The sequence below is a fragment of the Papio anubis genome, chromosome X, assembly GCF_008728515.1.
Source record: "Papio anubis isolate 15944 chromosome X, Panubis1.0, whole genome shotgun sequence".
Taxonomy (NCBI): Eukaryota; Metazoa; Chordata; class Mammalia; order Primates; family Cercopithecidae; genus Papio; species Papio anubis.
The window spans coordinates 34281032-34352253 of NC_044996.1; the positions used below are offsets into that span (position 1 = coordinate 34281032).

The following is a 71222-nucleotide window of genomic DNA, read 5'->3' on the forward strand; positions in this document are numbered from 1 at the left end:
AAGGCTCATAAGAATGGCCAGGTACTGAAAGAAAGAGTAACAGATCCCAAATACAGGGAAACAGTTTTGGCCACAGGAATAGGAATCCAAAAATAGGCTGGACAATTAGAGTGAAAAAATTTAAGTGCAGAGTCAGGGGAATATATTCTAGAGGTCAGCAAAAATGGGAGTTGGCCCTGAGGCAGCTTTCTGCCTTGGGCTCCTATTGCATCTTTACTTTGGTTTTTGTCCTCTATGGGTGTCTGTCTGTCTCTCTCTCTCTCTCTCTTGCCACCACGCCCAGCTAATTTTTTGTGTTTTTAGTAGAGACGGGGTTTCGCCAAGTTAGCCAGGCTGGTCTCGAACTCCTGACTTCAGGTGATCCATCCGCCTTGGCCTCCTAAATTGCTGGGATTATAGGCGTGAGCCACCACGTCCGGCCGACTGAAGTGCTTTCTATCATTGTGGTTTTACCTTTTCTAAAATTTCATATAAATGGAATTGTACAACATGTACTCTCTTTGTGTCTGGATTCTGTTACTCAACATAATCACTGTGAGATTCACTTATGTTGATGCGTATATCAATAGTTAATTTTTATTGCTGAGTGGCATTTCATTCTATGGCTGTACCATATTTTGTTTTATCCCTTTGCCTGTTGAGAACATTTGGATTGTTTCCAGTTTGGAGTTATTATAAATAATGTAAAATTGGCCCTTTTTAAGTGAAGAGGGTGATCACAACTAAATCAAATTGGGTTTTATTTTTATTCCCTTCCCTGTGGGACATCAGTACCTGGGGAGAATGATCCTTTTGTAAAATAAGGTGATGAAAACAAATCTCGTATATTTTGGTCATATTACTCCTTTAAATATCAGTATCTTGTGTTTATTTATTATTATCCTTCTTTTTTAGATACAGGGTCTCGCTCTGTCGCCCAAGCTGGAGTGCAGTGGCGCGATCATGGCTCACTGCAGCCTCGAATTCCTGGGCTCAAGATCCTCCCTTCTCAGCCTTCCCTAGCAGCTGGGAATACAGGCGCGCGCCACTGAACTCGGCTAATATTGTAATGTTTACTAAGTATCTGTAAATCCTAATCAATATAAGGAAAATAAATTTTTTTTAATGTTATGCTCTCTCTTTGAGTTGTAGGAAAATAAATTCTAAAGCCTCTGAATTCAAAGACAAAATATACAAGTCGCTCCCCTAGTGAGGCAAAATTTGGACGGCATTGAGTTTATCCGATGGAAACTAAGCGTGCAGAACGTATCTTTCGATCTGAAAAACTCTGAAGATGAAAGGATTCGATTTACTTACAAACAGGGACCCTGAGATACCTCTGGCTCCTGAACGCCCAACAAATGCGGGCAGCTGCTTTGCATGCCGGGACTTGTAGTCCCCGACAGAGTCACTTCAAGATGGCGGAGTTGCTAATGACGCGCGAAGGGGCGGGCCCAGAGGGAGTCTGCGCCGCGAGGGGATTGGGTGGCACAGGAACTTGGCGGGCGGGAAGTAAAAACCAGGTGTTAAAACCTTTGCACTGGGAAAGGCCCAAGTCTCGCGAGAGCTTGGCAGGCCCCAGTGGAACGTGGGGCCTGACTTATCATAAGGGGCATTTGTTGGGGGCGGAGCTTTGACGGGCGCTTCCCTGGAGCCGTTGGTGCCCGGGGTAACCCCGTTCCGGCCGAGCCGCTTCAGCGGGGGACGTAGCCATGAAGGAAGAGAAGGAGCATAGGCCTAAGGAGAAGCGAGTAACCTTGTTAACCCCCGCCGGGGCCACAGGCAGCGGTGGTGGGACCTCGGGGGACAGCTCCAAGGGGGAAGATAAGCAGGATCGCAACAAGGAGAAGAAAGAAGCGCTGAGCAAGGTGCCCGGTCGGCCGCTGGCCCGGGAGAGGGCGGGACGGGTCCGCAGCGCGGGGAGGATGGCTGGGAATGGGGCCGGCCCCTTTCTCTCTCACGTTCCCGTTCTTCTCTTCGCCTGAATGGAAGTCGCACCATCCTGGTTTATCCTTTCTCCCGAAATGGGGAGAGCCCCTCCCGGCCAAATCCTGGGTAGGGGTGAGGAAAAGGGGGGACTCCCCAAACGGGAAGGGTTTAGGTCAGAGCTGTGAGGTGATAATGGGAGGAGAGAGCGACGGTATAAAGAATGAGGAACTAAAGGTGTAATTGGGGAGAAATATTAAATACTGAAGGAGACATGAGGGATGGGAATATTATTCATGGAGGCGAGTTGGGGGAGAGTTCAGGGTGATTAATGGTACGGGAGGGTAGATCGAGAGCATCCTATTTTGAGAGCAATGGGTGGATTTTTTGTATTCGTTAGAGTTTTGAATTCTTAAGTTCAATGGGCAAGGATTTTGTTTTAAGATGTGTTGGACGTGGGAGAAACTTGTTACTAAATCAAGATTTCGTGGCACCCACAAAGACCAGGGTTGGCTTACTAATTTCTTGCCACTAGATCTGTTAAAAAATGGGTGATCGAAAATGATGCACAAACCTGGTAAACTGCAGGGCTGCTGTAAAGAGCAAAACCTGAGATTTTTCCCTGCTCCAGGTGGTTCTCATTTCCAAGCGCTTTTTTTAAAACCGCGTTACTATTATCTTTGACTAATTCTGAGCATTGGGCTGCAGAATATTTTCTCCTGGGTTTTTACAAGTGATCTCATATTTTAAAAAGCCCAGTCTTCTTCAGGAACTGTGATTCTTTCAGGTATGAGAGAAAATTGATTTTTACTAATTTTATTTTCCTTATGCATTTCTTAAGGTGGTAATTCGAAGATTACCTCCCACTTTGACCAAGGAGCAGCTTCAGGAACATCTTCAACCTATGCCTGAGCATGATTATTTTGAGTTTTTTTCTAATGATACGAGGTAAAAAAAAAAAAAAAAAGGAAAGGGGTAAATGAAAAAGGTTTCTTTCACTCTTTTTATCCTACTGTTTTCCATTTAATTTTTGAGCTTGTCTTTAATATATGCATACTTGTAATTGGGCCAGACACCTGCAAGTACATTTACATAATTGCTTTCCTCTCTGCAGTTTGTATCCTCATATGTATGCCAGAGCATACATCAACTTTAAAAACCAAGAGGACATTATTTTGTTCAGGGATCGCTTTGATGGTTATGTATTCCTTGACAATAAAGGTGAGTTCTGGTAACTGAAATAAAAAGGGAATTTTTTTGTCATTCTTTGTCATTTGTATGTTTAAGACAGCGTGTGCATTGCGTTGCTTCCTGGGTGATAAAATGTGCAACATTTAAGTAAAGAGTTTTACACATTTGATAAGCTTGTTGCAGTCTTATAAATAGACATGTGACTTTTCACAGTCCTTGGTTACTTTTATTAACTTACTATTTTTTTAATTTGATCAACTGAATGAAATTGCAACTGTTTTCCCCTCGTGTGACAAATTTTTTGCCCTGGCTTAAACCTGCTGTTTTGACTATAGAGTTTCAGCTGCAGTACTGATAAGTGACTCTTAAACTTGTTTGATAAGTTTTAAATATTTACTTCTTATTTTGCTTCAAAGACAAACATTTATTTAATTCAAATCCATTAAGCCAACAGTTCCCAGTTGGGATACTGTTGAACATTCTCACAAAGTTGTATATAATTAAAACATGAAACTTGATACATTGGCCGGGCACAGTGGCTCACGCCTGTAATCCCAGCACTTTGGGAGGCCGAGGCAAGCGGATCACGAGGTCAGGAAATCGAGACCATCCTGGCTAACACAGTGAAACCCCGTCTCTACTAAAAATACAAGAAATTAGCCGGGCGTGGTGGCGGGTGCCTGTAGTCCCAGCTACTCGGGAGGCTGAGGCAGGAGAATGGCGTGAACCCAGGAGGCGGAGCTTGCAGTGAGCGGAGATCGCGCCACTGCACTCCAGCCTGGGCGACAGAGCAAGACTCCGTTCCAAAAGCTTGAGCCACATCTAGGCCTGGTGCGTGGCTCTCGCCTGTAATCCATAATCCCAGCACTTTGGGATGCGAGGCAAGAGTGATCCGCGAGGTCAGGAGATCCCGAGACCAGCCTGGCCAACATGGGTGAAACCCAGTCTCTACTAAAATACTAAAAAATTAGCAGGCAGCCTGTAATCCAGCTACTCAGGAGGCCTCAGAGGCAGAAGAATAAACGAACCGGAGACAGAGGTTGCAGTGAGCGAGATCACGCCACTGCACTCCAGCCTTACCTGGCGACAGAGCCAGACTCTGTCTCAAAAAAAAAAAAAAAAAAAAAACTTGATACTTCTCTTACTTTATATCTAGAAAGGTCCAGTCTATAGGCAAGACACATTTCTGCTTTAACACTCTATTATATGCTACCTACAACATTTAGCCAGAGAATGTCTAAGCTGCCATTTGCCACTTTTCTTTTTGGTTTGCAATTATAGGTAAATAGTGTGTCTTCTTGTTTAGTTTTGTTTTTTTCAATATTCCTTCAAAGTTGGTAAAAATTAAATTTTTGTCAGGGACTATGCCAGTAAAAATTGAAGGATTGCCAGTGTTTGTCCAACTTTTATTAATCTCCCCAAGCCAGCTATTTTTCCACTCCAACTATTTTATTCCAGTAGATATTTAACTAGATTCTAGTTACTTAGCCTGGAAATCTGAGTTGTGTTTAATTTTTTCCTTTTTTAAAATCTCTTACATGTAAGTTATGAATCTTGTCAATTTATTGTTTATCTTTTGAGACAGGGTCTCCACCCAGGTTGGAGTGCTGTGCCGCAATCATAGCCCACTGCAGCCTGGAATTCCTGGACTCAAGCAACCCTCCCACCTCAGCCTCCTGAGTAGCTGGGACTACAGACGCGTGTCACCATGCCTGGCTAATTTTCTTTAAATTTTTTTATAGAGCTGGGGTCTTGCTATGTTACCCAGGCTGGTCTTGAACTCCTGGGTTCAAGTGATCCCCCCACCTCAGCCTCCCAAAGTGCTGGGATTACAGGTGCAGGCCACCGTACCCAGCCCAACACCACTTATTAAAGAGACTATCCTTTCCCCATTGTGGTTTTTGTTTGTTCGTTTGTTTTGTTTTGTTTTTAAATCTTAAAGACAAGGTCTACTTATATTGCCCAGGCTGGATTTTATTGTTTTTTTAATATCTTGTTCACCTAGACTTTCAGTCACACTTTATGTTCTCATCACTTAATGTCTAGACAACCACTGTCTCTAAACTTACAGGATTTTCCATTTTTTCCATTCTTGTATAATTCAGTCTATTATATTGCCATGAAATTAATCTTTTTGAAAATAATGATTTAATTGGCCGGGCGCGGTGGCTCAAGCCTGTAATCCCAGCACTTTGGGAGGCCGAGATGGGCGGATCACGAGGTCAGGAGATCGAGACCATCCTGGCTAACACGGTGAAACCCCGTCTCTACTAAGAAATACAAAAAATAGCCGGGCGAGGTGGCAGCGCCTGTAGTCCCAGCTACTCGGGAGGCTGAGGCCGGAGAATGGCGTGAACCCGGGAGGCGGAGCTTGCAGTGAGCTGAGATCCGGCCACTGCACTCCAGCCTGGGCGACAGCGCGAGACTCCGTCTCAAAAAAAAAAAAAAAAAAAGAAAAAAGAAAATAATGATTTAAATTAACTGTTGGGGGAAAGAAGTCCAAACTCCTTAGCCTGGTAGTCAGGGTCCTCCATATTCTGGCCTCACTTCTGTTTCTTCAGCCTGTCTTCCACAATTTCCCTCTGTTTCAGTCTGGTTTATTTATTCCTTCTCAAATATATTTTGGTTTTTGGTTTGTATTTTTGTTTTTTTCATTTTCTTTCCTTTTTTCTTTTCTTTTTTTCTCTTTTTTCTTTTTTTTTTTTTTTTGAGACAGAGCCTTACTCTGTCACCCAGGCTAGAGTACAGTGGCACAATCTTGGCTCATTACAACCTCCACCTCCTGGGTTCAAGCAATTCTCATTCCTCAACCTGTCGACTTAGCTGGGATTACAGGTACGTGCCACCACGCCCAGCTAATTTTTGTAATTTTAGTAGGGATGGGGTTTTACCATGTTGACCAGGCTGGTCTCGAACTCCTGGCCTCAAGCAATCCACTCGCCTCAGCCTCCCAAAGTGCTGGAATTACAGGCATGAACCACCATGCCTGGCCTAATATATCACAGTTTTGAAGCTAATCTGATTCTGTACTCACTGGGATTCCCAACATAATTTTTCCTCTATGACTGCTTTGCAGTACCTTCTGGTCAATTCTATTTATTTTTATTTTTTTTCTTATGTCTATATGCCAGTGATTTAAGGATAGGATACCTTGTTTTTGACATTCTGTGACAGGGTGCTTGTGAATTTTTTTCCCATTAGTCACTTGAGGGTTTTGTATTGAAATATAACTCACCTATAGAAAATTTATCCTCTTAAAGCGTACAATTCAGTGGTTTCTGGTATATTCACAAAGTAGTACAACCATCAGTACTAATTCCAGAATGTTTTCATCCCTCCAAAAAGAAACCCATATCTATTAGTAGTTACCTCCCATTCTCTCCCTCCAGCCCCTGGCAACCACTAATCTACTTTATGTATCTATGATTTCCCTCCATTTCATATAAATGTAATCATACAATATGTGGTCTTTTCTGACTGGCTTTTTTTACCTAGCACGATGTTTTCAAGGTCCATCCATGTTGTAACATATAACATGTCATTACCTCATTCCTTCTGCTTTTTTTTTTTTTTAACGGAGTCTCGCTCTGTGGCAGGCTGGAGTGCAGTGGCGCGATCTCGGCTCACTGCAAGCTCTGCCCCCGGGTTCACGCCATTCTCCTGCCTCCAGCCTCCCGAGTGGCCTGGGACTACAGGCACCGCACCACGCCCGGCTAATTTTTTTTTTTAGTAGAGACAGGGGTTTGCCGTGTTAGCCAGGATGGTCTCAGATCTCCTGACCTTGTGATCCAGCCGCCTCGGCCTCCCAAAGTGCTGGATTACAGGCGGCCAGGCCACCGCGCCAGCCTTCCCTTACCATTTTTAAAAATTGTAAAATACACATAACATAAAATTTACCATCTTAACCATTTTAAGTGTACAGTTCAGTAGCATTAAGGTATATTCACACTGTTGTGCAACAATCTTGGGAACTTTTTCATCTTGCAAAACTGAAACTCTTTACCCATTAAACAACTTATTTCCTTTCCTGCAGCCCCTGGCAACCACCATTATACTTTGTGTCTCTATGAGTTTGACTACTCTAGGTACCACATATAGGTGGAAACATACAGTGTCTGCCTGGCTTATTTCATTTAGCATAATATTCTCAAGGTGTATCCATGTTGTAGCATGTGTCAGAATTTTCTTTCTTTCTTTTTTTTTTTTTTTGAAATGGAGTCTTGCTCTGTTGCCCAGGCTGAAGTGCAGTGGCGTGATCTCAGCTCACTGCAACCTCCGCCTCCTGGGTTCAAGCAATTCTCTAGCCTCAGCCTCCCAAGTAGCTGGGATTACTGGTGCCCACCACCATGCCTGGCTAATTTTTTTTGTATTTTTGGTAAAGACGGGGTTTCACTGTGTTGGGCAGGCTTGTTTCGAACTCCTGACCTCAAGTGATCTACCTGCCTCAGCCTCCCAAAATGCTAGGAATTACAGGCATGAGCCACTGCCCCCAGCCTCATTTTTAAGACTAATATTCCATTATATGTATATACCACATTTTGTGTGTCCATTCGTCTGTCAAGGGGTATTCGAGTTGCTTCCACTCTTGGCTATTGTGAACAATATTGTTATGAACACAGATGTGCAAATATTCAAGTCCCTGCTCTCACTTCTTTTGGATATATACCGAGAAGTGGAATTTCTGGGGTCATTTGATAATTCTATTTTTATTTTATTATTTATTTACTTGTTTATTTTGAGACGGAGTCTATCTGTGTCACACAAGCTGGAATACAGTGGCACGATCTCGGCTCACTGCAACCTCCGCCTCCCAGGTTCAAGCAATTCTCCTGCCTCAGCCTTCTGAGTATCTGGGATTACAGGCACGGGCCACCACACCCTGCTAATTTTTTATATTTGTGGTAGAAATGGAGTTTCACCATGTTGGCCAGGCTGGTCTCAAACTCCTGACCTCAGGTGATCCGCCCACCTCGGCCTCCCAAAGTGCTGAGATTACAGGTGTGAGCCTCTGCGCCCCGCCGGTAATTCTTTTTTGTTTTTTGTTTTGTTTTTTGTTTTTTTGAGATGGAGTTTCACCCTTGTTGCCCAGGCTGGAGTAAGTACAATGGTGCGATCTTCCCTCATTGCAACCTCCACCTCCTGGGTTCAAGCGATTGTCCTGCCTCAGCCTCCTGAGTAGCTGGAATTACAGGTGCCCACCACCACACCCAAATCATTTTTGTACTTTTAGTAGAGATGGGGTTTTACCATGTTGGTCAGGCTGGCCCGGTAATTCTATTTTTAATGTTTTATGGAACTGCCATACTGTTTTCCATGGCAGCTGCATCATTATACATTCCCACCAGTACATGAGTGTTCCAGTTTCTGCACATCTTTGCCAACACTTGTTATTTCGTGCTTTTTTGATAGTAGTCCTCCTAATAGGCGTGAGATGATACCTCATTGTGGTTTTGATTTGCATTTCCCTAATGACTAGTAATGTTGAACGTATTTCCATATGCTTGTTAGCCATCTGTATACTGTCTTTGAAGAAATGTCATTCAAGTGTCTTGACCATTTTTTAAATTGGGTTATTTGGTTTTTTGTTGTTGAGTTATAGGAGTTCTTTATATATTCTAGATATTACCCCTTATCAGATAATATGGTTTACAAATATTTCTCCCATTCCATGAGTAGTGAAAAGGCAACCCATGGAAGACATGGAAACAATCTGTTGATTGTGTCTTTTGATGCACAGAAGTTTCTAATTTTGACATAGTCCAATTTATCTATTTTTTACTTTTTTTAAATAAGAGATATACTTTATCTTTTTGTTTTATTGTGGTAAGAACACTTAATATGAGATTTGCCCTCTGGATTTTTACTTTTGTTGCCTGTGCTTTTGGTGACCTGGTGTATTTTTTTTAAGTGTTAATAGATTTTTTTCCCCAGCTTTATTGAGCTATAATTGACAAATAATATATATTTAAATTTTACTGTGTGATAATTTTTTTTTGGGGGGGGGGGTTTGTTTTTTTTTCTACCAGGCTGGAGTACAGTGGCACAATCTCAGCTTACTGCAACCTCCGCCTCCCAGGTTCAAACGATTATCCTGCTTTGGCCTCCCAAGTAGCTGGGATTACAGGCATGCACTACCACGCCTGGCTAATTTTTGTATTTTTATTTACTTATTTTTTTGAGACGGAATCTCACTCTGTCGCCCAGGCTGGAGTGCAGTGGCGTGATCTTGGCTCACTGCAATCTTTGCGTCCCGAGTTCAAGCAGTTGTCATGCCTCAGCCTCCGGAGTAGCTGGGATTACAGATGCATGCCACCACGCCCAGCTAAATTTTGTGTTTTTAGTAGAGACAGTGTTTCACCATGTTGGCCAGGCTGGTCTCAAACTCCTGACCTCAAGTAATCATCCTGTCACCTCGGCCTCCCAAAATGCTGGGATTATAGGCGTGAGCCACCGTGCCTGGCCCAACGTGATTATTTTATATATGTATACATTGTGAAATGATTACCACAATCAAGTTAACACATTCATCACCTCACATAACACATCACCTCACATAGTTACACTTTTTTAAAATAACAGCTTTATTGAGATATAATTCACATGCCTGAAATATTCACCCTTTAAAGTATACAGTTCAGTGAATTTTAATATATCCATAGACTTGTGAGCCTATTACCACAATCTAAATTTAGAACATGTTCATCACCCCTCAGAGAAACCCTACCCATTAGTTGTCACTCCTCATTCTTCTCACCACTTCTACCCCAAACTCCAGGCAGCTACTAATCTACGTTCCATCTCTATAGATTTGCCTATTTTGGAGATTTCTAACATTTTTAAATGAAAATTAGTTTGTAGGGTCTTTTTCACATTAAAATATCACATTTTATAAGTTGAATTTAAATGAATATTTTACTTCCATGCCGTATTGTTTCATTATGTTATCAGTGTGAATTTGTGGCTCCTTTTTTACTGTGTTGATTATGGTTGTGCCAGTGTGCTTTATGCCTTTGGGAGACCCTCTTCAGAAGACTGCCATCAAAAAAGTCCTAGAAAGCAATGGATTGATTCCATTATATCCACTTTTGACATTTTCTTTGTTATAGCAAGTGTGGTATTTTTTTCCTAAACAGGTCAGGAATATCCCGCTATAGTAGAATTTGCACCTTTTCAAAAAGCTGCAAAAAAGAAGACTAAGAAAAGAGATACCAAAGTTGGGACTATCGATGATGGTATAGTATAGCTCTAATTATATAATGCTATTGCTGTGGGGTTTTTAAAAATAATATCTTTGCAAGAGTTAATTCGACCCCAAAATTTTAAATTAGAAAATATACAAAATAAAGTAAGTGAGAAATGTTATTTGCCAATGGAAGCTTTGCTTAATTGTTAGAATAGAGAGGGTTTCTTGCACAGAATTTCTGCTCTCTTTGGCTAGGGCATTTCATTCTTCAACCATTGAACAATATAATGTTGACTATTGAGTAACAAATCACCATAGGTTTATTGATTAGAAAATAGTGGAAAGGCCGGACGTGGTGGCTCACGCCTGTAATCCCAGTACTTTGGGAGGCCAAGGCAGATGGATCACCTGAGGTCAGGAGTTCAAGATCAGCCTGACCAACATGGAGAAACCCTGTCTCTACTAAAAATATAAAATTAGCCGGGTATGGTGGCACATGCCTGTAATCCCAGCTATTCAGGAGGCTGAGGCAGGAAAATTGCTTGAACCCGGGAGGCAGAGGTTGCAGTGAGCCGAGATCGTGCCCTTGCACTCCAGCCCGGGCAACAAGAGCGAAACTCCATCTCAAAAAAAAAAAAAAAGAAAAAGAATATAGTGGACAAAAAATCAGGTTTCAAAGTTTAACAGGTGCTTCTTGAGGCCTCACCATTTTTATGATTATTTATTTGACTTTTGGTTTCCATTTATAAAGAAGAAGGTTTGAAGTGTCGTAGGAAAATTTCCATACCCAGGTAACTTTATATAAAGTAGCTGAAGTTGTCCCTCCTATTTTCTGGTCTTTGAATATACAGTTAGCTACACACATAGGTTGAACAGGAATAGAAGAACTGAGACCAGGTGCGGTTGCTCACACCTGTAATCCCAGCACTTTGGGAGGCCAAAGCGGGCAGATTAGCTGAGGTCAGGAGTTTGAGACCAGCCTGGCCAACATGGTGACACACCCCATCTCTACTAAAAACACAAAAATTATCTAGGCATGGTGGCAGGCACCTGTAATCCCAGCAACTTGGGAGGCTGCTGAGGAAGAAGAATTGCTTGAACCCAGGAGGCGGAGGTTGCAGTGAGCTGAGACCACGCCATTGCACTCCAATCTGGGCAACAAGAGCAAAATAATTGCCATTTAAGGTATACTGGCTCCAGGTTTTGAGACCTTTGTAATGTTATGTTAGATAGCTGTTACACAACTCTTTATGTTGGATAAGGACTTAGGCCCATATTTTATATCAGATTGATGTTTTAGAATCATCTAGTTTAATTTCCATCATTTGTTACTATTACAGGTATTTTATAAAAAAAAAAAACACAGTAAAGACTCAATAACACATAGCTGTGATATTGGTTTTATTACAGATTTAGATCTGGAAGACTTGATCAAGTGACATATAGAAACAAGCAATATAGTGCCTTAGATGTGTCACCCTTTCTGATGTCAGAGGTCAGAGGTCTAGGAGAGAACTCCAGGAATTACAGTCACCTCAAGTGCCACACCTAGGACTTCTCTCTAATTTATCTTTTTGGAACACCTAACTTAGTTTAGTAGGACAGCTCACTGCAAGCTCCGCCTCCCGGGTTCACACCATTCTCCGGCCTCAGCCTCCCGAGTAGCTGGGACTACAGGCGCCCGCCACCTCGCCCGGCTAGTTTTTTGTATTTCTTAATAGAGACGGGGTTTCACCGTGTTAGCCAGGATGGTCTCAATCTCCTGACCTCGTGATCCGCCCGTCTCGGCCTCCCAAAGTGCTGGGATTACAGGCTTGAGCCACCGCGCCCGGCCGACAGTGACTTTTAAAAGCAAACTATGTAATACCCCTAGTGGTTCTGTTATAATGCATGGTGTCTCATTTTTCCTGACCTCCGTGTTATACCAGATTCCTATAGTGAGTATCAGTTATAGGAGTTCTGAGAGCAAATGACCAATTAAGCTCTAAATAGTCTACCTTGTGGGTATGGTTTGGTTTTTTTTTAATCTTCCATGAAGTAAAAAATTATTTGATAAATCAGTATCCTAGATAATGTCTTCTTTTTTGCTTAAAGTCTATTATGTTTTCTGTTTCCTTAAATGATTATTTAGATCCAGAATATAGAAAGTTTTTGGAAAGTTATGCCACAGATAACGAGAAAATGACATCTACTCCGGAGACACTGCTAGAGGAAATAGAAGCAAAAAATAGAGAATTAATAGGTAAGTGGGCAAAAGGAATTAGGGCAACAGCCTTTTCATCACAGTACCTAAGTCTGTCTCCTACCTCCCTCAGTTGCTAGCTGTGTGACTTCGGGGAAGTTACTAGCTTCTCTGAGACTGTTACTGTAAAATGCAGATGGTAATACCTGCCTCACAGCATTATGAGAATCCATTAATAAGGTGGGAAAAATTCTTCGACCTATTTAGTGTCACACAAATGTAATATCAATACAAAAAGTTTGATGGCTGATAAGGAACGTTTAGACAGTGGTAAGCCTTTGAAGGTCAATTGGTATTTCCTAGGAATAAGTTCATATTCCTGAAAAAATTTTGACTTGAAAATACCAAAAAATGAAATTAGTTACTGCAAAATTGAAAACTACTTGAGGAATTCTAGCTTGGATGTTGGTTCTCAGTAATAGGCTGTCACTACTGTATCAGTAGCTGTAAACATGAGCATAATCTTTGACCCAGGATTTCCACTCAGGAATTTATCCTAAGGAATATGTGGGGTTTTTTTGTGTTTTGTTGTTGTTGTTGTTGTTGTTTGCTTTCTCTCTCTTTTTCTCTTTCCCTCTCTCTCTCTCTCTGTCTCTCTGTGTGTGTGTGTGTGTGTGTGTGCTGTGTCGCCCTGTGCTGTGTGTGCTGTGGCGCAATCTCGGCTCACTGCAACTTCCGCCTCCCGGGTTCAGGCGATTCTGCTGCAGTATCTGGATTCTCCCAAGTAGCTGGAAGTACAGGCACCCGCCACTACGCCCGGCCAATTTTGTGTTTTTAGTGGAGCCGGGGTTTTCACCATGTTGGCCAGGCTGATCTCGAACTCCTGACCTCAAGTGATCTGCCTACCTTGGCCTCCAAAAGTGCTGGGATTACAGGCATGAGCCACTGTGCCCGGCCAGGAATACGTGTTTTAAAAAATGGCTGTAAGGCTAATAGCTTATTCAGAATGTTGAAAATGAAAAATATTCTTCCAAAACTTGACTTTTATTAATAGGTGCATAGTATAAGCACATTTCCGGTAACTTTCTTAGAATAAATTCCCAGAAGTGAAATTATGGGGTCAAAAGGATTAGATATTTTTAGCCCCTTCCCCCCAACTTCTTCCAGTTGAACAAGTTTACACTCAGTAAAACAAGAGAATGTCCTAAGTACTTAATTCTCATCAATTGGGAATAACTCTTTCAAGAAATTATTTTGTTGTTTTAATTTGAATTTCTTCACTTTTTAAAAGGTATTTTAATCCCATATTGTTGAAATCGAATGCTGTAAAACTTCTTTCTGATATTACAATTGTGATCTTTCCACATAAGGGGTGTACACATTTTCCCACCTTGGGTGGTTGGCAGGGAATGTCAGAAATGGAATCCTTTCTAGGGATTGATAAGTATTATTAATAATCTGTTTACATTTATGTAGCTAAAAAGACAACCCCACTTTTGAGCTTCCTGAAAAACAAGCAGGTAAATCTTTTGTCTTTATAGTTCTCTCAATACTTTAATTTCATTGCTTTGCATTCTATAGACATTTTAAGAGCATTGGGTTTCTAGAGGATAAATAGATTCTTTTTCCACCATTACTCTTTAAGGATTTGTCTTGTTGGTCTCACTTTCTGGCCCTCTCTTTCACTCTGGTTGTTGGACCAGGAGTTCACTCTACAAACCTGGAATGTTCTTAGGTTGTCCCAGAGACACTCTTTTGATATTCTGAAAGCCTCTGGAGAGATAGTAAGGCAGCAGTGGAAGACTAATATTAGCAGGTCCTGGTCTTCATTGCCTTTCGTTTTCTGGGTGGAGTGGGGGTAACAGTGGTAGAATGCCACTTTGTAGAAAGTAGGAAGGAAAGATTATTTAGTCGGGGTCTACCATGCCTTCGGGATTGATTAGGGTTTTGGTGATGATTATTTTATTTGAAGACTTGTGTTGATGTTTCTTTCTAGAGAATGAGAGAAGAAAAGAGAGAAGAAAGAAGGAGGAGAGAAATAGAAAGAAAAAGACAAAGAGAAGAAGAGAGGAGGAAATGGAAAGAAGAAGAGAAACGAAAGAGGAAAGATATAGAAAAGTTAAAGAAGATAGACAGAATTCCAGAAAGGGACAAATTAAAGGATGAACCAAAGATTAAGGTATGAGAGTACTGAAGCTGACTGCATGTTGCTAAAAATTGCATGTATCTACTTCTTTAAATATGCATGTGTCTTGTGTTGGTGTAAATGAATTTTTTGTTTTGTTTTTGCTCTTTTGGGGGGAAGTGATCCAATAAAAATCTTTCCTGTAATGCTAATAGTATTAGTTTTTAAATTTAAGATCATTTAAAAGGATTTAGTAGTATGTTATTTCTTTGGTGCAGATCTGTGCCATTTTTGTCATTGAAAATGTTTGATTTGTAGACTACTGTCCTCTAAATTCATAGTAAATGAGGGCTTAGGGCTGGCTGGCATGATTTATGGGTTTTATTCAGCTTTTCCTTCATAATTGATACATGAAGTTACCTCATTTGTTTGTTTTCCACTGTCTTCAGGTACACAGGTTTCTGTTACAAGCTGTGAATCAGAAAAATGTAAGGACCAAGTACATGATACAGAGCATCTAGTATCATGTCACACACACAGGTCTTAGCTAATAAGTCCTTTTGGTGGTGGTGGTGGTAGTGTTACTTGTTGAAAACCCCTTCAGATTGACTTAAGTCTTCTTAAAAGCTGAACTATTTTATTGTAAATTTCTACTTTAAAAGGAAGCCCAGGTGACTTCCTGATGCTCTGCTGTGTTCCCAGAAGCTTCATTGACATACAGCCGGAGGACAACCATGCCTCATCTTCTTATACGCTTCTCATAACTGGCTGCCTTGTGGGAGGACTAGGGATAAATACCCTGCATTATGTGCCTTTCCCTCTCACATGACTCCCATAGTATCTTCCTGCATATAGCTGGGAATCTGTGAGCAGCAGATTCGGATTCATGCATTGCATTTGGGAAGAAGAAAATCTGCAGAAAGATCCCAACCTTGCCACTTCCCTTCTGAGGGCGTGGCTTGGGTAGCCCTTGTTTCAACATATTTCCTGGGGAAGTACTAGTACCTAGTACTTCAGATAAAGTCAAAGAAAATCTCACAGAGAGGGTGACAGGGTCTCCTTATTTTACTTCCTGAAAACTCAGCAGTTTATGTAGTAAGGGTTCCCTAAGTCTCTACGGGGCTCATTATTGGTGATGAGGGGCTTGGGGGAGGATGGAGTTTCTCATCTTAATTCTTTCCAGCAATCTCTCTGTCTGCTATGCCACAAGTGACTTGACTTGCTATTCCTAACAATCAGCAAGGCAGAAGGTAGAGCCAGCCATGCTAGAGACATTCATTAATGTTCTTATTAGAGTAATGAACACCTTGGTTTCTAATAAGGATGTTCATTGGAGAAATAAGAGCACTTCCAATGAAACCTGTACGTGGTATCCTCACTTCACACTGGTGCTTCTCAGTGTGCATTTTGGACTCACCATTTGCAGTGGCTGTCTGCGTGCCAAAGTGCTTCGTGCTTATGTCTTGTGGTGCTTTGCCTTTTGCTTAGTAATTTACATGATGCCTTCACCCTGAGATGAACCTTGTATGATGCCTTTACTCTGAGACTTGAAATTCTTCTATTTTGCCTAAGAATCTCTCTGATTATCCAACACTTGGAGGTATTCTCGAGAGATTTATAGCAGGGATGTGAGAAACAATGGCATTTTTGAACATGTGTCAGTATCTATGGCATTGAATACAGAGTTCCTACTCAGTAGAGATGGAACTCCACTATTTGGTTGTATAAGGCATTTAGATTTTTAAATCAAATGCAAAATAATTATTGTTATTCATCTCTAATGGCAAGATAATTGTACCATCATAAGTATGTTATTCTCAGGCTCAAGGCAAAATTATTCCTGCAATGGATCTCTCCTTTGGTGACCAAGATATTTGTCATTCCAAGCACTACATAAAAACAGTCCCAACAGAAATGATCTGCCTAGCACTTAAAATTTGTGGGCTGTTTCCCATCAAGTTATATCAAAATGCTGGTTTGCTACAGAAGCATACTTCAAAGTATGCATTGGTTCACTTAAAGGTTGACCCACTTAAAGCCAAAGGAGGCCGGGCACAGTGGCTCACACCTGTAATCCCAGCACTGTGGGAGGCGGAGACAGAAGGATGGTGTGAGCCCAGGAGTTTGAGACCAACCCGGGCAACATGGTGAGACCCTGTCTCTACAAAAAAATTTAAAAATTAGCCAGATGTAGTGGCGTGCACCTGTTGTCCCAGCTACTCAAGAGGCTGAGGCAGGAGGATCACTTGAGCCCAGGAGGTCAAGGTTGCGGTGAGCCATGTTCACGCCACTGCACTCCAGCATGGGCAACAGAGCGAGACCCTGCCTCACAATAAAAGCCAAAGGAGTCTTGATCCTATTGCCACAAAGTGATTAAACCACTTCGTTCAAGTGGATAACACTTTAATAGCATCCTTTTAGTAAATTACTGCTCTCGTGCACTAGTTGTTCACCTGAAAGGTTAAGCGCACCTGCAGAGATAGGGGGCCTTGTCTAGTCTAAATTTTAAATATTTGGTATACTGGGTTTTTAATAGAATCAGAAGATAGTGTCCCAGCCTTCAAAATAAAAATAAACATTTTCTTTTTAAAGCTGCTCAAGAAGCCAGAAAAAGGAGATGAAAAAGAATTGGACAAAAGAGAAAAAGCCAAGAAATTGGACAAAGAGAATCTCAGTGATGAAAGAGCCAGTGGGCAAAGTTGTACATTGCCCAAGCGTTCTGATAGTGAACCTAAAGATGAAAAACCAAAGAGGTCAGTAGTCAAGGACTCTTTGTTATGTTTGATTTATACATGCTAGTTTTGCTGCTATGTCCTAGACATATACCTGAATTAAGATAAGCTGTTTTATGCAGGGCAGGGGGATGAGGAGGAACGGTTTCAGATATATCCTTGTATCTTAATCTGGGTGAATGGTTTTGGGGTTTTGTTCCTTTTTAAAACGCTAGTATTTTTCACTCTGCTCTGAAAGTGCAACCTCATTGCAGGGGCCAAATCAGAATCACAGTGTTCTGCATTTGTGATTACAAGATCTTTCAGGGTTCTGTCTCAGAGTTGTTTTTCATGCAGACCTGAAGATGAGAGTGGCAGAGACTACAGGGAGAGAGAACGGGAATATGAACGAGATCAGGAGCGCATTCTTCGAGAAAGAGAGAGGCTGAAGCGGCAAGAAGAAGAGCGCCGTAGGCAGAAGGAGCGCTATGAGAAAGAGAAGACTTTTAAGAGAAAAGAAGAAGAAATGAAAAAAGAGAAAGACACACTTCGGGATAAAGGAAAGAAGGCTGAAAGTACAGAATCAATAGGCAGCTCAGAAAAAACTGAAAAGAAAGAAGAAGTGGTCAAGAGAGATCGAATAAGAAACAAGGTACTGATTGTCATTAAACTTGTTTATGAGGAAGTTTTTTTTTCTCCCCTTCCTGCAAGTAAAGAAAGGGCTAGTTCACTGTTATTATAGAATTTTTTTTTTTTTTTTTTTTGAGACGGAGTCTCGCTATTGTGTCACTCAGGTTGAGTGGCCGACCTCTCGGCTCACTGCAAGCTCCGCCTCCCAGGTTCACTTCTATTCTCCTGCCTCAGCCTGAGTAGCTGGGACTACAGGCGCTCACCACCACGCCTGGCTAGTTTTTGTATTTTTAGTAGAGACGCAGCCACCTTATGTTAGCCAGGATGGTCTCGACCTCCTGACTCGTGATCCACCCGCCTCGCCTCCCAAAGTGCTGGGATTACAGGCTTGAGCCACCGCCAAGCCTGCCTTATAGAATTTTAGTTGGGAACTTTAATAATCTGTGAAAGCGGAGTTTTTTTTTTTTGAGGATTGAGTCTTGGTTGTGTCAGCCTAAGGTGGACTGCAGTGCATGCCATCTCTCGGCCACTGCAAGCTCCGCCTCCTGGGTTCAATAACTATCTCTGTTTAGCCTCTGGGTGAAGCTGGGACTTAGGCACCTACCTACTATGCTCTGGCTACTTGTGTTTAGAGGCTGGGTTTCAACTGGCATTAGCCAGGATGGTCTTGATCTCCTGACCTCGTGATCTGCCTGCCTCGGCCTCCCAAAGTGCTGGAATTACAGCATGAGCCACCATGCCCGGCCAACTTTTTTTCAGTCTTGGCTGGGCTTTTATTAACTTACTATAGAAATTGTAAACATACACAAAAGTAGAAAAGAGAATAGTATGATGGGCCAGGCGCAGTGGCTTACACTTATAATCCCAGCACTTTGGGAGGCTGAGGTGGGTGGATTGCTAGAGCCTAGGAGTTCTAGACCAGACTGGCCAACATGGTGAAACCCCGTCTCTACTAAAAATACAAACATCAGCTGGTTGTGGTGGTGCACACCTGTAATCTCAGCTCATCCAGGCTGGAGTACAGTGGCATGATCTTGGCTCACCACAACCTCCACCTCCCGGGTTCAGGTGATTCTCCTGCCTCAGCCTGCCGAATAGCTGGGACTACAGGTGCGAGCCACCATGCCTGGCTAATTTTTGTATTTTTAGTAGAGACCGGGTTTCACCATGTTGGCCAGGCTGGTCTTGAACTCCTGACCTCAGGTGATCCTCCTGTCTTAGCCTCCCAAAGTGCTGGGATTATAGGCGTGAGCCACCGTGCCCAGCCTAATGTCTTTTTTTAATAGGACCTAAACAAATTCCACAAATTATACTTGCTTGAAATGTCTCCTTCAGTTCTTTTTTGTTTTTAATGTATTTTTTGAGACAGTCTTGCTGTGTCACCCAGGCTGGAGTGCAGTGGCATAATCTCAGCTCGCTGTAGCCTCAACCTCCTGGGCTTAAGCGATCCCCCCGACCTCAGCTTCCAGAGTACCTGGGACTACAGGCATGCATCACCACGCCCAGCTAATTTTTAATTTTTTTTGTAGAGATGAAGTCTCCCTATGTTGCTCAGGCTGGTGTTAAACTTTTGAGCTCGACCGATCCTCCCAAAGTATTGGGAATACAGGTGTGAGCCCTGCACCCAGTCAAGTTTTCTTTTAATTTAAACAATTTCCCCTTCTCTTGTTTTCCTACCATTTGTTGCAGAAACCAATTTGTCTTGTAGGGCTTTTCCTGTTCTGAATTGGCAGATTACATCCCCGTGGTGTTAACATGTTCCTCTATCTTCTGTGCTTCCTTTAAAACTGGCACTTAGGGCCGGGCATGATGGCTTATGCCTATAATCCCAACAGTTTGGGAGGCCAAGTCAGGAGGATCACTTGAGCCCAAGAGTTGGAAACCAGCCAGGGCAACATAGGGAGAACCCGTTTGTACTAACAATGTAAGAACAGCCCAGCATGGTAGCACGTGCCTATAATCCCAACTACTAGGGACCTGAGGTGGGAGGATCATTTGAGTGTGGAATATCGAGGCTGCAATAAGCCATGATCGTCCCACTTGCTCTTCAGCCCAGGTGACAGGGTAAGGCCCTATCTCCAAAAAATAATTTATTTACCCAAGCATATAAAATAGTAGTTACAAAATGGTTGCTTTTCTTTGGAGATGGAGAGAGGAAGTAGGCAAGTTGTCATTTACCATGCCCTCACATTTTTGGTCTTAAATGACTTCACTTGAGTATTACATAACTATGACTCTTAAAAATCCCATATAAAAGCTTAATAGCATTGTTGTAACAGTAACATATTTTATTGTACTTCAGGATCGTCCAGCGATGCAGCTTTATCAACCAGGAGCTCGAAGCCGAAATCGACTCTGTCCCCCTGATGACAGCACCAAGTCTGGAGATTCAGCAGCAGAAAGGAAGCAGGAAAGTGGTATTAGCCATAGAAAAGAAGGAGGAGAGGAGTGATAAGTCCAGATGGCCTTAGGTGTCCTGACTGTCTAGGCAGCCAAAGAGCACACGTTAAGCAATCCAGAAGTGCCTTCAGGGCAAAGGAATAGAGAGAAAGGGAGTCGCTGTGCTGGTGAGGTACACTGCAGAGGAGTAAGTCTTGTGTCAAAGCAGGAATCTGATCTGAGGTTCAGAATTGGAAGTACAATTTCATTGCTTTTGCAATTTCTACAATTAATTTTAAAGTGTCAGAAAAAGGTGACGGCGAGGACATGCATTGCAATTTGCAGGGGGAATTGTCAAGGAAGACTTCATCACATATGACACGAGAGAAAAGTAAGAGCTGGTTCTAAAATCAAAAGCTGTTGTTCATCCTGAATTGAATTTTCTGAGTTTGGGTAGAGCAGAGTCGCTTTGAAGCCTTGTTCCGATCTAGTTCTATTGCATTGTTGATGATAAGTGTTGACTTTGGGTAGTGTAGAAGCAACAAGCATGTCCTTGTAGTACAAGTACAGTGAAGGATAGATCACACTTTCATTGATGCAAAAATTTAAATAGTTATGTTACTTCTGTATCCAGTGTCCTAAAGTTTTAGGATTAGTTTTAGTTTTTTGTTTGCTTATATGAGCTTAGCATAAAGAATATTTTTAAACATCATGTTTTGTCTTCAGCATTTTTTCTATTAAGAGGTGAAATGTAGTCCTTGTTTGATTCTTGACAATCCAGTGTGTGTTTGATCTTAGGTCTCATGATCTGAGTGCATACCTCTCCAGGAAGGAAACTGCACCAATGTCTATTCCTGTTAAATAGCAACTTTTAGTCTCAGCTTGTTTTGTTTTGATGTCAATAAATAGTAACAGCATTCAAGTGTGAAGCTAAGTGTGTTTATTAACTTTACTAAATAGCTATGAGTTTTGAGAAATTAAATTTTTGACATCTGACATCACTCACCTTCTGGCGAGGCCGAAGGGAGCTTTAACTCATGGCAGAAGGTGAAGCAGGAGCAGTCATCTCACCCAAAACTTCTCTACAAATAAAAGTCTATTAATTTAAACAAAATAGGCTGGACGCAGTGGCTCACGCCTATAATCACAGCATTTTGGGAGGCCTAGGTGGGCGGATCACTTGAGGTCAGGAGTTCGAGACTACCCTGGCCAACATGGTGAAACCCCATCTCTACTAAAAGTATAAAATTATCTGGGCATGGTGGCGGGCACCTGTAATCCCAGCTACTCGGGAGGCTGAGGCACGAGAATTGCTTGAGCCTGGGAGGTGGAGGTTGCAGTGAGTCAAGATCGTGCCTCTGCACTCCAGCCAGGGCAACAGAGCAAGACCCCATCTCTAAAATAATTTTTAAAAATTAACTGGGCATGGTGGTGTGCACCTGTAGCCCCAGCTACTCAGGAGGCTGAAACTGGAGGATCACTTCAGTCTGGGAAGTCAAGGCTGCAGTGAGCCATGATCATACCAGTGCACTCCAGCCTTGGTTACAGAGTGAGACCCTGCCTCAAAAAATTTTTAAAAATAATAATTTAAAAATAAATATAAACTGTTAGAAACAATAGGAAAGCAAGTGTTTGTTCATTTTCTGCCTCCTTTTCTTCAGATACATGTTTGATTTCTTTGGAAATAAAGGTAGGATGGAGACAACTCAAACCCTGGCTATCTAAACAATAATTGAGCACCTCAGTATGTGTTGGCATTGACACTATGGTAGTGAACACAACGTGGTTGCTTTCTCACAATGCTTATAGCCATGGGGAGTTAGCTGCTCTGGTGGAGAGAAGTGATGCTAAGGGAAGGAGGCAGGAAAAATTGAAAGAGTGAGGGCAGTGGGGGTAACTAGTTCCAGGGCAGTGAAAAAGGATGACTTGGGCATTCATGAAGCTTTAATGCCTTCAAAATCTGGAGGAACTGGAACTGGACCACCCTCCACAGCATGCATGCATAAGGTAGTCCGGAGATAGTAATTAAGCTTTGATTATAAAATTAAGATGTAACTTTCTATGGTATTCACAGATGTTATCTTTAATTCCATAGAGGAAAGGTTAATTAAGGAGGTTTTGTAACTTTTTGTTGGTATAAAGAGTCCTGTATGTTACATGTTTTTGATGGCAGGGTAGGGGCAGGCTGCCTAGATTTTTCTTTACTGCCTCTGGGCTGTCCTTTATACAACAAAAATTTATTATACCAATTGTATCATTATTCAAGGTAGCCAAGATTACACTTGGTGAATTCTTGGAAAGTATATGCTGACAGCTATATACATAGGATTAGTCGTCCTTAGAAATCTCACAAAAGGCCAGGCATGGTGGCTCACGCATGTAATCCCAGCACTTAGGAAAGCCATGGTGGGTGGATCACATGGGGTCAGGAGTTTGAGGCCAGTCTGGCCAACATGGCAAAACCCCATCTCTACTAAAAATACAAAAATCCAAGTGTGCTGGTGGGCACCTGTTATCCCAGCTACTCGGGAGGCTGAGGCATGAGAATCGCTTGAACCTGGGAGGCAGAGATTGCAGTGAGCCAAGATCGTGCCACTGCAATCCAGCCTGGGCAGCAGAGCGAGACTCCCTCTCAAAAATGGAATGAAATGGGCCAGGTGTGATGGCTCATACAGGTAATCCTAGCATTTAGGAGGCCAAGGCAAGAGGATCACTTAACTTCAGGAATTTGAGACCAGGCTGGGCAACATAGGGAGACCCCATCTCTACTAAAAAATTTTAAAACTTAGCCCAGTGTGGGAGAGTGTGCCTGCAATCCCAGCTATTAGGGAGCTGAGGTGGGAGGATCACCAGTATCTGGAATGTCGAGGCTGCAGTGAGCCGCAATTGTGCTACTTGCACTTCAACCTGGGTGACACAGTGAGACCCTGTAAAAGAAATCTACCTAGGCTTATAAAATAGTAATTACAAAATGGTTGCTTTTCGTTGGAGATGGAAAGAGGAAGTAGAGAAGTTGTCATTTACCATGCCCTCATATTTATGGTCTTAAATAACTGGGCTTTAGGATATATTAATATATAACTTATGATTCAGAAAATCCCATGTAAAAGCTTAGTAGCATTGTTGTAACAGTAACATATTTCATTGTACTTCAGGATCATCCAGGGATGCAGTCTTACCATCCAGGAGCTCAAAGCCACTATCAACACTACTTTCCTGATGACAGCACCAACTATAGATACTCACCAGTAGAAGAAAAGCAGGAAAGTAGTATTAGCCATAGAAAAGAAGGAGGAGGCCAGGTGCGATGGCTCACACCTGTAATCCCAGCACTTTGGGAGGCGGAGGCGGGCAGATCGCTTGAGGTCAGGACTTCGAGACCAGCCTGGCCAACATGGTGAAACCCAGTCTCTACTAAAAATACAAAAATCTGTCAGGTGTTGGGGCAGGTGCCTGTAGTCCCAGCTACTGGGGAGGCTGCGGCAGAATTGCTTGAACCCAGGAGGTGGAGGTTGCAGTGAGCCAAGATTGCGCCATTGCACTCCAGCCTGAGCAACAAAGTAAGACTCCATCTCAAACAAACAAAAAAAAAAAAAAGGAGGAGGAGAGGTGTGTGATAAGTCCTGATGACATAGGTGTCCTGATTGTCTAGGCAGCCAAAGGACACATGGTAAGCCATCCAAAAGTGCCTTCAGGGCAAAAGAATAGAGAGAAAAGGGGTCACTGTGCTGGTGGGGTACACTTCAGAGGAGTAAATTTTATGTCAAAGCAGGAATCTGGTCAGAGGTTCCGAATTGGGAGTACAATTTCATTGTTTTTGCAATTTCTACAAATTAACTTTATTGTCAGAAAAAGCTGATGGTGAGGACATGCATTGCAGTTTGCAGGAGGGAAATGTCAAATGAGGACTTTATCACATATGACATGAGAGAAAAGTAAAAGCTATTTCTAAAATCAAAAGCTGTTGTTCATCCTGAATTGAATTTTCTTAATTTGGGTGGTATAGAGTCTCTTTGAAGTCTTGTTCCAATCTCCTTCTGTTGCATTGTTGATGGTAACTGTTGACTTTGTGTAGTGTAGAAGCAAGAAGCATGTCCTCATAGTACAAGTGCAGGGAAGGATAGAACAAACTTTCGTTGATGCAAACATTTATTATTTATTTATTTATTTATTTTTGAGACAGAGTACTGAATTCACCTCTTGGAAGTATTGAAAGGAGATGAACAAGATTAGTTTCTGCCTTCACTAGCTTACCTTGGTTTTTTTCCACCAGGGAAAAATCAATTCGTGGTTCACTACTGTATTAGGCAATTCTTGCATTGCTATAAAGAAATGTCTAAGACTTGTTAGTTTATAAGAAAAGAGATTTAATTGGTTCACAGTTCTGCAGGCTGTACAAGCATGGCATCTGACATCTCTCAGCTTCTAGGAGGCCTCAGGGAGCTTTTACTCATGGCGGAAGGTGAAGCAGGAGCAGGCATCTCATGTCACAGAGTGAGCAAGAGAGTGAGTGCAGGAGGAGATGCCACACTTTACAACAACCAGCTCTGTAAGAACTCACTATGGAGAGGACAGCGCCAAGCCATGAGGGATCTGCCCCATAACCCAAACACCCCACCAGGCCCCACCTCCAACACTGGGGATTATATTTCCATGAGATTTAGGTGGGGACAAATATTCAAACCACATCCACTATTCTGGTCCCATAAGAACAAAATGTTTAGACAACATCCTTGAGCTTTTGCCTGATTTTCATTCATTCTGCCAGCCCTTCCTAACATGGCATCAGTTTGCCTTTACTTTCTAAATCACGACTTTATGTTTCCTCAGCTTTTAGAAACAAGTAGCCCAAGAGGCATGTAGAAGAGCCCCCAATAATGATTGAAAGTGAATGACTCAACTGGGAGAGAGGATTAAGGGAAGGGAAAATTTCAAGGAGATTGGCCGACAGTGTCCCATGCCACAGAGGAGGTTAAGGAAGACAAGAAATGGAAGTGTTCATTGGATTTGGCAGTCGTGATTTCATTAGTGAACTAATGAAACTGATGACCTAAAAGAGACAGAAACCATGTTTACAGTGAGGGGTGAATGGCAGGTGGGAAATGGATGTATAGATTTGAAATTCATCCATTTTTATTTAGGTGGTCATTGAAGTCTTGGCTATGGATTCTGTCACTTTAGGGGGAGAGAGAAAAGAACAGAAGCAGACCTAGGCCCCAGTCTTGAATAATGCTAACGTTACATAGAGGTAAGAGAACATATCTACAAAGACAGAAGGACTAGCCAGAGAATAGGAAAAAAAACCAGAAGACTCTGGGTTACTTAATCCAAAGTAACCCAGAGAAAAGTTTCAAGGAAGAGGAGTGGCCAGCAGGGTTGGATGCCGCTGAATGGTCAAATACGATGCCTGACAAAGGCCATGGCATTCAGTGACTTGCAAATCATTGATGACCTACAATTATGGAACAGGGAAGCCAGACTGGGTTGAGAAAGGAAACAATATATACAACTTTTTAGAGAAGTACAAGGGAACTTCAAAAGTCTGTGGACCCTTAGTTCTACTCTGAGGCCTCCTTCACATTCTTCTGAACATATCAAAGTATAATTATAAGAAAGAATTGCCAGGCAGGGCGGCTGACGCCTGTAATCCCAGCACTTTGGGAGGCCAAGGCGGGCAGATCACAAGGTCAGGAGTTCAAGATCAGCCTGGCCAATATGGTGAAACCCTGTCTCTACTAAAAATACAAAAATTAGCCAAGCGTGGTGGTGCACGCCTGTAGTCCCAGCTACTTGGGAGCTGAGGCAGAAGAATCACTTGAACCGGGGAGGCGGATGTTGCAGTAAACTGAGATTACGCCACTGCACTCCAGCCTGGGAGACAGACCGAGACTCCATCTCAGAAAAAAAAGAATTGGCTAGGCATGGTGGCTCACGCCTGTAATACCAGCACTTTGGGAGGCAGAGGCAGATGTATCACCTGAAGTCAGGAGTTCAAGACCAGAATGGCCAACATGGTGAAACCCTGTCTCTACTAAAAATACAAAAATTAGCTAGGTGTGGTGGTGGGCACCTGTAATTCCAGCTACTCGGGAGGCTGAGGCAGGAAAATTGCTTAAACCCAGGAGGCAGAGGTTGCAGTGAGCCGAGATTGTACCACTGAACTCCAGCCCAGGTGACAAGAGCAAAACTCCGTCTCAAAAAAAGGAGGAAAGAATCATGATATGCAGTAAGTTCCTATGAGGATTTTTTTTTTTTTTTTTTAAAGTAAGGACTCCCTCTGTTACCCAAGCTGGAGTGCAATGGCACAATCGCGGCTCACTGCAGCCTTGACATTCAGGGCTCAGATGATTCTCCCACCTCAGCCTCTTGAGTAGCTGAGATTACAGGCATGTGACACCACACTCAGCTACTTTTTGTATTTTTTGTAGAGAGAGGGTTTTCCCATGTTGTCCAGGCTGGTCTGAAACTCCTGGGATCAAGCAATCTGCCCACCTTAGCCTCCCAAAGTGCTGGGATTACAGGCATGAGCCACTGTGCCTGGCTTCATATGGATTTTCAAAAGAACAGAAGCCAGGCGCGATGGCTCATGCCTGTAATCACAGTCCTTTGGGAGGCCAAGGCAGGTGGATCACCTGAGGTCAGGAGTTCGAGACCAGCCTGGCCAACATGGTGAAACTTGGTCTCTACTAAAAACTACAAAAAAAAATTTAGTGAGGCATGGTGGCGTGTGCCTTTCCTTCCAACTCCAACTATTTGGAAGGCTGAATCAGGAGAACGCTGAACCCGGGGAGCAGTAGTTGTGGTGAGCCAACATTGACACCGCACTCTGTGCTAAGCAACAGAGCAAGACTCTGTCTCAAAAAAAGAAGAAGACAAAATGTGAAAAAAAGAAAGAGGCAAGACGTAACACAGCTTGTAATCCCAGAACTTTGGGAGGCTGAGGTGGCGATCATCTGAGGCTGAGTTCCAGACCAATGGGCAATATGGTGGAATCCCTGCCCTCTACTGGAAAATACACAGCAGCCTAGCATGATGCAGTGGTGCCTGTAATCCCAGCTACTTGGGAGGCTGAGATGGGGAGAACGCTGAACACCGGGAGGTGAAGGCTGCAGTGAACTGAGATCAGCACTGCTGCACTCCAGCCTGGTGATGCCTCGTGAGACCCGCCTCAAAAAAAAAAAAGAAAAAAACCCAAGAGTGTGTGGAAAATAGAACTAAAAAGGCCGAAACAGTGGTTTCAGCCTATAATCCCAGCACTTGGGAGGCCGGGGAGGCATATGGATCAATGAGGTCTAAAGATCGAGACTATCCTGGCCAACGTAGAAAACCCCTCACTTCATTAAAAATGCATAGAAATTAGCTGGGCGTGGTGGCACACCCAGTAGTCCCAGCTACTCCAGGAGGCTGAGGCAGGAGAGTCGCTTGAACTCCAGCCACTGCACTGTTTCAAGACAGAGCATATCCCGCCTAAAATTACATATACATGTGCGTGTGTGCGTATGCACATATGCATATATGTGTATACACATCAATACGCTATTATTCGTGTGTGGTATATACACATACATATTTGTGCGGCATATTATTGATACATTTCCTCATCACAAGCCCACCCGTCGTACATTAATTTTGTAAGTAAATAGATACTAGCCATTTATTTATTTATTTATTTTTGTCTCTTGCTTGCAGCACCTAGATACTAGCCATTTCATCCATCCCCAAGGAATTGGAGATCGTGGTAATTTAACCACATCAATGCAATCTTTTTTTGCATTATTTACTGAAGAAAAATGGGTGCCCTTTACAGATTTTTTAAGATTAGCAAACAAAAAGAAGTCAGAGGGTACTAAATCCTGACTGTAAGGTGGATGCCTAATGGGTTTCCATGGAAACTCTCAAAATTGCTCTTGTTTGGTGAGAGGCACAAGCAGGAGCATTGCCGTGGTAGAAAAGGACTCTCTGGTGAAACTTTCCTGGGCATTTTTCTGCTAAAGAGTTAGCTAACTTTCTCAAGACACTCTCATAATAAGCAGATATTATTATTATCTGGCCCTCCAGAAAGTCAACAAGCAAAATTTCTTAAGCAGTTCAAAAAGCTATTGCCATGACCTTTGCTCTTGGCCAGTCCATTTCACTTTGACTGGATCACTTTAACCTCTTTGGAGTCATTGCCTTGATTGTGCTTTGTTTTCAGAGTCATACTGGGAAAGCCACGTATCACTTCTCATTACACTTTCCCAATAGATGGCTTCATGATCTATCGGTTGGAGCAAAAGTCATTGCTGTTTTTGACATTCCTTTCGATGGCAAATAAAATAATTAATTTTGCAGCAACCTGATAGATCCCACTTGTTTACAATTTCCATTGAAATCTCTGTTCTTTGCAGCTGATCTGGTTTCAGCACCCATCAAGTGGAAAGTTTGCTCAGCTTTTACTTTTTCAGTCAGAATTGTGTAAGCTGAACCCATTGAGATGTCTGTGGTGTTGGCTGTTGTTTCTGCTGTTTTTTTTTTTTTTTTTGAGACAAGGTCGCGCCCTGTCGCCCAGGCTGGAGTGCAGTGGGTAAATCTCTACTCACTGCGACCTCTGCCTCCCGGGTTCAAGCTATTCTCCTGCCTCAGCATCCCCTAGTACCTGGGATTACAGGGACGCACCACCACGCCTGGCTAGTTTTTGTATTTTCAGTAGAGATGGGGTTTCGCCATGTTGGCGAGGCTGGTCTCGAACTCCTGACCGCAGTTGTTCCACCCTCCTCGGCCTCCCAAAGTGCTGGGATTACGGGCGTGAGCCACCGCATCTGGCCGTGTTTCTGCTGTTAATCATTGGTCCTTTTCTTTTTTTGAGACAGTCTCACTCTGTTATCCAAGCTGGAGTACAGTGGCACGATTTCGGCTCACTGCAAGCTCCGCCTCCCGGACACAAACAGATTCTCCTGCCTCAGCCTCCCGAGTAGCTGGGACTATAGGCGCGCACCACCATGCGCGGCTAATTTTTGTATTTTTTCAGTAGAAAAGGGATTTCACCAGCTTGGCCGGGCTGGTCTCAAACTCTGGACCTCAAGGGATCCACTTGACCTCCCAAAGTGCGGTTATTACAGGCATGAGCTACCACACCTGGCTGATTCTTTTCAGTTAGGGCACAAAGAGGATTAATTTTTTTCCTTGCAAATTGATGTCCTGCTGCTGCAGCCTTCATCTTTAATGTCATCTTTTCCCTTGTTACAATTATCCATTTGTAAACTGCTGATTTTTTAAGGTGCATTGTCCCCATAAACTTTTGGTAAAGCATCAGTGATTTTACCATTCTTCCACCCAAGCTTCACCCTAAATTTGATGTTTGTTCTTGCTTCAATTTTAGCAGAATTCATGTTGCTCTGATAGGGGCTCTTTTCAAACTGATGACTTCTCCTTTTTTAGTGCCTCAAACTAGATCCTGTCAAGATGTTTTATAATGAGTTAGTACCAGTTTATTTTGGTGCAAAAAGATTTTGAAATCCATGCATAGTTTTTCATAATACACAATTTCCATGGACTTTTAAAGACTTCTGATATGTCTGTTGATACAGTTTGGCTCTGTATACCCACCCAAATCTCATCTTGAATTGTAATCTTCATGTGTCTAGGGAGGAATCTGGATTATGGGGATAGTCTCCTACATGCTGATCTCATGATAGTAAGTCTCACAAGATCTGATGGTTTCATATGAGGCAGTTTTTCCTATGCTCGCACTTCACCTCTAGTCTGCTGCCATGTAAGACATGCCCGCTTCCCCTTTTGCCATGATTATATGTTTCCTGAGGATCCCCCGGCCATGTGGAACTGTGAGTCAGTTAAACCTCTTTTCTTTATAAATTACCCACGCTCAGGTATCTCTTTCTACCAGTGTGAAAACGGACTAATACAGCTGTGAAAGAAATGGCGATACGGCCGGGCGCAGTGACTCACACCTGTAATCCTAGCACTTTGGGAAGCCAAGGCTGGTGGATCACCTGAGGTCAGAAGTTTGAGACCAGAACGGCCAACATGGTGAAACTCCGTCTCTACCAAAAATAGAAAAATTAGCTGGGCGTGGTGGTGCACACCTGTAGTCCCAGCTACTCAAGGGGCTGACGCAGGAGAACCGCTGGAACCCAGGAGGCGGAGGTTGCAGTGAGCGGAGATCACGCTATTGCACTTCAGCCTGGGTGACAGAGCAAGACTCTTTCAAAAAAAAAAGAGAAAAAAAAAAATAAATGGAGATACATAGGTTAATGGTGCTAATGAAGCTTTATTTTAAATATGAGAAAGTATGTTTAGAAGCCAAAAGGAAAGCTCTAGAAGGATGAACACACAAGAGAAAGAGACAACGAATACTGTAGGCTTCTTGCAAAGGCAGGTGTAAATGGAAGCCAAGGTAGAGGTTAGAGGAGTTGGCCCTAGGAGAAGCAACGCTCCTGAACCACTAGGCATGAGTTGACATCCCTTGCCTCTTTGTCTAGCCTGTTGCCAGCCATCTCAAGGCAGTTTTCATATCAGCACCTCCCTCTTTTGTTCTACTTGCCTTGCCTGTCCAACTCTGGATAAACCATCCATCCCCACCCCACCCTCTTAAATTTCTTCCATTTGCTCATTCATTTAGTAAACATGTACCAATCACTGACTGTGTGCCAGGCCCTGGGGTCAAGGATTCAAATAAGTCCTTGTCTGTGTTGAACTCATGGTTCAGTATTGGCAAGAGACAAATAGCCATAATCAGATCATGATGCACAATGTCAGAAGGGCTGTAGTAGCACAGGGTGGTGTGGGAGCCTCCTGCCCCTAAGCTGCAAGTGTTGCTGGAGAAAATCCCTCAGCCAGATCAACTGGTGAAACCACAGGAGGACCCTCCCTCCTGTTAAGCAATTTTTAAAATCCATCTTTAATTGGTATCCTTTCCCCCAATACCACATTTCTTCTTCTAGTTTGCCCCCTTCCTCTCCTTTCTTGTGTTGTAGGCAGCGAGGGTGAGGACCAGTTCATCATAAAGTGTAATTTCATGTCCTTAATAACTATAGGCCAGGCACCGTTACTCATGCTTGTAATCCTAGCACTTTGGGAAGCCAAGACGAGAGGATCACTTTGAGGCCAGGAATTCAAGACAAGCCTGGGGCCAGTGTTGGTGGCTCATGCCTATAATCCCAGCACTTTGGGAGGTCAATGCGAGCAGATCACTTGAGGTCAGGAGTGTGAGATCAGCCTGAAAAACATGGTAAAACCCTGTCTCAACTAAAAATACAAAAATTAGCCAGGTATGGTGGTGCATGCCTGTAGTCCCAGCTACTTGGGAGGCTGAGGCAGGAGAATCACTTGAACTGGGGAGGCAGAAGTTGCAGCAAGCTGAGATCACACCACTGTACTCCAGTCTGGTCGACAAAGCAAGACTCTATCTCAGACAAGAAAAAATAAAAAGGAAAAAAAAAAAAGAAAAGAAGTGGGTCAAGCGTGATGGCTCCTGCAGGTAACCCTAGCATTTGGGAGGCCAAGGTAGGAGGATCACTTAACTTCAGGAGTTCGAGAACAGCCTGGGCAACATAGGGCAACCCCGTCTCAGCTAAAATTTAAAAACTTAACCCAATGTGGCAGCACAGGCCTGCAATCCCAGCTACTAGGGAGCTGAGGTGGTAGGATTCCTTGAGTCTGGAATGTCGAGGCTGGATCATGCCACTTGCACTGCAGCCTGGCTGACACAGTGAGACCCTATCTCCAAAGAAACCATATAAAATAATAATTATGAAATGGTTGCTTTTCTTTGGAGATGGAGAGAAGTGGTGGGCAAGTTGTCATTTACCATGCCCTCATATATTTGGTCTTAAATGACTGGGCTTTAGTATATATTAATATATAAGGTATAACCTGAAAATCTCATGTAAAAGCTTAGTAGCATTGTTGTAACAGTAACATATTTCATTGTACTTCAGGATTGTCCATGGATGCAGCGTTACCATCCAGGAGCTCGAGGCCGAGGTCGACTCTGGCACCCTGTTGACAAGTCTAGAAATTCAGCAGTAGAAAGAAACCAGGAAAGTGGTATTAATCTTAGAAAAGAAGGAGGAGAAGAGTGATAAGTCCAGATGGCCTTAGGTGTCCTGACTGTCTAGGCAGCCAAAGAGCATGTTAGGCAATCCAGAGGGCAAAGGAATAGAGATAAAGGGGGTTGCTGTGCTGGTGGGGTACACTGCAGAGAAGTTTTGTGTCAAAGCGGGAATCTGATCAGAGGTTCAGAATTGGAAGTACTATTTCATTGTTTTTGCAATTTTACAATTTAATATTTATTTATTTATTTATTTATTTATTTATTTATTTATGTTGAGGCAGTTTCGCTCTTGTTGCCCAGGCTAGAGTGCAATGGCATGATCTCAGCTCACCGCAACCTCTGCCTCCTGGGTTCAAGCGATTCTCCTGCCTCAGCCTTCTGAGTAGCTGGGATTACAGGCATGCACCACCACGCCCGGCTAATTTTATATTTTTTAGTAGAGATGAGGTTTCTCCATGTTGGTCAGGCTGGTCTCGGACTCCCAACCTCAGATGATCCGCCCGCCTCAGCCTCCCAAAGTGCTGGGATTACAGGCATGAGCCACTGATCCCGGCCGGTCTACAATTTAAAGTGTCAGAAAAAGCTGATGGCGAGGACATGCATTGCAATTTGCAGGGGGAAATGTCAAGTGAGGACTTCATCACATATGACCGAGAGAAAAGTAAGAGCTGGTTCTAAAATCAAAAGCTCTTGTTCATCCTGAATTGAATTTTCTAAATTTGGGTGGAGTAGAGTCGCTTTGAAGCCTTGTTCCAATCTTGTTATATTGCATTGTTGATGATAACTGTTGACTTTGTTTAGTGTAGAAGCAACAAGCATGTCATTGTAGTACAAGTACGGTGAAGGATAGAACAAATTTTTGTTAATGCAAACATTCATTTATTCATTCATTTATATATTGAGATGTAGTTTCATTCTTGTCACCCAGGCTGGAGTGCAGTGGCGCAATCTCGGCTCACTGCAACCTCTGCCTCCCGGGTTCAAGCAATTCTCCTGTCCCAGTCTCCCAAGTAACTGGGATTACAGGCACCTGCCACCATACCCAGATAATTTTTGTATTTTTAGTAGAGTTGGGGTTTCACCATGTTGGCCAGGCTGGTCTCAAACTCCTGACCTTAGGTGATCCGCCCGCCTAGGCCTCCCAAAATGCTGAGATTACAGGCGTGAGCCACCGCGCCCGCCTGATACAAACATTTAAATAGTCATGGTACTTCTGTGTCCAACGTCCTAAAGTTTCTGGATTAGTTTTAGTTTTTTGTTTACTTACATGAGTTTAGGATAAAAATATTGTGAAATATCTCATTTTATCTTCAGGATTTTTTCTGTTAAGAGGTAAAATGTAGTCCTTGTTTGACTGTTGACAATCCAGTTTGTTTTATCTCAGGGCTCATGATCTGAGTGCCTACCCTCTCCAGGAAGGAAACTGCACCCATGTCTGTTGCTATTAAATAGCAACTTTTAGTCTCAGCTTGTTTTGTTTTGATGTCAATAAATAGTAACAGCATTCGGCCATGCGCAGTGGCTCACGCCTGTTATCCCAACACTTTGGGAGGCCAAGGCGGGCAGGTCACAAGGTCAGGAGTTCAAAACCAACCTGGCCAATATGGTGAAACCCCATCTCTACTAAAAATATTAAAAAAAAAAAAAAAAAAAAACAAACACCAGGCATGTTGGTGCGTGCCTGTAGTCCCAGCTACTCGGGAGGCTTAGGCAGGAGAATTGCTTGAACCCAGGAGGCAGAGGTTGCAGTGAGCCGAAATTATGCCACTGCACTCCATCCTGGGAAACAGAGGAAGATGCCACCTCAAAAAAAAAAAAAAAAATAGTAACAGCATTCAAGTATGAGGCTAAGTGTAACGAATACTAAATAGCTGTGAGTTTTGAGAAATTTTTGTTACTGAGTTAACCTCTTTGGAGTTTGGATAGCAGATAAATGATATTAGTTTCTGCCTTCACTAGCATGCCTTTGTTTTGTCTACCAGGGAATGACCAGTTCATGGTTCACTCCTATATTAGGTCGTTCTTGCATTGCTATTATGAAATACCTGAGACTGGGTAATATATAAGAAAAGAGGTTTAATTGGTTCACAGTTCTGCAGGCTATACAAGCAAGACATTTGACATTGTTCATCTTTTGAGAGACCTCAAGGAGCTTTTACTCATGGCAGAAGGTGAAGCAGGAGCAGACATCCCACATCACAGAGTGAGCAAGAGAGTGAGTGCGGGAGGAGATGCCACACTTTACAACAACCAGCTCTGTAAGAACTCACTATGGAGAGGACAGCACCAAGCCATGAGGGATCTGCCCCATAACCCAAACACCCTACCAGGCCCCACCTGCAACACTGGGGATTATATTTCCATGAGATTTGAGTGGGGACAAATATCCAAACCACATCAACTATTCTGGTCCCATAAGAACAAAATGTTTAGACAACATCCTTGAGCTTTTGCCTGATTTTCATGCATCCTGCCAGCCCTTCCTGAGCCGCCGTGTCCAGCCTTATATGGATTTTTAAAAGAACAGAGGCCAGGCACGGTGGCTTCCACCTGTAATCCCAACACTTTGGGAGGCCGAGGCAGATGGATCACCTGAGGTCAGGAGTGTGAGACCAGCCTGGCCAATATGGCGAAACCCCATCTCAACCAAAAAATACAAAAAAAAAATTTAGCCAGGCGTGGTGGCACGCACCTGTAGTCCAAATTTCTCAGGAGGCTCAGGCAGCAGAATGACATGAACCCAGGAGGCAGAGGTTGCAGTGAGCAGAGATCACAGCATTGCACTCCTGCCTAGGCGACAGAGCAAGACTCAGCACCCCCCAACGCCCCCACCCCCGGCAAAAAAAAAAAAAAAGGCCGATCGTGATGCACACAACTGTAGTCACAGCACTTTGGGAGAACGAGGCGGGCACTTCACCTGAGGTCAGGGGTTTGAGACCAGCCTCTCCAACATGGCAAAACCCCGTCTCTACTAAAAATGCAAAAATTAGTCGGGCACAGCGGCAAGGGCTGTAATCTGAGCTACTCGGGAGGCTGAGGCAGAAGAATTACTTGAACCCGGCAGGCGGAGGTTGAGTGAGCCAAGATTATGCCACTGCACTCCTGCCTGGGCGACAGAGCCAGACTCCATCTCAAAAAAAAAAGAAAAAAGAAAAGTTCCTGGAAAATAGAAATAAAAGAAACAAATATAAACTTCTCACTGTAACATGTAACATCCACCAAGGTCAAGACACTTTCGTAAGCAATGATACTTTCTATCTATTTATTTATTTATTTTTGTCTCTTGCTCACAATACTTACATTCTAACCATTTCATCCATCCCCTAAGAAGTGGAGGTCCTGGGAATTTAACCACATCAATGAAATATTTTTTACATTATTAGCTGAAGAGAAATGGGTGCCCTTTACAGACTTTTTAAGATTAGGAAACAAAAAGGAGTCAGAAGGAGCTAAATCCCGACTGTAAGGTGGATGCCTAATGGTTTCCCATTGAAACACTCAAAATTGCCCTTGTTTGATGAGAGGCATGAGCAGAAGCATTGCCGTGGTAGAAAAGGGCTCTCTGGTGAAGCTTTCCTGGGCATTTTGCTGCTAAAGCTTTGGCTTTCTCAAAATACTCTCATAATAAGCAGACATTATTTTTCTTCGGCCCTCCAGAAAGTCAACAAGGAAAGTTCCTCAAGCAGCTCCAAAAACTATTGCCATGACCTTTGCTCTTGGCCAGTCCAGTTTTGCTTTGACTGGACCACTTCCACCTCTTCGGAGCCATTATTTTGGTTGTGCTTTGTCTTCAGAGTCTTACTGAGAAAGCCATGTTTAACCTCCTATTACACTTTCCAAATAGATGCTTCATGATCTATTGGTTGGTGCAAACATAATTGCAGCTTTTGACATTCCATACCACAAACTGCAATTAATATGCAGCAACCTAATATATCTCACTTTAGAGCAAAATTTCCATTGAAATCTCTGTTCTTGTCTGCAGCTGATCTGGTTTCGGCACCCATCAAGTAGAAAGTTTGCTCAACTTTTAATTGTGTAAGCTGAACCTATTGAAATGTGTATGGTGTTGTTGGCTGTTGTTTCTGCTGTTAATTGTTGGTCCTTTCTTTGTTGTTGTTGTTTTGTTTTGTTTTTTTGAGACAGAGTCTCGCCTGTCACCCAGGCTGAGTGTAGTGGCGCCATCTCATACTCAAGCCCGCCTCCTGGGTTCACGCCATTCTCCTGCCTCAGCCTCCCGAGTAGCTGGGACTACAGAAGCCCGCCACCACACCCGGCTAATTTTTAGTATTTTTAGTAGAGATGGGGTTTCACCCATGCTAGGCAAGGATGGTCTCGGGATCTCCCTGACCTGATCCGCCCATCTCAGCCTCCCAAAGTGCTGGGATTACAGGTGTGAGCCACCGCCACGCCTTTTTTTTTTTTTTGAGACAGAACCTGACTCTGTCACCTGCTGAGGCCAGGCACGATCTGGCTCACTGCAACCTCTACCTGCAATCCAATGATTCTTCTGCCTCAGCTTCCCAAGTAGCTGGGATTATAGGCACCCTCCACTGCACCCAACTAATTTCTATATTTTTCTTAGATATGGAGTTTCACCATGTTGGCCAGGCTGGTCTCGAACTCCTGACCACAAGTGATCTGCCCACCTTGGCCTCCCAGAGTGCTGGGATTACAGGGGTGCCATGCGTCTGGCCGAAGCTTTCCAGTTAGAGCACAAACAGGATTAATTTTTTTCCTTGCAGATTGATGTGGATGACCTGCTGCTGCAGGCTTCGTATTCAACATCATCTTGTCCCTTCTTACACGTTATCCATTTGTAAACTGCTGATCTCTTTAGGGGCACTGTCCTCATAAACTTTGGGTAAAGCATCAGTGATTTTACCGTTCTTCCACCCAAGCTTCATCTTAAATTTTGTGTTTGTTCTTCCTTCAATTTTAGCAGAATCTATTTTGCTCTGATAGGGGCTCTTTTCAAACTGATGACTTCTCCTTTTTAATGCCACAAGGTAGATCCTGTCGAGATATTTTTTAACGAGTTAGTAGCAGTTTATTTTGATGCCAAAAGATTTTGCAATCCATGCATAGTTTCTTGATAATACACATTTTCCGTGGACTTTTTGAAGACTTCTCATATGGCTGTTGATAAGATTGGGCTCTGCGCCCACACCCAAATCTCATCTTAAATTGTAATTTTCATGTGTCAAGGGAGGAGCTTGGTGGGAGGTGATTGGATTCAGGGTCGGCGGGCAGTTTCCCACATGCTTATTTCGTGATAGTGAGTAAGTCTCACAAGGTCTGATGGTTTTAAACAAGGCAGTTTTTCCTATGCTCGCACTTCACCTCTAGTCTGCTGCCATATAAGACGTGCCCACTTCCCCTTCTACCATGATTGTAAATTTCCTGAGGCTCCCCCAGCCATGGGAAACAGTGAGTTAATTAAACCTTTTCTCTTTATATATTACCCATTTTCAGGCATTTCTTTCTACCAGTGGGGAAAACATCTAATACAGCTATGAAAGAAATGGAGATACATAGGTTAATGGTTTTAATGAAGCATCATTTTAAGTATGAGAAAGTAAGTTTAGAAGCCAAAAGGAAAGCTCTAGAAGGATGAAGAGCCAAGAGAAAGAGGCAGTGAATACTGTAGACTTCCTCCAAAGGCAGGTGAAAATGGTAGCCAAGGTAGAGGTTAGAGGAGAAACAGTGCTCCTGAACCATGAGGTGTGAGTTGACATTGCCTGTTTGTCTAGCCTGTTGCTAGCCATCTCAAGGCCATTTTCATGTCAGCAACTCCCTCTTTTGTTCTACTTGCCTTGCCTGTCCAGCTCTGGGTAAACCACCCATCCCCACCCCACCCTCTTAAACTTCTTCCACCCTCTGATTCATTTAGCAAACATGTACCAATCACTGACTATGTGCCAGGCCCTGGAGGTCAAGGATTCAAATAAATCCTTGGGCATATGGAACTCATGTTTCAGTGTTGGCAAGAGACAAATAGCAATAATCAGATCATGATGCACAATGTCAGAAGGGTTGTAGTAGTACAGGGTGGTGTGGGAGCCTCCTGCCCCTAAGCTGCAAGTGATCCTGGAGAAAACCCTTCAAGGAGATCAACTGGTGAAACCACAGGAGGGCCCTCCCTCCTGCTAAGCAATTTTTAAAATCCATCTTGAATTAATATCCTTTCCTCAGCGCCACCTTTCTTCTTCTAATTTGCTGCCTTGTTCTCCTTTCTTGTGTTGCAGGCAAGAGGGGTGAGGACCACTTCCTCATAAAGCATAATTTCATGTCCTTAATAACTATAGACTAGGCACAGTGGCTCATGCCTATAATCCCAGCACTTTGGGAGGCTGAGGCGGGTGGATCACTTGAGGTCAGCAGTTGGAGACGAACCTGGCCTAAATGGTGAAACCCTGTCTCTACTAAAAATATAAAAATTAGCCCAGCATGGTGGCATGCACCTGTAGTCCTAGCTGCTTGGGAGACTAAGGCAGGAGAATTGCTTGAACCCAGGAGGCAGGGGTTGCAATGAGCCAAGATGGCACCACTGCACTCTAGCCTGGGCAGCAAGAGTGAAACTTACCTCAAAAAAAAAAAAAAAAAAGAAAGAAAAGAAAAGAAAGAAATAGGCCAGGGATGAGGGCTCATGCAGGTAATCCTAACTTTTGGGAGGCCAAGGTGGATCATTTAACTTCAGGAGTTCGAGACCAGCCTGGATAACATAGGGAGACCCCATTTCTATTAAAAAATTTAAAACTTAGCCCAGTGTGGTAGAGCGTGCCTGCAATCCCAACTACTAGGGAGCTGAGGTGGGAGGATCACTTGAGTCTAGAATGTCAAGACTGCAGTGAGCCCCGATCTTGCCACTGGCACTTCAGCCTGGGTGACACAATGAGACCAAGTTGCCAAAAAAAAAAAAAAAAAAAAGTGATACCAGCCTTATAAAATAATAATGAGGAAATGATTACTTTTCTTTGGAGATGGAGAGAGGAAGTGGGCAAGTTGTCATTTACCGTGCCCTCACATTTTTGGTCTTAAATGATTGGGCTTTAGTATATATTAATATATAAAGTAAAACCCGAAAATCCCATGTAAAAGCTTAGTAGCATTGTTGTAACAGTATCATATTTCATTGTACTTCAGGATCATCCACGGATGCAGCGTTACCATCCAGGAGCTCGAAGCCGAGGTCAACTCTGGCACCCTGATGACAAGTCTGGAGATTCAGCAGTAGAAAGAAAGCAGGAAAGTGGTATTAGCCATAGAAAAGAAGAGGAGAGGCTGGGCGTGGTGGCTCATGCCTGTAATCCCAGCATTTTGGGAGGCCAAGATGGGTGGATCACCTGAGGTCAGGACTTTGAGACCAGTCTGGTCAACATGGTGAAACCCCATCTCTACTAAAAATACAAAAATTAGCTGGGCTTAGTTGCAGGCACCTGTAGTCCCAGCTACTCGGGAGGCTGAGGCAGGAGAATTGATTAAACTCGGGAGGTGGAAGTTGCAGTGAGCCATGATCATGCAACTGCACTCCAGCCTGGATGACACTAGAGTGGCTCTATCTCCCCCGCCCCAAAAAAAAGAATGAAAGAAAAGAAGAGGAGAGGAGTACGCAACAGAAGAGTAAGTTTTGTCTCAAAGTGGGAATCCGATCAGAGGTTCAGAATTGGAAGGACAATTTTATTGTTTTTGCAATTCCTATAAATTAAAGTGTCAGAAAATGCTGATGGCGAGGACATGCATTGCAGTTTGCAGGGGGAAATGTCAAGTGAGGACTTCATCACATATGACACAAGAGAAAAGTAAGAGCTGGTTTTAAAATCAAAAGCTGTTGTTCATCCTGAATTGAATTTCTAAATTTTGGTGGAGCAGAGTCTCTTTGAAGCCTTATTCCCATCTATTTCTATTGCATTGCTAATGTAACTGTTGACTTTGGGTAGTGTGGAAGCAACAAGCATGTCCTTGTAGTATAAGTACAGGGAAGGATAGAACAAACTTTCATTGATGCAAACATTTAGTAATGTTACTTCTGTATCCAATGTCCTAAAGTTTTAGGGTTACTTTAGTTTTTTTATTTGCTTACATAAGCTTAGCATGAAGAATATTTTTAAACATCTCGTTTTGTCTCCAGCATTTTTTCTATTAAGGGGTAAAATGTAGTCTTTTTTTTTTTTTTTTTTTTTTTTTGAGATGGAGTCTCGCTCTGCCGCCCAGGCTGGAGTGCAGTGGCCGGATCTCAGCTCACTGCAAGCTCCGCCTCCCAGGTTTACGCCATTCTCCTGCCTCAGCCTCCCGAGTAGCTGGGACCACAGGCACCCGCCACCTTGCCCGGCTAGTTTTTTGTATTTTTTAGTAGAGACGGGGTTTCACCGTGTTAGCCAGGATGGTCTCGATCTCCTGACCTCGTGATCCACCCGTCTCGGCCTCCCAAAGTGCTGGGATTACAGGCTTGAGCCACCGCGCCCGGCCTGGGGTAAAATGTAGTCCTTGTTGGATTCTTGACAATCTAGTTTGTTTCATCTCAGGTCTCATGATCTGAGTGCTTCCTCTCCAGGAAGGAAACTGCACCAATGTCTCTTCTTGTTACATATCAGCTTTTAGTTTCAGGTGTTTTGTTTTGATGTCAATACATAGTAACAGCATTCAACTATGAAGCTAAGTGTAGTGAGTAACTTTAGTAAATAGCTGTGAGTTTTGAGAAATTAAATTTTTTGATACTGAATTAGCCTCTTGGAAGTATTGAAAGCAGATGAATGATATTAGTTTCTGCCTTCACAGGCATTGTCTTTGTTTTGTCCACCAGAGAAAGATCAGTTCATGGTTCACTCCTGTATTCTTGCATTGCTATAAAGAAATGCCTGAGACTGGGTAGTTTATAAGAAAAGAGGTTTAATTGGTTCACAGTTCTGCAGGCTGTACAAGCATGGCATCTGACATCTCTCAGCTTCTGGGAGGCCTCAGGGAGCTTTTACTCATGGCAGAAGGTGAAGCAGGAGCAGGCATCTCACATCACGGAGTGAGCAAGGGAGTGCAGGGAGGAGGTGCCACACTTTACAACAACCAGCTCTGTAAGAACTCACTATGGAGAGGACAGCACCAAGCCATGAGGGATCTGCCCCATAACCCAAACACCCCACCAGGCCCCACCTGCAACACTGGGGATTATATTTCCATGAGATTTGGGTGGGGACAAATTTCAAAACTACATCAACTATTCTGGTCCCATAAGAACAAAATGTGAGACAACATCCTTGAGCTTTTGCCTGATTTTCATTCATCTTGCCAGCCCTTCCTAACATGGCATCTGTTTGCCAGATGCCTAGGCTCAAACAATCTGTCCACTGTAGCCTCGAAAAGTGCTGGGATTACACGATGGCATAAGCCACCGTGTCCAGCTTTATATAGATTTTTAAAAGAACAGAGGCCAGGGGCAGTGGCTCATGCCTGTAATCCCAGCACTTTAGGAGGCTGAGGCGGTTGGATCACCTGAGGTCAGGAGTTCGAGACCAGACTGGCCAGCATGGTGAAACTCCATCTCTACCAAAAAATAAAAATAAATTTTAAAAAAAATTGGCCGGGCTTGGTGGAGTGCACCTGTAGTCCAAACTCCTCGGGAGGCTCAGGCAGGAGAATCACTTGAACTCAAGAGGCAGAGGTTCCAGTGAGCAGAGATCTCACTACTGCACTCCTGCCTGAGCGACACAGTTAGACTTCATCTGCACCCCCACCCCCCACCACACTCAAAAAAAGACCAGGTATGGTGGCACATGCCTTGTAGTCCCAGCACTTTGGGAGGCCAAGGTGGGTGGATCACCTGAGGTCAGGAATTTGAGAACAGCCTGGCCAACATGGTAAAACCCCATCTCTACCAAAAAATACAAAAAAAAAAAATTTGGCTGGGCTTGGTGGAGCACACCTGTAGTCCAAACTTCTCGGGAGGCTCAGGCAGGAGAATCACTTCAACTCGGGAGGCAGAGGTTGTAGTGAACCTAGATCTCACCACTGCACTCCTGCCTGAGCGACAGAGGGAGACTCCATCCCCACCAACAAAAAGGCTGGGCATGCTGGCACATGCCTGTAGTCCCAGCACTTTGGGAGGCCGAGGCGGGCACTTCACCTGAGGTCAGGAGTTCAAGACCAACCTTGCCAACATAGTGAAACCCAGTCTGTACTAAAAATACAAAAATTAGCCAGGCACAGTGGAGGGCTCCTGTAATCCCAGCTAGTCAGGAGGCTGAGGCTGGAGAATCGCTTGAACCCGAGAGGTGGAGATTGCAGTGAGCCAAGATCGCACCACTGCACTCCTGCCTGGGCAACAGAACCAGACTCCATCTCAAAAAAAAAAAAAGTAAAAACAGAAAAGAAAAGTTTGTGGAAAATAGAAATAAAAGAAAAAAATATAAACTTCTCATCATAAGATCCACCAAGGTCAAGACACTTTCGTAAGCAATGATACTAGCCATTTATGTATGTATGTATGTATGTATGTATGTATGTCTCTTGCTCACAACAATTACATACTAGCCATTTCATCCATCCCCTAAGAAGTGGAGGTCCTGGGAATTTAACCACATCAGTGAAATCTTTTTTACATTATTAACTGAAGAGAAATGGTTGCCCTTTATAGACTTTTTAAAATTAGGAAACAAAAAGTGTCAGAAGGAGCTAAATCCTGACTGTAAGGTGGATGCCTAATGGTTTGCCATTGAAACTCTCAAAATTGCCCTTATTTGATGAGAGGCATGAACAGAAGCATTGCCGTGGTAGAAAAGGACTCTCTGGTGAAGCTTTCCTGGGCATTTTGCTGCTAAAGCTTTGGCTTTCTCAAAACACTCTCATAATAAGCAGGTGTTGCTCGGGCACGGTGGCTCACGCCTGTAATCCCAGCACTCTGGGAGGCTGAGACAGGAGGATCACAAGTCAGCAGTTCGAGACAAGCCTGACCAACATGGTGAAACCTTGTTTCTACTAAAAATACAAAAATTAGCCAGGCATAGTGGTGCGTGCCTGTAATCCCAGCTACTCAGGAGGCTGAGGCAGGAGAATAGCTTGAACCTGGGAGGCAGAGGTTGCCGTGAGCCGAGATTGTGCCACTGCAGTCCAGCCTGGGTGACAGAGCGAGACTTGGTCTCAAAAAAAAAAAAAAAAAAAAAAAGCAGGTGTTATTATTCTTCGACCCTCCAGAAAGTCAATAAGGAAAGTTGCTCAAGCAGCTCAAAAAACTATTGCCATGACCTTTGCTCTTGACCAGTCCAGTTTTGTTTTGACTGGATTACTTCCACCTCTTCAGAGTCATTGCTTTGATAGTGCTTTGTCTTCAGTGTTATACTGGGAAACCCACATATCACCTCCTATTACACTTTCCCAATAGATGCTTCATGATCTATTGGTTGGTGCAAACATAATTGCGGCTTTTGACATTCCATGGCATAAACCGCAATTAATATGCAGCAACCTAATGTCACTTGTTTAAAATTTCCATTGCAACCTCTGTTCTTGTCTGCAGCTGATCTGGTTTTGGCACCCATCGAGTGGAAAGTTTGCTCAACTTTTAATTTTTCAGTCAGAATTTTGCAAGCTGAACCAATTGTGATGTCTATGATGATGGCTGTTGTTTTTGCTGTTAATCATTGGTCTCAGTCTGTCACGAAGGCTGGAGGCCAGTGGCACAATCTTGGCTCACTGCAACCTCTGCTTCCCGGGTTCAATGATTCTCCTGCCTCAGTCTCCCGGGTAGTTGGGATTACAGACACCTGCCACCACACCCAGTTAATTTTTGTATTTTTATTACAGACAGGGTTTCACCATGTGGGCTAGGTTGGTCTGAAACTCCTGACCTCAGATGACCTGCCCACCGTGGCCTCCCAGAGTGCTGGAATTACAGGGGTGACCCGCCATGCCCGGCTGATGCTTTTCAGTTAAAGCACAAAGAGGATTTTTTTGTTGTTGTTTTTTGAGAAGGAATCTCACTCTGTTGCCCAGGCTGGAGTGCAGTGGCATGATCTCAGCTCACCACAACCTCCGCCTCCTGGGTTCAAGCGATTCTCCTGCATCAGCCTCCCGAGTAGCTGGGACTACAGGCACATGCCACCAAGCCTGATTAATTTTTGTATTTTTAGTAGAGATGGAGTTTCGCTATGTTGGTCAGGCTGATCTTGAACTCCTGAACTTGTGATCCGCCCACCTCAGCCTCCCAAAGTGCTGGGATTACAGTAGTGAGCCACTGCGCCCAGCCTAATTTTTTCCCTTGCATATTGATGTGGGTGGCCTGCTGCTGCAGGCTTCATCGTCAACATCGTCTTGTCCCTTCTTACAAGTTATCCATTTGCAAACTGCTGATCTCTTTAGGGGCATTGTCCTCATAAACTTGTGGTAAATCATCAGTGATTTCACCATTCTTCCACCCAAGCTTCATCTTAAATTTTATGTTTGTTCTTCCTTCAATTTTAGCAGAATTCATATTTCACTGATAGGGGCTCTTTTCAAACTGATTCCTTCTCCTTTTTAATGCCTCAAACTAGATCCTGTCAAGATATTTTTTGACGAGTTAGTACCAGTTTATTTTGGTGCCAAAAGATTTTGCAATCCATGCATAGTTTCTTCATAATATACATTTTCCATGGACTTTTTGAAGACTTCTTATATGGCTGTTGATATGAGCTCTGTTCCCGCACCCAAATTTCATCTTAAATTGTAATCCTTGTGTGTCAAGGGAGGAGCTTGGTGGGAGGTGATTGGATTGTGGGGGCAGTCTCCCACATGCTGATCTTGTGATAGTAAGTCTCACGAGATACGACAGTTTTAAACAAGGCAGTTTTTCCTATGCTCGCACTTCACCTCTAGTCTGCTGCCATGTAGCATGTGTCCACTTCCCCTTCTGCCATGATTGTAAGTTTCCTGAGGTTCCCCCAGCCATGCGGAACTGTGAGTCAATTAAACCTCTTCGGCTGGGCTTAGTGGCTCACCCCTGTAATCCCAGCTTTGGGAAGCCAAGGCCGGTGGATCACCTGAGGTCAGGAGTTCCAGACCAGCCTGGCAAACATGGCGAAACCCCGTCTCTACTAAAAATACAAAAATTAGCTGGGTGTGCTTATGCCCACCTTTAATTCCAGCTACTCAGGAGGCTGAGGCAGCAGAAGCACTTAAACCTGGAAGGCGGAGGTTGTGGTCAGCTGAGATTACACCATTGCACTCCAGCCTGGGTGACAAGAGCAAGTCTACATCTCATTAAAATAAATAAATAAATAAAATAAAATAAAATAAAATAATTAAACCTCTTATCTTTATATATTACCCAGCCTTGGGTATTTTTTCTACTAGTGTGAAAACCGATTAATATAGCTGTGAAAGAAATGGAGATACATAGGTTAATGGTGTTAATAAAGCTTTATTTTAAATATGAGAAAGTAAGTATGTTTAGAAGCCAAAAGGTAAGCTCTAGAAGGATGAGTACTCAAGAGAAAGAGACAATGAATACTGTAGGCTTCCTGCAAAGGCAGGTGAAAATGGAAGCCAAAATAGAGGTTAGAAGAGTTGGCCTTAGGAGAAGCAACGCTCCTGAACCACCAGGCATGAGTTGACATCCCTTGCCTCTTTGTCTAGCCTGTTGCCAGCCATCTCAAGGCAGTTTTCATATCAGCACCTCCCTCTTTTGTTCTACTTGCCTTGCCTGTCCAGCTCTGGATAATCCACCCATCCCCACCCCACCCTCTTAGATTTCTTCCATTTGCTCATTCATTTAGCAAACATGTACCAATCATTGATTGTGTGCCAGGCCCTGGGGTCAAGGATTCAAATAAGTCCTTGTGCATGTGGAACTCATGTTTCAGTGTTGGCAAGAAACAAATAGCAATAATCACATCATGATGGACAATGTCAGAAGGGTCGTAGTAGCCCAGGGTGTTGTGGGAGCCTCCTGCCCCTAAGCTGCAAGTGTCGCTGGAGAAAATCCCTCAACCAGATCAACTGGTGAAACCACAGGAGGCCCTCCCTCCTGTTAAGCAATTTTTACCATCAGTCTTGAATTGATATCCTTTTCCCAGCGCCACCTTTCTTCTACTTTGTTCCGTTGCTCTCCTTTCTTGTGTTGCAGGCAAGGGGGGTGAGGACCACTTCCTCATAAAGCATAATTTCATGTCCTTAGTAACTATAGGCCAGGTACGGTGGCTCATGCCTATAATCCCAGCACTTTGGGAGGCTGAGATGGTGGCTCACTTGAGGTCAGCAGTTGGAGACGAACCTGGCCCCCATGGTGAAACCCCGTCTCTACTAAAAATACAAAAATTAGCCGGGCTTGGTGGTGTGCACCTGTAGTCCCAGCTACTCAGCAGACTAAGGCAGGAGAATCGCTTGAACCTGGGAGGCAGAGGTTGCAGTGAGCCGAGATTGCACCACTGCACTCCAGCCTGGACAACCAGAGCGAAACTTCCTCTGAAAAAAAAAAAAAAGGCCAGGCGCGGTGGCTCACACCTGTAATCCCAGCACTTTGGGATGCCGAGGCAGGCAGATCATAAGGTCAGGAGTTTGAGACCAGCCTGACCAACATGGTGAAACCCCGTCTCTACTAAAAATACAAAAAATTAGCCAGGCATGGTGGCGGGCACCTGTAATCCCAGCTACGCAGGAGGCTGAGGCAGGAGAATCACTTGAACCCAGGAGGCGGAGGTTGCAATGAGCTGAGATTGCAGCACCGCACTCCAGCCTGGGCAACAGAGCGAGACTCTGTCTCAAATTAATTAATTAATTAATTAAGAAAAAGAAATGGGCCAGGCATGATGGCTCATGCAGGTAATCCTAGCATTTGGGAGTCCAAGGCGGGAGAATCATTTAACTTCAGGAGTTCGAAGTCAGCCTGGATAACCTAGGGAGACCCCATCTCTATTCAAAATTTTAAGTTAGCCCAGTGTGGTAAAGCATGCCTGCAATCCCAGCTAGTAGGGAGCTGAGGTGGGAGGATCGCTTGAGTCTGGAATGTCGAGGCTGCTGTGAGCCACGATCTTGCCATTTGCACTTCAGCCTGAGTGACAAAATGAGACCATGTCTCTAAGAAAAATAAGTTGTACCAGGCTTATAAAATAATAATTAGGAAATGGTTGCTTTTCTCTGGAGATGGAGAGAGGAAGTAAGCAGGTTATCATTTACCATGCCCTCATATATTTGGTCTTAAATGACTGGACTTTAGTATATATTAATATATAAGTTATGACTTGAAAATCCCATGTAAAAGCTTAGCAGCATTGTTGTAACAGTAACATATTTCATTGTACTTCAGGATCATCCAGGGATGCAGCGTTACCATCCAGGAGCTCGAAGCCAAGGTCGACTCTGGCATCCTGATGACATAACCAAGTCTGGAGATTCAGCAGTAGAAAGAAAGCAGGAAAGTGGTATTAGCCATACAAAAGAAGAGGAGAGGCCAGGTGTGATGGTTCACGCCTGTAATCCCAGCACCTTGGGAGGCTGAGGCGGATGAATCACCTGAGGTCAGGAGTTCGAGACCAGCCTGGCCAATATGGTGAAACCCCGTCTCTACTGAAAATATAGGCATGGTGGCAGGTGTCTGTAGTCCCAGGTACTTGGGAGGCTGAGGCAGGAGAATCGCTTGAACTCAGGAGGCAGAGGTTGCAGTAAGCCGTGATCTTGTCACTGCACTCCAGCCTGGGCAACAGAGCGAGACTCTGTCTCAAAAAAAAGAGAAGAAGAGTAGAGGACTGTGCAGCAAGGAGTAAGTTTTGCCTCAAAGCAGGAATCTGATCAGAGGTTCAGAATTGGAAGTACAATTTCATTGTTTTTGCAATTTCTATAAATTAAAGTGTCAGAAAAGTGACAGCGAGGACATGCATTGCAATTTGCAGGGGGGAGTGTCAAGTGAGGACTTCGTCATATATGACATGAGAAAAAAGTAAGAGCTGGTTCTAAAATCAAAAGCTGTTGTTCATCCGAGACTGAGTTTCTAAATTTGGGTGGAGCAGAGTCGCTTTGAAGTCTTGTTCCAATCTATTTCTACTGAATTGCTAATGTAACTGTTGACTTTGGGTAGTATAGAAGCAACAAGCATGTCCTTATAGTACAAGTACAGGGAAGGATAGAACAAACTTTCATTGATGCAAACATTTAAATAGTCATGTTACTTCCGTATCCAATATCCTCAAGTTTTAGGATTAGTTTTAGTTTTTTATTTGCTTATCTAAGCTTGGCATGAAGAATATTTTTAAACATCTCATTTCGTCTGAGCATTTTTTCTATTAAGAGGTGAAATGTAGTCCTTGTTTGATTCTTGACAATCCAGTGTGTGTTTTATCTTAGGTCTCATGATCTGAGTGCATACCCTCTCCAGGAAGGAAACTGCACCAATGTCTGTTCCTGTTAAATAGCAACTTTTAGTCTCAGCTTGTTTTGTTTTGATGTCAATAAATAGTAACAGCATTCAAGTCTGAAGCTAAGTGTAGTGAGTAACTTTAGTAAATAGCTGTGAATTTTGAGAAATTAATTTTTTGATACTGAATTAACCTCTTTGGAGTTTGGAAAGCAGATGAATGATATTAGTTTCTGCCTTCACTAGCATGCCTTTGTTTTGTCCACCAGGGAATGATCAGTTCATGGTTCACTCCTGTATTAGGCCGTTCTTGCATTGCTAAAAAGAAACACCTGAGACTGGGTAGTTGATAAGAAAAGAGTTTTGGCCAGGCACGGTGGCTCATGCCTGTCATCCCAGCACTTTGTAAGGCGGAGGTGGGATGACCACTTGATGTCAGGAGTTCAAGACCAGCCTGGCTAATATGGTGAAACCCCGTCTCTACTAAAAATACAAAAAAAAATAACCGGGCATAGTGGCACGCTCCTGTAATCCAAGCTGTTCGGGAGGCCAAGGCAGGAGAATCGCTTGAACCCAGGAGGCAGAAGTTGCAGTGAGCCAAGATCGCACCACTGCACTCCAGCCTGGGGGACAGAGTGAGACTCCATCTAAAAAAAAAAAAAAAAAAAAGGAAAAGAAGTTTAATTAGTTCACAGTTCTGCAGGCTGTACAAGCATGGCATCTCACATTGCTCAGCTTCTGGGAGGCCTCAGGGAGCTTTTACTCATGGCAGAAGGTGAAGCAGGAGCAGGCATCTCACATCACGGAGTGAGCAAGGGAGTGCAGGGAGGAGGTGCCACACTTTACAACAACCAGCTCTGTAAGAACTCACTATGGAGAGGACAGCACCAAGCCATGAGGGATCTGCCCCATAACCCAAACACCCCACCAGGCCCTACCTGCAACACGGGATTATATTTCCATGAGATTTGGGTGGGGACAAATATCCAAACTACATCCACTATTCTTGTCCCATAAGAACAAAATGTGAGACAACATCCTTGAGCTTTTGCCTGATTTTCATTCATTCTGCCAGCCCTTCCTAACATGGCGTCAGTTTGCCTTTACTTTCTAAATCACCACTTTATGTTTGTCCAGGTTTTAGAAACAAATAGCTGAAGAGGCAGGTACAAGAGCCACCAATAATGACTGAAAGTGAATGATTGTCAACTGGGCAAGAGTACTAAGGGAAGGGAAAATTTCAAGAAGGAAATTGGCTGACAATGTCCCATGCCACAGAGAGATTAAGGAAGACAAGAAATAGAAGTGTTCATTGGATTTGGCAGTCGTGATTTCATTAGTGAACTAATGAAACTGATGACCTACAAGAGACAGAAACCATGTTACAGTGAGGGGTGAATGGCAGGTGGGAAATGGATGTATGTTTGGAACTCATCTCTTTTTCGGTGGTCATTGAAGTCATGGCCATGGATTCTGTCACTTAAGAGGGAGAGTGAAGTAGGAACAGAAGCAGACACCTAGGGCCCAACCTCGAAAAACTAACATTACATAGAGGTAAGGAAATGTATCTACAAAGGCAGAGAAGGACTAGCCAGAGAGTAGGAGAAAAACCAGAAGACTCTGGGTTACTTAATCCAAGAGAAAACTGTTTCAAGGAAGAGGAGTGGCCAGCAGGGTTGGATGCCGCTGAATGGTCAATTATGATGCCTGACAAAGGCCATGGCATTCAGTGACTTGCAAATCACTGATGCCCTAGAATTATGGGGCAGGGAAGTCAGATTGGGTTGAGAATAGAAAAGATATACACAACTTTTTAGAGAGGTCTGAGGGATCTTCAAAAGTTTGTGGACGCTTAGTTCTACTCTGAGGCCTCCTTCACATTCTCCTGAACATATCAATGTGTAATTATCAGAAAGAATCATGGCTTGCAATTAGTTCCTAGGTGGATTTTTTCTTTTTCTTTAAGACGGAGTCTTGCTCTGTCACCCAGGCTGGAGTGCAGTGGTGGCATCTTGGCTCACTGCAACCTCCACCTCCTGAGTTGAAGAAATTCTCCTGCTTCTGCCTCCCAAGTAGCTGGATTATAGACACCTGGCACCACACATGGCTAATTTTGGTATTTTTTGTAGAGACAGGATTTCACCATGTTGGCCAGGCTGGTCTCCAATTCCTGACCTCAAGTGATGTGCACACCTAAACCTCTTAATGGGCTGGGAGTACAGGCATGAGCCACTGGGCCCAGCCTGGATATATATTTTTTTCTTTTGAGGTAAGGTTTCCATCTGTCACCACCACTGGAGTACCATGGCACAATCACAGCTCACTGCAGCCTTGACCTTCTGGGTTCAGTTGACCCTCCCACATCAGCCTCCTGAGTAGCTGGGAATATAGGCAAAGGCCACCATGCCCAACTAACTTTTGTATTTTTTGTCAAGACAGGGTTTTCCCATGTTGCCCAGGCTATCTCAAACTCTTGGGCTCAAGCAGTCACCACCTTAGTTGCCGTTGCTGAGATTACAGGCATGGTTTACCGTGTCCAGCTCTGATATTTTGACTGAGTTCCTTTCAACACAGATCGAGTGTAGTGGCGCTATTCGCCCACTGCAACCTCCTCACCAGGTTTCAAGTGATTCTGCCTCAGCCTCCTGAGTAGCCGTGGAACTCACAAGGCGCCACCACCCAGCTATATTTTTATTGAGACAGGGTTTCTCACTTATGCTGGCCAGGATGGTCTCACCCTGACCTCAGGATCGCCCACTCAGCCTTCCCAAAGTGCTGGATATTACAGGTGAGCCACCACGCCTCGCCATGGACTTTCCTAAAAGAACAGACAATGGGTGCAGTGACTCACGCCTGTAATCCCAGCATTTTGGGAGGCCGGCAGGTGGACCACCTGGAGGTCAGGAGTTCAAGACCAGCCTGGCCAACATGGTGAAACCCCATCTCTACTAAAAACAGGAAAAAATAGCTGTGTGTTGTGGTATGCAATCTGTAGTACAAAACTACTCAGGAGGCCCAGGCAGAGAGAATCACTTGACCCCAGGAGGCAGAGGTTGCAGTGAGCAGAGATCAGCACCACTGCACTCCAGCCTGGGCAACAGAGCCAGACCTGGTCTCAAAAAAAAAAAAAGCTGGCCGGGCCGTGGCTCAAGCCTGTAATCCCAGCACTTTGGGAGGCCGAGACGGCGGGATCACGAGGTCAGGGAGATCGAGACCATCCTGGCTGACACGGTGAAACCCCGCCTCTACTAAAAATACAAAACTAGCCGGGCGCAGGTGTATGGGCGCTTCTGCAGTCCCAGCAAGCATCGGGAGGCTGAGGTGAGAATGGCATGAACCCGAGGCGGAGCTTGCAGTGAGCCAAGATCACTTCACTGCACTCCAGCCTGGCAGCAGAGCTAGACTGTCTCCAAAAAAAAAAAAAAAAAAAAAAAGTTTGTGGAAAATAGACATAAAAGATAAAAAATATAAACTTACCATAAAATCCACCAAGGTCAAGACACTTTTGTAAGCAATGATACTAGCTATTTATTTATTTATTTATTTTCTTTTGCTCACAGCAATTAGATACTAGCCATTTTATCCATCCCCAAAGAACTGGCGTTCCTGGGAATTTACATTATTAACTGGAAAAAAAATGGTACCCTTTACAGATGTTTTATCATTAGGAAACCAAAAGAAGTTGGAAGGGGCTAAACCCCGACTGTAGGGTGAATGCCTACTGGTTTCCCATTGAAACTCTCTCAGAATTTCCCCCGTTTGATGAGAGGCAGGAGCAGAAGCTTTGCTATGGTAGAAAAGGACTCTCTGGTGAAGTTTTCCTGGGCATTTTTCTGCTAAAGCTTTGGCTTTCTCAAAACACTCTCATAATAAGCAGATGTTATTTTTCTTTGGCCCTCCAGAAAGTCAACAAGCAAAATTTCTCAAGCAGCTCAAAAAACTATTGCCATGACCTTTGCTCTTGACCAGACCACTTTTGCTTGGACTGGACCACTTCCACCTCTTCGGAGCCATTGCTTCAATTGTACTTTGTCTCCATAGTTGGAAAGCCACGTTTTACGTCCTGTTACACTTTCCCAATAGATGCTTCATGATCTGTTGGTTGGGGCAAAAGTAATTGTGGTTTTTGACATTCCTTTCAATGGCAAAAACTGCAATTAATTTTGTAGCAACCAATAGATCCTACTTGTTTACAATTTCCATTGAAAGCTCTGTTCTTTGCAGCTGATCTGGTTTTGGCACCCATCAAGTGGAAAGTTTGCTCAACTTTTAATTATTCATTCAGAATTCTGTAAGCTGAACCAGTTGTGATGTCTATGGTGATGGCTGTTGTTTCTGCTGTTAATCATTGGACCTTCCAAATTAGGAAACAAAGAAGATTAATTTTTTTCCTCACAAATTGATGTGGATAACCTGCTGCTGCAGGCTTCATCTTCAGCATTGTCTGGTCCTTTCTTACTATTTATAAACTGCTGATTTATTTAGGTGCATTATCCCCATAAACTTTTGGTAAAGCATCAGTGATTTTACCATTCTTCCACCCTAACTTCACCCTAAATTTGATGTTTGTTGTTCCTTCAATTTTAGCAGAATTCATTTTGCTCTGATTGGAGCTCTTTTCAAACTGATGACTTCTCCTTTTTAATGACTCAAACTAGATCGTGTTGAGACATTTTATAACGCGTTAGTACCAGTTTGTTTTGGTGCAAAAAGATTTTATTTTTGAGATGGAGTCTCACTCTGTCACCCAGGCTGGAGTGCTGTGGTGCGATCTCAGCTCACTGCAACCTCACCTCCCGAGTTCAAGCGATTCTCCTCCCTCAGCCTCCTGAGGAGCTGAGAACACAAGTGTGAACCATCATGCCTGGCTGATTTTTCTGTTTTTCAGTAGAGACGAGGTTTCACCATGTTGGCCAGGCTGGTATTGAACTCCTGACCTCAAGTGACCCACCAGTCTCAGCTTCCCAAAGTGCTAGGATTACAGGGGTGAGTCGCCACGCCCAGCCCTCAAAAAGATTTTGCAATCCATGCATAGTTTCTTGATAATACACATTTTCCATGGACTTTCTGAAGACTTCTCATATGGCTGTTGATATGGTTGGGCTCTGTGTCCCCACCCAAATCTTCTCTTGAATTATAATCCTTATGTGTCAAGGGAGGAAGTTGGTGGGAGGTGATTGGATTAGAAGGCCAGTTTCCCCCATGCTGTCCTCCTGATAGTGAGTGAGTCACACCAGATCTGATGGTCTTAAAAGTGGCAGTTTTTCCTATGCTCGCAATTTACCTCTTGCCTGCTGTCAAATGTAAGACATGCCTGCTTCACCTTCTGCCATAATTGTAAATTTCCTGAGGCCTCCCAAGTCATTCGAAACTGTGAGTCAATTAAACCTCTTCTCTTTGTATACTACCCAGTCTTGGGTATTTCTTTCTACCACTGTGAAAACAGACTAACACAGCTGTGAAAGAAATGGAGATACATAGGTTAATGGTGTTAATGAAGCATTATTTTAAATATGAGAAAGTAAGTATGTTTAGAAGCCAAAGGGAAAGCTTTAAAAGGATGAATACCCAAGAGAAAGAGACTACTAATAGTGTAGGCTTCCTGCAAAGGCAGGTGAAAATGGAAGCCAAGATAGAGATTAGAGGAGTTGGCCTTAAGAGAAGCAATTTTCCTGAACCACCAGGCGTGAGTTCACATTCCTTGCCTCTTTGTCTAGCCTGTTGCCAGCCATCTCAAGGCAGTTTTCATATCAGCACCTCCCTCTTTTGTTCTACTTGCCTTGCCTGTCCAGCTCTGGATAATCCACCCATCCCCACCCCACCCTCTTAAATTTCTTCCACTCGCTCATTCCTTTAGCAAACATGTACCAATCACTGACTGTGTGCCAGGCCCTGGGGTCAAGGATTCAAATAAGTCCTTGTGCGTGTGGAACTCATGTTTCAGTATTGGCAAGAGACAAATAGCCATAATCAGATCATGATGCACAATGTCAGAAGGGTTGTAGTAGCACAGGGTGGTGTGGGAGCCTCCTGCCCCTAAGCTGCAAGTGTTGCTGGAGAAAATCCCTCAGCCAGATCAACTGGTGAAACCACAGGAGGGCCCTCCCTCCTGCTAAGCAATTTTTACCATCAGTCTTGAATTGCTGTCCTTTCCCTAGCGCCACCTTTCTTCTACTTTGCTCCCTTGCTCTCCTTTCTTATGTTGCAGGCAAGGGGGGTGAGGACCACTACCTCATAAAGCATAATTTCATGTCCTTAATAACTATAGGCCAGGCACAGTGGCTCAACCCTATAAGCCCAGCACTTTGGTAGGCTGAGGCAGGCAGATGACTTGAGGTCAGCAGTTGGAGACCAGCTGGGCCTACATGGCGAAACCTCGTCTCCCAGCATTTCGGAGGCCAAGACGGGAGGATCACTTAATGTCAGGAGTTTGAGACCAGCCTGGATAACATAGGGAGACCCCATCTCTACTAAAAATTTAAAAACTTAGCCCAGTGTGGTAGTGCCTGCCTGGAATCCCAGCTACTAGGGAGCTCAGGTGGGAGGATCGCTTGAGTTTGGAATGTCGAGACTGCAGTGAGCCACAATTGTGCCACTTGCACTTCAGCCTGGGTGACACAGTGAGATGATGTCTCTTAAAAAAAAGAAGTTGAACCAGGTTTATAAAATAATAATTATAAAATGGTTGCTTTTCTTTGGAGATGGAGAGAGGAAATGGGCAAGTTGTCATTTACCAGGTCCTCACATTTTTGGTCTTAAATTACTGGGCTTTAGTATATATTAATATATATAAGATATGACCTGAAAATCCCATTTAAAGCTTAGTAGCATTGTTGTAATAGTAACATATTTCATTATACTTCAGGATCATCCAGGGACGCAGCTTTACCATCCAGGAGCTCGAAGCCGAGGTCGATTCTGGTGCCCTGATGGCAGCACCAATCTGGAGATTCAGCAGTAGAAAGAAAGCAAGCAGGAAAGTGATATTAACCATAGAAAAGGAGGAGGAGAGGAGGGATAAGTCCAGATGACCTTAGGTGTCCTGACTGTCTAGGCAGCCAAAGAGCACATGTTAAGCAACCCAGAAGTGCCTTCAGGGCAAAGAATAGAGAGAAAGGGGGTCGCTGTGCTGGTGGGGTACACTGCAGAGGAGTAAGTTTTGCGTCAAAGCAGGAATCTGATCAGAGGTTCGAATTGGAAGTACAATTTCATTGCTTTTGCAATTTCTACAAATTAATTTTAGTCTCAGAAAAAGCTAATGGCAAGGACATGCATTGCAGTTTGCAGGGGGAAATGTCAAGTGAGGACTTCATCACATATGACACGAGAGAAAAGTAAGAGCTGGTTCTAAAATCAAAAGCTGTTGTTCATCCCGAATTGAATTTTCTTTTCATTTTTTTTCTTTTTTTGAGACAGGGTATCACTCTGTTGCCCAGCCTGGAGTACAGTGGCACAATGTTGGTTCACTGCAACCTCCACCTCCTGGGTTCAAGTGATTCTCCTGCCTCAGCCTCCCGAGTAGCTGGGATTACGGTGCCCGCCACCATTCCTGGCTAATTTTTGTGTTTTAGTAGAGATGGGGTTTCACCACATTGGCCATGCTAGTCTTGAACTCCTGACCTCAGGTGATCCCCCCACTTCGGCCTTCCAAAGTGCTGGGATTACAGGTATGAGCCACCGTGCCCGTCTGTTCCAATCTAGTTCTATTGCATTGTTGATGATAACTGATGACTTTGGGAAGTGTAGAAGCAACAAGCATGTCCTTGTAGTATAAGTACAGTGACAGAACAAACTTTTGTTGGTGCAGAAATTTAAATAGTCATGTCACTTCTGCATCTAATGTCCTAAAGTTTAAGAATTAGTTTTAGTTTTTGTTTGCTTACATGAGCTTAGCATGAAGAATATTTTGAAACATCTGCTTTATCTTCAGCTTTTTTTCTATTAAGAGGTGAAATGTAGTCCTTGTTTGATTCTTGACAATCCAGTGTGTGTTTTATCTTAGGTCTCATGATCTGAGTGCATACCCTCTCCAGGAAGGAAACTGCACCAATGTCTGTTCCTGTTAAATAGCAACTTTTAGTTTCAGCTTGTTTTGTTTTGATGTCAATAAATAGTAACAGCATTCAAGTCTGAAGCTAAGTGTGTTTATTAACTTCACTAAATAGCTGTTATATTTGAGAAATTAAATTTTTGATACTGAATTAACCTCTGGGGAATTTCAAAAGTGCACAAATGATATTAGTTTCTGCTTTCACTGGCATGCCTTTGTTTTGTCCACCAGGGAAAAATCAGTTCATGGTTCGCTCCTATATTAAGCCTGATATTGTTTGGCTGTGTCCCCACCCAAATCTCATTTTGAATTCATACATGTTGTGTGAGGGACCCAGTGGGAGGTAATTGAATAATGGGGGCAGGTCTTTCCTGTGTTGTTCCCATAGTAGTGAAGAAGTCTCACAAGATCTGATTGTTTCATAAAGAGGAGTTCCCCTGCACAAGCTCTTTTTGTCCTGCTGCCATCCATGTAAGACATGACTTGCTCCTCCTTGCCTTCTGCCATGATTGTGGGGCCTCCCTACCCATGGGGAACTGTGAATCCATTAAAGCCTCTTTTTCATTCCAGTTTCAGATATGTCTTTTTGTTTTGTTTTGTTTTGTTTTGTTTGAGACAAGGTCTTACTCTGTCACCCAGGCTGGAGTGCAGTGGTGCGATCTCGACTCACTGAAACCTCCGCCTCCCAGATTTAAGCACTTCTCCTGCCTCAGCCTCCCTAGTAACTGAGATTACAGCCATCTGCCACCACACCTGGCCAAATTTTGTATTTTTAGTAGAGACGGGGATTCACCATGTTGGCCAGGCTGGTCTTGAACTCCTGACCTCAGGTGATCCACTGCCTCAGCCTCCCAAAGTGCTGGGATTACAGGCTTGAGCCACTGCACCCAGCCTCGGGTATGTCTTTATCAGCAGTGTGAAAACAAACTAATGATACAGGCTGTTCTTGCATTGTTATAAATACCTGGCCGGGGCCAGGGGCAGTGGCACATGCCTGTAATCCCAGCACTTTGGGAGGCCGAGGCGGGCGGATCACAAGGTTAGGAGTTCGAGACCAGCCTGGTCAACATGGTGAAACCACGTCTCTACTAAAAATACAAAAAATTAGCTGGGCATGGTGGCACATACTTGTAGTCCCCAGCTACTCAGAAGGTGGAGGCAGAATAATCACTTGAACCCAGGAGGTGGAGGTTGCAGTGAGCCAAGATGGTGTCACTGTACTCCAGCCTGGGTGACAGAGTAAGACTTCATCTCAAAATAAATAAATAAATAAATAAATAAATAAATAAATAAAGGAGAAATACCTGGCCAGGCACAGTGGCTCCCGCCTGTAATCCCAACTCTTTGGAAGGCTGAGATGGGCGGATCACTTCAGGTCAGGAGTTTGAGAAGAGGCTGGCCAAAATGGTGAAATCCTGTCTCTACTAAAAATATAAAAATTAGCCGGGCATGGTGGCAGGCGCCTGTAATCCCAGCGACTCAGGAGGCTGAGGCTGGAGAATCACTTGAACCCAGGAGGTGGAGGCTGCAATGAGCCAAGATCGCACCACTGCACTCCAGCCTGGGCAACAGAATGAGACTCTGTCTCAGAAATAAATAAATAAATAAATGAATACCTGAGACTGGGTAATTTATAAGAAAAGAGATTTAATTGGCTCCCAGTTCTGCAGGCTGTATAGGAAGTGTGGCACTGGTATCTGCTCAGGTTTTGGGAAAGCCTCAGGGAGCTTTTACTCATGGCGGAAGGTGAAGCAGGAGCAGACATCCCACATCACAGAGTGAGCAAGGGAGTGAGTGCGGGGAGGAGATGCCACACTTTACAACAACCAGCTCTGTAAGCACTCACTATGGAGAGGACAGCACCAAGCCATGAGGGATCTGCCCCATAACCCAAACACCCCACCAGGCCCCACCTCCAACACGGGATTATATTTCCATGAGATTTAGGTGGGAACAAATATCCAAACCACATCAACTATTCTGGTCCCATAAGAACAAAATGTTGACCCGGCACAGTGGCTCACGCCTGTGATCCCAGCACTTTGGGAGGCCAAGGCAGGTGGATCACCTGAGGTCAGGAGTTCGAGATCAGCCTGGCCAACATGGTGAAACCCTGTCTATACTAAAAATACAAAAAATTCAGCTGCAGGCCGAGTGGGCACTGCATCCCAGCTACTGGGAGGCTGAGGCAGGAGGAATCACTTGAACCCGGGAGGTGGGAGGCTGGCAGGAGTCAGACGCTACTGCACTCCAGGCTCCGGGCAACAGAGGAGACCTGCTAAAAAAAAAAAAAAAAAAAAAAAGCCCAGGCGTGGTGGCTCAGCGGCTCCAGCAATCCCGGCACTTTGGGAGGGCTATTGAGGCGGTGGATCACCTGAGGTCAGGAGTTCAAACTACCCCACAAGCATGTCAAACCCCATCTCTACTAAACAGAGCAAAAATTAGCTGGGCATGGTGGCAGGCTTCTGTAATCCCAGCTTACCCGAGGCTGCTGAGGGTGGGAAATCTCTTGAACCCGAGGTGAAGCTGGTGAGCTAAGACTGCCACTGCACTCCAGCCTGGGCAGCAAGAGGAACTGTGCTGGCGAAAAGAAAGGAAGGAAGGAAGGAATGAGGAGGAGGAGGGAGGAGGAGGGAGGAGGGAGGGAGTGGAATGAAGGAAGGAAGGAAGGAAGGAAGGAAGGAAGGAAGGAAGGAAGCTAAGTAAGGAGGGAAGAGTTGTCACAAAGGGGTGGCAGAGAGAAAAGAGAAAAGGTGATAGGGATTGATGGCTCATCAATGGATGAATGGCCCCAGCGAGGTGGAAATAGCCTTAGTGTCGGGGCACTAGAGGAAGTGAACTGCAAGGAAAGGAGGTGGTGATAAGAGAATGGGAGAATGCCCTGGTCAAATGTTTGACAGGAGCAGGTGGCTGGGGTGTGGTGGACAAGATCATTGGAGGAGAGAAGGCCAAGGGTCTGGAAGTATCTACATGAATATTGAAATCACCAAGAACTGTGACAGAAGTAGTGTTTGAGAGAGTGACAGTGAGCCAGGAGCTAAATTTGCAAGGAATGAGAGGGAGAGACTCAAAGGACTGGTAGGTGACTGCAACAACAACAAAAGAGCATCATTGGCCGGGCACGGTGGCTCGTGCCTGTAATCCCAGCACTTTGGGCGGCTGAGGCGGGCAGATCACCTGAGGTCAGGAGTTGGAGACCAGCCTGGGCAACATGGCAAAACCCCGTCTCTACTAAAAATACAAAAATTAGCTGGACATGGTGGTGGGTGTCTGTAATCCCAGCTACTCAGGAGGCTGAGGCAGGAGAATTGCTCGAACCTGGGAGGCGGAGGTTACAGTGAGCCGAGATTGTGCCATTGCACCCCAGCCTAGGCGACAAGAGCAAGACTCTGTTTCAAAACAAAAAAAAAAAAAGCATAATTGTAACAGCCCCCACAAGTCTTCTTGTTTCCACTATTGTCCCCATCCCCATCTACTATCCATACAGCTGGCCAAAGGATCTTTCTAAAAGACTTACATAATTGGCCAGGGGCGGTGGCTCATGCCTGTAATCCCAGCACTTTGGAAGGCCGAGGTGAGATCGCTTGAAGTTAGGAGTTCAAGACCAGCCTGGACAATATGGTGAGACCCCGTCTCTACAAAAAATGCAAAAAATTAGGCGTGTCAGCACGCGCCTATAGTCCCAGCTACTTGGGGGCCTGAGGTTGGAGGATGGCTTGAGCTGGGGAGGTGGGGGTTGCAGGGAACTGACAATACACCACTGCACTCCAGCCGGGGTGATAGAGCAAGACCTTGCCTCCAAAAACAACAACAAATATATAATTGCCACTTATTCTTACCCTTTTAAAAGCTTTCAAGGCTCCCAATTGCCTTTAGCAGTAATTTTGAAAATCCACCCTCAAACAAGAAGTGTCAGGCCAAACAATGAAGATGTAAACTGCCCTGTGAATCTGTTCTTTGATGTTGTCTCTTTGATGTATTAGCGTTTGTTCATTCATTCACCAAATATTTACTGAGCATGTACTATGTGTCAGGCACTGTTCCAGGCTCAGGGAATACAGCAGTGAACAAAATACACAATCCATGACCTCATGGAGCTTACATTCTAGGGAGGGAGTCAAACAATACATAAATAAAATATATGTTATCTCAGGTAAGTAATATGGAGAAAAATAAAGCAGTAGTAGGGGTAGGGAGTGCTGAGTGGGGGTCAGGGGTTGCAATTTTCTTTTTAGATAGAGTCTCACTCTGTCACCCAGGCTGGAGTGTAGTGGCTCAATCACTGCTGACTGCAGCCTCAAACTCCCCAGTCTCAGGTGAGCCTCCCACCTCAGCCCCCTGAGTAGCTGGGACTATAGGCATGTGCTACCACACCCGGCTAATTTTTGTATTTTTCTTGTAGAGGCAGAGGTCTCACCATGTTGCCCAGGCTGGTCTCAAACTCCTGGGCTCAAGCGATCTGCCTGCCTTGGCCTCCCAAAATGCTGGGATTATAGGTACGAGCCACTGTGCCTGACCTGGGGGTTGCAATTTTACTTTATTTTATTTTATTTTTGAGACGGAGTGTCCCTCTGTCGCCCAGACTGGAGTGGAGTGGTGTGATCTTGGCTCACTGCAACCTCCACCTCCCGAGTACCGGTTCAAGCAATTCTCCTGCCTAAACCTCCCAAGTAGCTAAGATTACAGGCACGCACCACCATGCCCAGCTAATTTTTTGTATTTTTAGTAGAGATGGGGTTTCACCATGTTGGCCAGGTTGGTCTTGAACTCCTCACCTCGTGATCTGCCTCCCCCCGGCCTCCCAAACTGCTGGGATTACAGGCGCGAGCCATCGCACCCGGCCGAGTTGCAATTTTAAATAGATAGAGTGATTAGGGAAAGCCTCACTGAGAAGGTGACATTGGAAAAAAGACCTGAGACTGATGAAGGAAGCCATGAAGGCGTGGGGACATCTAGGGGAAGAGCTTCCAGGTAGAGAGAAGAGCAAGTGCAAAGGCCCTGAGCTGAAAACTGCCCAGTATGGCCGAAGCCCAGTGAACTGATGGTGAAAGCAGTGGGGGATGAGGTCACAGTGGGGGATGAGGTCACAGATGTGAGGTGGAAGAGGCTGATGTGGAAGCATATGCCTGTTGTGAGAACTTGGATCTTTAATTTTTTTCTTCTTTTTACATTTTTTTGGAGATAGAGTCTTGCTCTGTTGCTCAGGCTGGAGTGCAGTGGTGTGATCTCACCTTACTGCAGCCTTGACCTTCCGAGCTCAAGCAATCCTCCCACCTCAGCCTCCTGAGTAGCTGAGACCACAGGTGTGTGCCCCGACATCCAGCTAATTTTTTAACTTTTTGTAGAGACAGGGTCTCCCTATGTTGCCCAGGCTGGGGCACTTAGATATTTACTGGAGTGAAATGAGCCATTAAGAACCACTAAGTAGGCCAGGCACAGTGGCTCATGCCTGTAATCCCAGCACTTTGGGAGGCAGAAGGGGGCAGATCCCTTGAGCTCAGGAGTTCAAGACCAACATGGCCAACATATACCCCCATCTCTATTAAAAACACAAAAATTAGCCAGGTGTGGTGGCATGCACCTGTAGTCCCGGCCACTTGAGAGGCTGAGGGAGGAGAATCACTTGAACTCAGGAGGTGGAGGTTGCAGTGACCTGAGATCATGCCACTGTGCTCCAGCCTAGGTGATAAAGCAAGACTTAGTCTCAAAAAGGTAAAAAATAAAAAGGAGCCACTAAATACAGTGACATGAGGCTGGGCGCAGTGGCTCATCCCTGTAATCCCAGCACTTTGGGAGGCTGAGGCGGGGAGATCATAAGGTCAGGAATTCGAGACCAGCCTGGCCAACATGATGAAACCCCATCTCTACTTAAAAAAAAAAAAAAAAAAAATACAAAAAATTAGCTGGGTGTGGTGGCGTGTGCCTGTAATCCCAGTTACTCAGGAGGCTGAGGCAGGAGAATTGCTTGAACCCGGGAGGTGGAGGTTGCAGTAAGCCAAGATCACGCCATTGCACTCCAGCCTGGGCGACAGGGCAAGACTCGGTCTCAAACAAAACAAAACAAAACAAAAACACAGTGACATGATCAGGCTTAGGTTTTAATAGGGACATTGACTGCTGTGTTGAGAAGAAACTGTAGAGGGGCAGGGCCAGACGAAGGGGGAAGAGTTTGGAGGATTTTGCAGTAATCCAAGTGAGAGATGAACCACGGTGGGGGAAATGAGAAGCACTGAATTCGAGATACATTTTTGAGAGCTTACAGGATTTGCTAAGAGATTGGATTAAGGGTGTAACAGAAAGAGAAGAGTCAAGGGTGGGTTTCTATATAAAATGGACTTTAAAACAAAGAGCCATTCTGTTAAAGAAGTCTGCAAATTACACTGGGCGCGGTGGCTCATGCCTGTAATCCCAGCACTTTGGGAGGCTGAGGCGGGTGGATCACTTGAGGTCAGGAGTTTGAGACCAGCCTGGTCAACATGGTGAAACCCGTCTCTACTAAAAATACAAAAATTAGCCAGGTGTGGTAGCATGTGCCTGTAATCCCAGCCACTTGGGAGGCTGAGGCAGGAGAATCACTTGAACCCAGGAGGTGGAGGTTGCAGTGAGTGGAGATAATGCCATTGCACTCCAGCCTAGGCGACAGAGTGAGACTCCATCTCAAAAATAAATAAATACATACATACATAAAAAGAAGTCTGCAAATTGTTGGTCCCCAGGATAAATCTCAGACTCCTCGGCTGGCTCTGGGAAGCCCTGGATACCTGTTCTCAGCATCTACACCTTTGTAAATATAATCGTCTCTCAGTATACATGAAGGATTGGTTCCAGGATCCCTTTAACACCAAAATCCACTGATGTCCAAGACCTTTATATAAAATGATGTAATATTTGCATATAACCTACACACATCCTCCTCTATACTTTAAATCATCTCTTGTTTACTTATAATACCTAATGTAGTGTAAATGCTATGTAAATAATTGTTATACTGTACTGTTTTTCATTTGTATTTATTTTTAGAGATAGGGTCTCACTACATTGCCCAGGCTTGGCTTGCACCCCTGGGATCGAGCAATCCTCCTGCCGCAGCCTCCCAAGTAGCTAGGACTACAGGTGCATGCTGCCACACCTGTCTGTATTTGTATTATTTTTTTATTGCTGCATTATTTTTTTCCAACTTTTTTTTTTTTTGAGACAGGGTCTCACTGTATTGCCCAGGCTGGAGTGCAGTGGCACAATCATGGCTCACTGTAGCCTCGAACTCCTGGGCTCAAGTGATCCTCCCTTCTCACCTTCCAAGTAGCCAGAGCTACGGGCACATGCCACCACACCCGGTGGCTAAATTTTGTATTTTTTGTAGAGATAGAGTCTCACTATGTTGTCCAGGCTGATCTAAAACTCCTGTCCTCAACTCTTTCTCCTTCCTCAGCCTCCCAAAATGCTGGGATTACAGATGTTAGCCACTGCACCTGGCCCCTGCTTTGCTTTTCTTGATGACACATCCTTCTGATGTGCCATGTAATTTATATATTTGTGTCTAACATGTCACTATAATTAAACTCAATGAGGGCAGAGTTTTTTTTTTAGGCTTGTATTTTGAAATAATAATAGATTCACAAGAAGTTGCAAAGAAAGGGTCTGAGAGGCCCTGTGTACCCTTTATCTAGTTTTCCCCAGTGTTTGCATCTTGCATAACTATAGTACAATATCACAACCAGGAAATTCACGTTGGCACAGTCCACAGAGCTTATTCAGATTTCACCAGTTATACATATATTCATCGGGGCAGGGTGGGCAGGGGGGAGTTGTATAGAATTCTTTTTTTTTTTTTTTTTTTTGAGAGAGAGTCCCGCTCTGTCACCCAGGCTGGGGTGCAGTGTCACAATCTCGGCTCACTGCAACCTCCACCTCCTGGGTTCAAGTAATTCTCCCTGTCTCAGCCTCCCGAGTAGCTTAGACTACAGGCACACACCACTATGCCCAGCTAAATTTCTTTGTTTGTTTTTGTTTTGTTTTGAGACAGAGTCTCGCTCTGTCACCCAGGCTGGAGTGTAGTGGTGCGATCTCGGCTCTCTGCAGCCTTTGCCTCCTGGGTTCAAGCCATTCTCCTGCCTCAGCCTCCTGAGTAGCTGGGATTACAGGCGCACGCCACCACGCCTGGTTAATTTTTTTGTATTTTTAGTAGAGACGGGGTTTCACCATGTGGGCCAGGCTGGTCTTGAACACCTGACCTCAGGTGATACACTCACCTCAGCCTCCCAAAGTGCTGGAATTACAGACATAAGTCACCACACCTGGCAAATTCTATCACATGTGTAGCTTTGTGTAATTCCCACCACAAAAAAATCCAGAACCATACCATTGCCACCAGATTCCAAGAGGGCAGGGATATTTGGTCAGATTTGTTTGCTCCTGTACCCCCAGCACGAAGACCCGAACCAGACAGAGTAGGTTCTCAAAATGTGTGGAGTTGAAAAGGCAGTAGAAGGTAGTGGTGACAGCACAGACTCTGAAGCCTGAACTACCTGAGTCTGAGTACTGGCTGTGCAACATAGTAGTTGTGTGACCCTGGGCATACAACTTAATCTGTCCCTGCTGCACTTCCCTCTTCTGTAAAATGAGGATAAATAACCGTACTTACCTTGTAGTGTTCTGGTGGGGATTCAAAGGGTCACTGGTAAGACATGGTAAGCTCATAGTGAGGCTTGAATTAATACATGCAGGCACATAGTAACTATCAAGCCCCATAAGCAACATTCACTGTTACTGTCATCCTTTTGTATCACAACAGAACAGATAGTGCTAGGAGCCACAAGAAAGATACAAATAAACTATTAGAACAATGTTGAAGGGGTGGTGATTTCCAGCTAAGGGGAAGAGACAGCATTTGAATTCGGCCTTAGAAGGTGACTGGTGGTTTCATGAGCTAAATTATGTTCCCCCAAAATTCATGTGTTGAAGCCCTAATCCCCAGGGCCTCAGAATGTGAATTGAGGCCGGGCACGGTAGCTCACTCCAGTAATCCCAGCACTTTGGGAGGCCGAGGCGGGTGGATCACTTGAGGTCAGCAGTTCGAGACCGGCTTAGCCAACATGGTGAAACTCAGTCTCTACTAAAAATGCAAAATTTAGCTGGGTGTGGTAGGGCGTGCCTATAATCCCAGCCACTCAGAAGGCTGAGGCAGGAGAATCACTTGAACCCGGGAGGCGGAGGTTGCAGTGAGCCAAGATTGTGCCATTGCACTCCAGCCTGGGCAATAAAAGGAGACTCAGTCTTAAAAAAAAAAAAAAAAAGAAAAGAAAGAAAGAAATCTGTGCTATAGTAATATATGGGCTTCTTAACATAGTTCTATTTGTGAACTTAATAAGTAATATAATTTAAAGGAAGTGAGTGTGTAAATAATGTCTGGAGACATCTGCATCAACTGTAATGTAATATGAAGCCATCTATGATTTCTATTAGTGACCAAGTCACAAGTACTGCTAATGCCACTGTGGTCTGTTGCCTACATTCGTAAATAAAGAAAGCATTAAATTTCATTAAATTTGGTGGAAATAAAGTTGTATTTTCCCATTCAAGTTCATGGGATCCTCTGAATTCTACACATGGACTCTTGTGGACTCCAGGTTAAAAACCCTTTCTGTGATCCATTGGTGCAAAAATGCTTGAGGTGACTGCAAATATACGTGGAGGTTTTTGCTTTTATTTATTTACTTTTTCCTTTTTGAAATGGAGTTTTGCTCTTGTTGCCCAGGCTGGAGTGCAGTGGCGCTCGGCTCACTGCAACCTCCGCCTCCCAGGTTCAAGCAATTCTCCTGTCTCAGCCTCCCGAGTAGCTGAGATTACAGGCGCCGACCACCACGCCTGGTTAATTTTTTTGTATTTTTAGTAGAGACAGGGTTTCACCATGTTGGCCAGGCTGGTCTCCAACTCCTGACTTCAAGTAATCCGCCCGCCTAGGTCTCCCAAAGTGCTGGGATTACAAGCGCGAGCCACCACGCCCGGCTTATTTTTATATTTATTTTATTTATTCATCAAAAATGAAAGGTTTTTGCTTTTAAACGGGGAAAAGGATTAAAACGGGGAACACTAGCATCCCAAACGCATGTCATTAATTATTGTACAGCTTGCCAAAGGCGGGATACAATGTCAGGCTGGACTTCTTAGCAGCCAAGGAAGAGGTTCTGTCCCTAACTTTCTGAGTTGAAAACTTTGATTGGCAACCTTTCGCCTAGTCGAAAACCCCAAGTGTCTAGGCTTACATAAGCGTCCACGTGGTCCAACCCCCTCTAACTTCTCCTGCTTCCTCCGACACGACTGTCCCTTCCCACACCTTCCAGCCAGGCCGGAATGACTCGTAGCCCTCCGGGAAAATGGCACTTGCTCTCCGTCTGCCCAGCTCCGATCCGGCGTTCCCAGTCCCTGGCGCCCGGAGGTGACGGTCGCTTCCCCTGCCCTCTCTTAGGGTTAGTCCCGCCCAATCGACTCCTTAGGTTTTCGGAAGGGCTTCTACTTTGGCATTTATCACGGACTGTCTGCCTCACTTGCAAAGCAGGGTGCCCCTAGCACACTGCCGGGCCCCTCGGGGAACCCACTTAGGGAAGCGAAGCAAAGCGAATTGCATTTGGCAGGAACCAGCGCTCTTTCCCACGGCGCCATGGGAGCGCACCGGTGGGCACAGAAAGCACTAGGAAGAGGCGGTCGGCGAATAGCGTCACCTCCTAAGCTCCGCCCATCAGAAGCGCCTTCTAAGCTCGTTCTTCCGCCTGCTTCCCCCCTCTTTTCCTTTCTCCGCCATCGTGGTGTGTTCTTGCTTCCACTTCTCGCCATGGTAAGTCCATCGGTCCCCATCGGCCCCCATCGGCCCCAGGGTGGCTTCCCAAACACCCGAGGCCGCTGCCACGAAATGCCTGGGCCGCGCGGGGCGTCGAGGGGCTGGTGCCTTTTAAAGGCTTTTTCAAGAAAAGCTCCAGTTCGGCCACTGTTGTCTTCCTCGGCCTGGAGGGAAGCTAATGAGCCAGCGAGCAACCTGGAGAGGGGCGGGCTGCGCTGCGGCCGCGGATTCAAGGGGACTCTTTCTTTGCCGGGCCGCTGCCGAGTCGGGCAGGGATTCCGGTTTCCCTTCGCTTGTAGCGAACTCTGGTTCTGGAGGCGAGGGTTGGGAGGTAGCAGCCACCCCCGAAATCGTGACCTGATTGTGGGCTGCCCGTGGCACGCGCAACGTGGAGGACAATCAGGAGGGTAATGTGGGCTACTGGTTTTCGAAAAGGGTTTAAGCTTGGCGTGGAGAAGCGAACCACATTTTTAGATCCCAGGACTTTTGTTTAGAGGACGTTTATTCAGAGACTTGAGCGTCACCCCGTGGAAGCGCCTAGAACAAGGGGTGTTTTGTGAACCCGTATGTCATTCTGGCCTTCTTAGTAAATGGCAGTAGCGAACTAGTCACTCTTTACTGGGAAATGTGAAATGTTGATTTCCAGATGTGGAGGCGATAAGTACTGATATTTTGTCACTTGTCAAGTAATAGTTTACTACTTGACAAGATTTACAACTGCTACTGTGGGGTGGGGGGCGTGTAATCTTTGCCTTCTTTGTATTGGCTCCCATTATTATGCAAGGGTATGTTCTTTCAGGTTGGCCAGGCATTCAACCTGCATCCGTGCCCTTTTTGCGAGATTATTCTGTACATTTGGGGGAGTATTGGGGTTGGCCTTAGATGACTGAAGTTCTTTATGAGAGCCAAAAGATGCAACTAGAAACTGAGACAGTCATCGTCGGAAAAGTGACATTTCATTTCTTTTTAAATTTAAAAGTTTATTTTTGTAGCAGTGAAAATTAGCAGTAGGGATAGAGTTACGATTAATACCGAAATGGTGAGTAGATCCTCTGAACGTCAGCAGGGACTTTCCCTAAGTCTTAATTACCCTCCCAATGACACTTGAAAAGTATGTACCCCTGTTTTACAAAGTAGAGCACTGAGATTCGTTGACTTGCAAATGGTAGATGGTTCTGTTTGACTCAAAGCCAAGTTCCCTCGCCATTCCCAGTGTGGTCGTCTGAGTCCTTGGGGGACCGCAGGGTAAACTGAAAGGTAACCTCTGGCTGTGGAGCAGAGAGGACCTGGGTTTCAATTCTGGTTCTGCACATTGATGCTCTGATTTTGTGCATGTTTCTTAACCTCCTGATTCCACTTATTTAATTTGAACAATAGAAACTGTGGTATCTGCCTCCAGAGAAGTTGTGAGGGTCAGAGACTTGCTTGGTTTGATGGCTTAGCGCTGAGAAGATTTTGGGGCTGGGGTATGTGTTAAGCACTCAAATGTTGGTTTGAAGGAGTTCTTGACTTTGACTCATTCAGTCAGTCTCTAATATCAGTGTCTAAATTGATTGCATTTTCTTCCCAGTCTTCTCACAAGACTTTCAGGATTAAGCGATTCCTGGCCAAGAAACAAAAGCAAAATCGTCCCATTCCCCAGTGGATTCGGATGAAAACTGGAAATAAAATAAGGTAAGACCTCCATCATACTGCTTGTATTTTGCTAAATGTAAGAGCCACTGTACCTGGCCAAGGTTACTTTTTGAGTATAAATACATGATTAAAATTGCTTGCAGTCCAGTCCACCCTCTGACAGCATTCTCAAATTCCTTTCTAAAAACATGCTTCCTTTGTTTCTGCACTGCATCCAGGCCACAGCTGGGCTTATGGACAGACAGTTTTCCAATACTTGTTAATTGCCTGATTATCTTCAGTCTGAGCTAGGTCATAAGGTGGAAGGCTGCCTTATACACATCCTGGTGGAGAAGGCCCAGTCAGTGTTTTTAGGCTTTTGTTTTTGTATTTTGTGTTTTTTTTGAGATGGATGGAGTCTCGCTCTGTTTCCCAGGCTGGAGTGCAGTGGCACAATCTTGGCTCACTGCAACCTCTGCCTCCCAGGTTCAAGTGATTCTTCTGCTTCAGCCTTCGGAGTAGCTGGGACTATAGGCATGTACCCAGCTAAGTTTTGTGTTTTTAGTAGAGATGGGGTTTCACCATATTGGCCAGGCTGGTCTCAAACTCCTGAGCTCAAGTGATCTGCCCCTCTCGGCTTCCCAAAGTGTTGGGATTACAGGCATAAGCCATTGTGCCCGGCCTTTGTTTTTGTTTTTTGAGACAGGATCTTGTTCTGTTTTACATGCTTCATTGACACTATCACTGCAGCCTCTACACCACCAGGCTCAAGTGACCCACCCGCCTCATCTCTCTGAGTAGCTGAGACTACAGACACACGCCACCACACCTGGCTAATTTTTAAATTTTTTGTAGGGATGGGGTCTTTCTGTGTTGCCCAGGCTGGTCTTGAACTCCTGAGCTCAAGCAATCCTCCTGTCTCACCCTACCAAAGTGCAGAGATTACAGGCGTGAACCATCGCACCTAGCCCAGTTTTTTAGATGTTTCTCTTTTCTAAAGAGAGACTAGAAAAGATTGGAAAACTACCCTGAACTGCAGAAGTAGTTGATCTCAAAGGAAAAACATTACTAGAATTGCTATGAAGGACCTCCAAGGTCATCTAGCCTAACTCCAGGGAAAGCTAGGCCTGAAACTCAATGACTCGTGCATGGCTTTTTCAGCCTGTCGCTCTTTGGACCTGATGGGCCTTGAGAGGGGTTTTGAAGGGAGGAAACATAAGTATCAAGAATCAGCAAGAGCTGCCCAAGGTTCAGCAGTTGCTCTCTCACCCAGGCTGAGTGCAGTGGTGCAACCCTCTCACCTCAGCCTCCTGAGTAGCTGGGACTACAGGCGTTCACCACCATGCCTGGCTAATTTGTGTACCTGTTGTAGAGATGGGGTTTTGCCATGTTGCCCAGGCTAGTCAAAGCACTTTTTTTTTTTTTTGAGACAAAGTGTTGCTGTCATTGCCCAGGGTGGAGTACAGTGGTGTGATCTTGGCTCACCGCAACCTCCGTCTCCCGGGTTCAAGCAATTCTGCTGCCTCAGCCTCCCAAGTAGCTGGAATTACAGGTGCCTGCCACCACACTCGGCTAATTTTTGTATTTTTAGTAGAGACGGGGTTTCACCATCTTGGCCAGACTGGTCTTGAACTCCTGACTTCGTGACCCACCCGCCTCCCAAAGTGCTGGGATTACAGCGCTCAGCCAGAACTTGATTCGAGTTGTATGGCAAAGCTAGTGGGATTGGTTTGCTAAGAAGACTTAAAAGTGTGGCTTCTTAGGGCTAAAGTTGAGGGCCCATTTCCTTGGTTCATTTAGCCAGTTAGATGTGAAAATTGCCACCCATTGTAATGTTATGGGCTAGTTAATTGCTTACCATTTGATTACTGGATACTAGACACTGTCCTTTATTGTTTGATACATCTACAGGATGTATCAAACAATAAAGGATTTCTCGGGTTTCTCTGTGTCCTGCCTGATGGTGGGACCTGCTTGTGAAGAATGAAAGAAGTATATATAAGCCAGGCACAGTGCCTCATACCTATAATCCGAGCACTTTGGGAGAGGCC

At 44.4% G+C, this 71222-nt stretch overlaps 2 protein-coding genes across 8 annotated transcripts in view; both read left to right on the forward strand.

The window, feature by feature from the left end:
• Positions 1-1558: 1558 nt before the first annotated feature.
• Positions 1559-56800, forward strand: UPF3B (UPF3B regulator of nonsense mediated mRNA decay). Of its 7 annotated transcripts, XM_009198187.4 has the most exons (17): positions 1562-1847; positions 2747-2853; positions 3020-3126; positions 10230-10328; positions 12411-12521; positions 13938-13981; positions 14458-14640; positions 15036-15074; positions 17179-17339; positions 17655-17949; positions 20230-20337; positions 23462-23569; positions 32243-32344; positions 39505-39606; positions 47630-47737; positions 55539-55649; positions 56676-56800. In XM_009198187.4, exons 1-16 carry the CDS (start codon positions 1692-1694, stop codon positions 55632-55634), a joined length of 1926 nt encoding a protein of 641 aa, XP_009196451.1. In that variant the 5' UTR covers positions 1562-1691; the 3' UTR covers positions 55635-55649; positions 56676-56800. The 7 variants fall into 7 exon arrangements, with proteins under 7 accessions (XP_021788288.1, XP_009196454.1, XP_009196451.1 ...); XM_021932596.2 differs by lacking the exon at positions 10230-10328 and having other exon boundaries at positions 1559-1847; XM_017954284.3 differs by lacking the exon at positions 47630-47737 and having other exon boundaries at positions 1563-1847.
• Positions 56801-67365: 10565 nt separating this feature from the next.
• Positions 67366-71222, forward strand: part of RPL39 (ribosomal protein L39) — a 5258-nt gene continuing 1401 nt past the window's right edge. Inside the window, exons 1-2 of the mRNA XM_003918206.4 lie at positions 67366-67554; positions 69128-69231. Of these exons, the coding sequence (XP_003918255.2) occupies positions 67381-67554; positions 69128-69231 (278 nt within the window). The 5' untranslated portion in view covers positions 67366-67380. The remainder of the gene's footprint in view (positions 67555-69127; positions 69232-71222) is intronic.

Coding starts and splice junctions, on each gene's coding strand:
- UPF3B (XM_009198187.4), top strand. CDS start 1,692: ATGAAGGAAGAGAAGGAGCATAGGCCTAAGGAGAAGCGAGTAACCTTG. Junction 10,329..12,410: donor AGTTGGGACTATCGATGATG/GTATAGTATAGC, acceptor ATGATTATTTAG/ATCCAGAATATAGAAAGTTT. Junction 17,340..17,654: donor AAAGATGAAAAACCAAAGAG/GTCAGTAGTCAA, acceptor TTTTTCATGCAG/ACCTGAAGATGAGAGTGGCA.